This window comes from Zalophus californianus, chromosome 4, assembly GCF_009762305.2.
Source record: "Zalophus californianus isolate mZalCal1 chromosome 4, mZalCal1.pri.v2, whole genome shotgun sequence".
NCBI lineage: Eukaryota > Metazoa > Chordata > Mammalia > Carnivora > Otariidae > Zalophus > Zalophus californianus.
Genome location: NC_045598.1, coordinates 97,921,800 through 97,992,890, shown reverse-complemented (window position 1 = coordinate 97,992,890; position 71,091 = coordinate 97,921,800). Strand labels below are relative to the sequence as shown.

At 48.2% G+C, this 71,091-nt stretch overlaps 1 protein-coding gene across 6 annotated transcripts; it reads right to left on the bottom strand.

Moving 5' to 3' along the window:
• Nucleotides 1-27,072: 27,072 nt before the first annotated feature.
• Nucleotides 27,073-70,038, bottom strand: MAB21L3 (mab-21 like 3). 6 transcript variants are annotated; one of them, XR_003517948.2, is made up of 9 exons: nucleotides 69,518-70,038; nucleotides 68,241-68,495; nucleotides 59,131-59,271; nucleotides 56,034-56,325; nucleotides 52,839-53,017; nucleotides 52,171-52,365; nucleotides 46,344-47,740; nucleotides 44,067-44,190; nucleotides 27,073-27,174 (listed from the first exon to the last, which is right to left on the bottom strand). XR_003517948.2 is itself a non-coding variant. In XM_027582815.2 (7 exons), exons 2-7 carry the CDS (start codon nucleotides 68,286-68,288, stop codon nucleotides 47,507-47,509), a joined length of 1,089 nt encoding a protein of 362 aa, XP_027438616.1. In that variant the 5' UTR covers nucleotides 68,289-68,495; nucleotides 69,518-70,038; the 3' UTR covers nucleotides 45,405-47,506. The 6 variants fall into 6 exon arrangements, 4 of the variants coding, with proteins under 4 accessions (XP_027438616.1, XP_027438635.1, XP_027438642.1 ...); XR_003517947.2 differs by lacking the exon at nucleotides 27,073-27,174 and having other exon boundaries at nucleotides 43,584-44,190; XM_027582815.2 differs by lacking the exons at nucleotides 27,073-27,174; nucleotides 44,067-44,190 and having other exon boundaries at nucleotides 45,405-47,740.
• Nucleotides 70,039-71,091: the final 1,053 nt, after the last annotated feature.

Sequence of the window (71,091 nt, the reverse complement as noted above, 5' to 3'; positions counted from 1 at the left end):
GGACTGTGTTTCACTACATTAGATTTCCCCTCGAGCAATGAGGATTTCCTTGGTTGAAGAAACTGTTCACCGACTCCCTCCCTCCACACTGGACATTCTCCACTTGAGGAAGGGGAGCAGGTCTCACATGCTGGTATTGGCTCCATCTTGAAGGGAAATTGTCCTCACGCTCCTCTTTCAAACCTTCTGACCTGAAATTACAGGGTGAACGCACTTGCACATTTGCAACTACTCATGTGTGTGAATTAGGATTCTCTAAATGCTATGCAGCTAAAACAAAACCATGTGGATCAATGAGGCCGAGATAAGACAGCAACTGCTTTTGGTTTCCCTTGTTTTCAAATTTTATGTATTCATTGAAACAACCTTTTTTTAAATGTGGTTAAAGTAAATGTTACAAAACTGAACTTACGAAGTACATTAAGGGTAATGTCTACATCTGTCAGACCAGTCCCTCCTATTTCGCCAGGCTCTGCAGCTGGTTTCGAGTATGTATCAGAAAAGCACTTAGAAGCAAGGAATAGAAACTCAGTGGCTTAAACAAAGGAGGGTTTGTGGCTCTCACAGAACAAGAAGCCAGGAGGTAGATGGTGCTGGTGATGGTCTGGCATCTCCATAATACCAGCCAACGTCTCTGATAGTCTCTTGACACTTCCCTACGGACATAAGCAGGCTGATATAGGTGCAGCCAGCATGGTCACCCTCCAGACAGAAAAGGGAGCAAGGAAAGTATGCACCTCCTTTGTCCCTTCCATCAGGAAAGCAAAATGTTCACAAAAAACTCCTGCAGGTGTCTGCTTATGTCTCACTTACTTCAAAACTGTTACCTGGTCACGTCTAAGGCAGGGAGGCTGAGAAAGTACTTAGCTTCACTGGGCTTTAGAAGCAAAGTGGATGAAAGAAATGAGGTTAGAAATGGATGCTGAGTCAACCAGTAAACTGTGTCTGCTACAAAGGAAAACAAAGACTTTCCAGGTTACCTTGTTTCTACCATCTGTGTCCTTTAAAGAACCAAACAATATCGGCTTTGAGGGATTTGAAAAATAGGACAACCATGCACCCATTTAAGAACCTTTGGTTAATTGCTTATTTTGCATGTAACACCGTACTGGGTCCTGGGAAGTCTCAGAGGTCTGACAACAGAGGAAGAAGGAAGGGATGAAGAAGGAAGAGATGAGCTCGCTAACCAATTTTTCAAAGTGCTAAGGAATCATGGGAAATTCTCAGTCTCCATTTCTGCGTTACAAAAGGATTGGCTCTCTAAGGACACATCAAACTCTAGAGCTCTCTGATTTTGTATAAATAATCATTTATTAAGATGTTCTCTGTCTCTGCTGCAATGTCATGTGAGGGTTGCTGTCAGCAACATGTAATGACCCACATTTCCCCAGCAGCTTAAGCCATCATTGCATTAATCTGATGTGATGGGGGCAACCAGAATGTGGCAAGGGAATTGTATTTTAATGGGAAACAGCGCTACAACCTTCAGAAGCAAGGACAGATGGTAAAAGCTTGGAAAAGACTGGAAAAAGTCAACATAAATAGGAAATAAGAATTTAGAACTAGGGGCGCCTGGGTGGCTCAGTAGGTTAAGCGTCTGCCTTCTGCTCAGATCATGATCCCAGGGTCCTGGGATCAAGCCCCACTTCGGGCTCCCTGCTCTGGAGGGAGTCTGCTTCTTCCTCTCCCTCTGCACCCCCACCCCCTGCTCTTGCTCTCTCTCTCAAATAAATAAATAAAATAAAATAAGAATTTAGAACTTGGAGCTAGCACTAATAAACAATTTATAAACGATTTTCATCCTTCCAAGATTCTAACACTGTCTAGACCCCCTTTCAGGAGTAAGTGGCATGCCTGTGTCTGAAAGTGGCTGCTCTTCATTCAGCCTCGGGTGCTTACCCTGAGCGACCTTGTAGACACAGTCCTTCACACATTTAATAAATCTTTAATGAACACCATTTATGTTCCAAGGACTGTAGTAGGTCCTTGGCCTCTTACCTTGGGACGCTTATGTCTACTGGAAGAGATGGCTACCTTGACTAAACACTGAAATTCACTGGGACAAGTTGCCATAATAGAACGGTGAATCAGGTGCAGAGAAAGTACTGAGAGATCCAGGTCAATGCTGCCTGATGCAGGTATGGGACACGGAGGGTGTAAGTGGCGGAGGAATGGGAAGAGTCCTCACAAGGGGAGAACAAGGGCAAAGGCATGGAAATATGTTTGGAAAACTGCATGTCATTTTGTGCATCTTCTAGAATGCAGGGTACATGGGGAGAATGGCGGGTGAAGGACTCAGAGAGTCCAGCTCGTTTTGAAAGTGTTTTCGGTTGCCTTACATACAGAAGGATAGGCTAGCAAATTAAGGCAAAACTGTGCTGGCTATTGGTTTTTCTTGGTTTTTCTTTGCAACCAGCTTTTGTTTCTACCATCTGTGTCCTTTATTACAGGGTCTGGAAGCCTGAGAACTACTCATCCCATGGCTCCTTTATGTCCAGGGCGCTGAACACCATTAACAGTCAGCCAATGAGACACACTTGCTTAAGATTTGGAGATGGAAGGGCCTAGGAAGCACGCTGCGTTGTTCTGTCTCTGGCAGTGGCTTGTGGGTGCTTGGGCTTTGGCCAAAACAAGGATTTACAAAGTCCTCAGGGCACCCTGTCAGCCGTAGGACAGCCATGATCACCAGCGGAGGTTTTCTGCAGTTTCCTGACCCAGCTGGCAACAACTTTTTAACTGCAGGACCACGGCTGCAGTGCTGAACATAAAAGCTAGCAGCTTCCCCTGACTTCCACTAATCCCATTTTCCCAAGTCTTGTAGGCATCCAATCCCCTCTATTAAATCTCTCTGCCTGCAATACCAAGAGGCCTTTCTCTTTTCCTGACTGAACTCTCCCTGCTTCAATATCAATATACAGGAAGGTTAGGGACAAAACCACCCGGAACTGCAGTCAGTGTAACTGTCTACATAGAAAATCTACAGTTACATTTTAGAACTAAAAAGAAAGTTCATCAAGGTTGCTAGATGGGAAGACTGAGATATTAAAAAAAAAAAAAAATCAATTGCACAAGTCACAAACCTGAATGTTATCCTTGATTCCCCATCACCTTTCACAGCCAATCAATCACCAAGTCCTGTTGATTAGACCTACTCAGCGTTGCGTAAACGTCAACACCCCTGCCCCCACCCTAATCAGACCACCAACACTTCTCCCCTAGATTACTAACTTAGCCCATGTGGGCTGCTATTGAAAAAATACCACGGACTGGGTGGCTGATAAATGACCCAAATGTTTTCTCACAGTTCTGGAGGCCGGGAAGTCGTGGATCAAGGGCTGACAGTGAGTGTCTGGTGAAAGCCTGCTTCCTGGTTCAGAGGTGGACACCTTTTCATGGCGTCCTGACATGGTAGAAGGGACCAGGGAGCTCTCTGGCCTATTTTATAAGGGCACTAATCTTATTCATGAGGCTTCTACCCTCATGATGTAATCACCTGCCAAAGGTCCCACCTCCAAACACCATCACGCTGGGGGTTGGGTTTCAAAATATGAATGTGGGGGGGGGGCGGGGGGGGGGAGACCATAGCAACTAGCCTAACATCCTCCTACCTGGTCTTCTGGGTATAGTTTTACCTTCTTGCATTCTTCACAGTATGGCTGGAATGGACTTTCTGAAACACAAACTCAATCCAAGCATTCTCCTGCTTCAAAGGCTCCTCGTCCTTCTGGGGATAATTCCAAACTCTTCCCTGTGGTTTACAAAGTCCTTCACAACCTGCCCTCTGTCTCCCTCCCTAATTTTACTCTCTCTACACCACACTCCTCTCTCGGGAGCTCTAGCCTTACTGTAATTCTGTCGCGTTCTCAAATAAGCCTTTTCATAAACCGTTATCTCTCAGAGCCTCATCTTTCTCCTCAGCCCCTCCCGCTCCTCAGCTCCTAATCGAGCTTCAGGTTGGGGACTGGACCTCATGTCCTCTGACTTGGCAAACTGGGCTCTCCTAACCCCAGCACCCCTGCCGCACCATGGCCCCTACTGAACTTTACTGTTACTGCTTGTTGAATTATTGTTCTTCATCAGCCAGCTGTAAGCTCCACAAGGCTGGGAATGTATAGATCATTGGACTTCTAGTGCTGACACATGGAAGGTGCCCATTAAATATTTGTTGAAAATACACCTGTGCTCTAGGCCCTCTTCAGATGCTAGATTGAGGGCTGAGAGGTGGGCAGGAGAAGGGAGGCTAGGAGAGAGACAACCAAGCTCTACTTGGGGGTTACTGTCCTATACAAACCACCACAGGGGACCACAGAGACGTTCATTTCCATCTCAGTAAGCCCCAGGATGAGGTGAGGCACTTGTCTTGGGCATAAAATTTGGGGAGGTACCCGGAAGTTCAGTAATCAAGGTAAAGAACATTTTAATGAACATTAAAGAGCCATATTAGAGATGGAGGCAAAAAGAAAAAAAAAATCAGGAAAAATACTGATCCTGTCTATATTTAAAATTTATACATTTTAGATATTTTATTTTTCAAGGAGTTTTTACATTAATTTTAATTTTTTATCATGTTGCATTAAGATATTATTTAGTGTACTTGATTACTGGGTGTTTTGGCATGCTCTGAATGTTTGCACCTCAGTCAAGTTCATCACTCACCTAACTACAGTCCCAGCTCTGATGTGTCTGTAGAGTGTTTTACCAAACTCTGATGGGAGGGCTTGCTCTGTTTCCTTGTTCAGTATAATGTGTGTTATGGGTTTTTTTTTTTTTAATATACCCTTTCTAAATTAAGGGCCTTCCTTTTATTCCTGGCTTACTAAAAATATTTATTAGGAATGGTCACTGAATTTGAAAGCAAGTGCTTTTTTAGCATCTCTTGAGATGATCATGTAGTGTTTCTCCTCTAGTGTAAGAATGTAGTGAATACATGGATAACAGTAAGAAAAGTTGTTCCCATTTTTTTGTTATCGTAAACAAACAATAGGCGTATCTATGAGTCAATTATTTTCAGTCATTTGAATTATAGCATTAGGCCAAGTCCCCTAACATTCTCATAAGTGGCATTAATGGGTTGCCATTTTATTTGAAGCTTTATCATTTTGAACCTTTCCCAAATAAAGTACACTTTGAAAAAATGCCATTATCAATAGTAGCAGTCTTCCTTCACGAGTGGTTTGGGGGGAATTTGACACGTTTTCACTTCCTACTTCCTCTCTCACTGTTTTCTGGCCCAGTTTGTGCATGAGTGAGGGTCAGGCAGGAGTAACAGTGCAGTAACCGTTAAACCTGATGGGAACTTTCAATACCTTTTCTAGGAAATAAAGGAAAATCCCCCACTCAACCGTACTTCAATTAAAATTTAAAAAGAGAAAAAGAAATTTAAAAAAAGAAGAAAAGAGAGAATCCCCACATATGGCAGGATTCTGTCAGGGGAATTTGCTACTTTAGAACCTCCTAACATGTGTGAGTGTTGCAGAAAAATAAAGTTGGAGCTTAGGTAGGAGAAAAGGTAGCCAACCCTTTTGTGTCTTCTCTTCATATCTTGGCCGGGAGTATGGAGTAGAGATAATTTCATGACTGACTCACCAAGGGGCAGTTCAGCCTCTTCTCTCTTTTCTAGGAGCATCTGTGGACTGTTACTTAATTAGATAAGTCAATGTGAAGTCCCGCATGGGGATGAGACAGCAGCACGTGGGAACACTGAGGAAGTGAGTGAGGTTGCCCAGAAGACGTGTGGACGGTGGCTGGGGCAGTGCCCAGGACCACAGTGTGAGGTGCTCGACAGCAGGGGCCTCATCATCTATCTGCAGGGCTGCACCTGCCAAGCTTCATATAAAGCCCGACACACAGCAGTGCCAAGGAAATACCTCACAATGAATAAAAGAACGAACCACCAAGTCCTGCCAGACCCCACCATCAAGGACTGAGCTAAGAGAGGGACATGAGAAGTGATCAGAAAATCCAGGGACATGGTGCCATGACTGCCAAGGGAAGAATGTGTTAAGTGGAGGGAATAGACAACATTGTGTTGAATTATGCTGAGCAGAAGTCATAGCAGTTACGAAACAATTTGAAGTAAAAAAGAAAAACGTCACAGCAATGACTTAGAAGATAAGGGTTTTGATGCTATTGTTTCTGTCTGTTTGGTGCATGGTAGGAAGTTCAGAGGGGCAGTGCCTCAACAACGGCCCAGTGCTTTTCTTTCTCTCTGCCACTGGCAGCATGTTGGATTTCCTTCTCCTGTCACAAGACGGCTGCTGCACCGCCAGCAATTGTGTCCACATCCACACCAGAAGGAGGGAGGACGGGCAAAAGAGTAAAGCGAGCCAGCTGAGTCTGTCCATTTTTCTCAGGAATACTAAAGCTTTCCCAGAACAAGCTTTTACTTTCCTCCCTTTCCTCTCTAGGTCACGTGGTTACCTTTGGATCAATTCTGGACCCAGAGTCTTAAGATTCCATCACTTTCTTAGTCAATCACATTCATTCTCTGTAGCCGAGGAATGGCCTCTCCCTGAAATCAAGGGGTCTCCAATGGTGGCTGAAAAGAATGGGAATCTTTTGGAGGAACAGAGGGAGAATGCACATTGGGTAGACCGCGGATGATGTCTGATACAGAAGTTACATTTCTAAAAGACCCAGCGGGATCAGCTGTATAATTTGTGGGGCCCAGGGCAAAATGGGAATCCAGAATCCCCCGTTCAAAAAATATATGAAGAATTTCAAGACAGCAACAGTGGAGCACTAAACCAAGTGTGGGGCCCTTCTGAGTGTAAGTCCCTGTGCCACTGTCTTCCTCCCGTGCCCGTGAAGTCAGCCCTGGGCCCAAAGCCGTCCACTGAGCTGGGAGCTCACTGGTCAATTCAGGTGAAGCAGGGAGGGGGAGGAGAGACGGGTGCAGTAGGTTGACGAGTGAATGGGGGTGAGCAAGTGGCAAAGGCACCAGCACTCACTGGAGAAAATAGACACAGTGTGGTCGAAGAAGGCTGGCTAACTAGGGAAAGAGAGAAGAGAGGGGGCGGAGGCTACATGCACCCAGCGAACTGCCGCTCAGGCATTTTTCTGTCTCTCTTCCGGGCCAGCTTGCTTTGGAGCCTGGGGTGGGGGGTGCTTTCATGTAGTGCAGGTGGGAGAGGAGCTGGGGCTGAGAGCCGCACTCATCCCTCACCAAGCACATGCCACCAAGGGGGGGGGGGGGATGGTGAAACGGAGCCCCGGGTCAGAAAAGCTAGGTTGGAATCCCAGTTTGGACTAGCAAGACTCTGAGTCTCCGTCCCTTAGTTAGCTCACCTGTCAACAGAGGACAGAAAAGCACGTGTCACGTGGTTTACGTAGGGGCGACTTGCTACAAAGGGAAGGCACGGTTATTGCCCTTTGAACAGACACCCTCCACACAAAAGCTGGGCATCGCTCTCCTGCCCACCCCTCCATCACTGTTGACCTTAGCCCCTCAATACTAATTTTAAGAGGAGGTGTCAATTTTAATAGATTCCATAACTATGCAATGATACAGTCAATAGAGGTGGTGGGCCGGAGAGTGCAGGGAAGGAAGGGAAAGAAGTAGGCATGTTTGTTTATGTAAACCCACTCTGTTCCTCCCCACTCCCCACCTTTGCCATCCATTAGAGACCAGCTCAGGGCTTATGCTACCCGGTGATGTAAACAGTGTCTCAATGATGTCACCCCCATCAGTGCCAGGAGACATAAATTTCATTTCCCAGAAGATGCAGCAGACAGTAGCTTCTGGGCAAACAGTGACTCTAGCAATAAATATTGGCAAAGGAGAGAGACCTTTAATGGAAAAGCTTTGTGAACCTAGAGCAGCCAGGCTGTAAATCCCAAAACAGGGAGGGATTTAATATCTTAGATCATAAGACAGATTCCTGATCAGAGCAAATAAATAATTCTATAGCCCATTTGAAGCAATCAACTATTAAAATTTAAGTATTGAAATAAAAACCACATCTGAGGTAAGAAACCATGGAAATGAGACAGAAGCCCCCCTTAACTCAAAAGAAAACCGGCCTAGCTGGGGCTCGCTGTCGAGTGGCCAGGTAGAGGGGCGTGTCCTCCCCCAGGATGAGCAAGGGGAGCGGACCAGGAGGTGGTGGGCGGAGCCTCCGCTGGGTCCGCGGTAGGAAGAGGGGTGGACCCAACAGAGCCCCAAAGGTAGATCCCACCGGATGCAAATTACCTGATGGCGCAAACAAATTGTGCAGGGAAGACGGCAAGAATTCACCTGGAAAACAAAAAAGGACACGTTGCAAGCTAACCTAAAGGTCAAAAAGTGTCCCCCAAATATCACTTGTCAACAGAATACGTTGGGAACCTGAGGGCTATGACATTTTAAGTAATGTAACGTGAATTTCCTTTCATTTGTATTCCTCTGTAGGGAGTTGACTTCAAACACTGCCTGGCTGCAGGAGGAAAACCGAGGCTTGTCTCCATCTTGCCCGATGTCTGGGCATCCAGTGCTTTGGAACACATTGGTTCTTCTCAAAAGGTGATGCTGACATCCAGGGACAAAATCTTGACCACGCTTGACCTAGGACATCGCACACCACGCCATGACTGGTCAAGGCCAGAGGCAGACCTAGAGTGGGGAGGATGCATGAAAGCCATGGCGCTTCCACACCTCCCTCATTCTTTGGAATGTTTGCACCCAGTGGGGTAAACAGGTCATGACTCTTCTTGTCCCCTCAGATATAGAAATGGAAATTCGGAGAGGTTAGGTGACTTGCTCAGGGTCACATCCTCTGGGGCTTCTTGCTAAAAATCAGAAGCTTTTCTCACTGTACTACAGAGTGGTGCCAAATTCCAACTGAGCATGAGAAATCTTCCCCAGCAATTCTGCCTCTGGAATGAGAAATTCAAATGTGCACAGGCAGGTCTGGCGATTCCCTGGGGCTCCCCAAACAGGCCCTGCCAATAAATCCTATTCTAGAATTGACCCCCATGAGGGAGCTTCCTCTGGACATAAGGAGCGTCCTCTGAGGCCCAGAGTCCATCTTTTCTAGACCTGGCGTTGGTGTGAGCAGACGGAGGTGAGGGAAGGTGGCCAGCCAGTGGCATTTGTCCCATAGGGTGTTTGCCCTGACGGCAGATCTGGATATAGTCCACGAAAGCTAGCTCTGAATATTGTCCTTATGGAGAGTGCCAGGGCAGTCGGTGATCAGGCAGGCTTGAGAACCTGGATGGACATACCGTCTTATTCATCTTTATATTCCTCCTGCCCAGCACGTTGTGTGACATTTACTACCCTCAAAACTGGTTTATGGAATAAATGGACAAATAAACTGAGTCTTGGCTCTGCTGCACAGGCGGCATGTGATAGTGAGCAAATCCCCAAAGCCCTCTGGACTCTAGCTTCCTCAGGGAGGTGAATTACACTTTATGAGTTCATAAGGAGTAAATGAACAAAAGCATGTGCAATTAAAATGCACCCCAAAACGTAAAGCTTCGAGAGGAAGCATTGCTAACATTAGAAATTGCTTTCTTTTTTTAATTTTTAATTTTATTTTTTAAAAGATTTTATTTATTCATTTGAGAGAGAGAGACAGAGAGAGGACAAGCAGGGGGAAGAGGCAGAGGGAAAGGGAGAAGCAGACTCCCCGCTGAGCAGGAAGCCCGACGCAGGGCTCGATCCCAGGACCCTGGGCTCACGACCTGAGCCAAAGCAGACGCTTAACCGACTGAGCCACCCAGATGTCCCAGAAATTGCTTTCTTGACCACTGTTATCTCTCCTTGCTACCCAGTCTCTCTCTCAGCGTCCCCCTAATTATGGTCCCCCACCCCAACCTCTATGCTCTGGGAGGTGGTGGTAGGGCAGAAAGATAAATCAGGCTCAAGTCGCAGAGAGGCTACCATCTTACTCTCACTGAGAAGCAGCAGTCCTGAGAGTGTATCTGCAATTAACATGGCAGCCTGGAGACCGCCCACCTCTCACACTCGTATCCAGAACAGTGACCAAGTTAGACAGATCCAGGGGCCGGCGGCGGGGGAGGTGTGGGTGGAGTGTGTGGGCAAATGGAGTGGGTGATCCAGCTGTTGAGCCAAGCGCATCCCAACAGCTAGTAAGAGACTCCCATTGGAAACAGGAAGTGGGCCCTTTTTGCTATGTTAGACCAGGGGTCTCTAAAGGACAACCCGTGGGCCACATCTAGCCCGCTACCCCTTTTTGTGCAGCTGTCAAGCTAAGAATGGCTTTTACATTTTTAAATGGTGGGGGAAAAAAATCAAAAGATTCATATGAGATAATTACGTGAAACTCAAGTGTCAACATCCATACAATAAAGTTTTATCAGAACATCACTTCACTCCTTTGTGTACATAATTATCTGTGGCTGCTCTCACGGTTGAAATAGATCTTCGATGGAGACCATTTGCCCATCCCTGGTCTAGGCCTTTAGTTCAACAAACTTTCCAGGTAAACGGACTCTTGCCAAGCTCAGGGCTCATCTCTGAGGGTACACTGATGAATCAAGTACAGCTCTGTTCTCGTTAAAGTCTAGGGTCTAGTAGAAGGGCACACAGGTTAAGCAGCTAGTCCTCTGTGTTCCTAGAGATGCCAGATCCATTCTGGGACCTCGGGTTTGCAAAGAGATTCCAGTATGAAGTCATGTAGCCCCAATAATGGGTCCTAGCCATTCAGGATTTCAGTGAGGGCACATTTTTGCAGGAGAGGGAGCTGGTCCCTTGAGGCATATCCAGTGGTCCCTGTGAGTGCTCTGGGGTATGCGCTGGCTCTCACACCCAGGTGCTGCCCTGCCTCAGCCTATTCTGACTGGCTCTCTGCAAACAGGTGTGGGGAGATCTAGTCATGATAGTCTGAAGTCCCTTGTGCCAGCTCTCCAACAGTCCATGGGTCACCCACCCTCTGTGTATGGCTGTGTCCCCTGTTCCTTTAGTGGACTGTTTTATTGTTTCACTATTACGATTTTATTGTGGGTCCTGCATGCAATCTGGTCTCTCCCTCTTAGTGCTCTCCCTGCCTCACACAGATGTAAAATGGCTCTTTCCCCAGGTAAACTCGCCAAGTCTCTCCTGATGCCACCTTTGGTCAGAGGCTCCTCACAGCGGGCAGAGCCGGAGCCAGCAACAGTCAGCACCAAGCATGGAGCAGTAACAAAGTAGTGAAAAATAAAGTAGTGTTCAAGACGCCAGCAGTCTCGGTGTCGACCGGTTCGCTGCAGAACTAGTGGCGCCCTCAGCCAAGTGTGAGAAAGTCTACCCTTAAAAGTTATACAGGCCAAGGGGTTCTGCTCCTTTCAGTGCTCAGCGCACACATGGCGCTTATCCAGTAGGATCTATGAGCTGCGCCCAAAGGTAACGCGTAGGGCTAACTTGAGCTTTGAAAGTGAGCCTTAAGGGTAACTAAGAAAGTAAAAGAGACTCCTCTTCCTGTGGACCCGCAGGGACATGTGATGGTCAAGGGAAAGTGCCCACAGGCACAGACTGGCAAGGAGAAGGAAGAAGAAGGGTAGGTCACGTGAAGGGACCCCACTGGGGAAATGAGCTCCGAATCGGGAGCAATATGGAGGGTGAAGAGGGTGTGCAGGCTTCATCCAGGAAGGAAGATTTGCTATGGCAAAGGGGTGCTTTTGCTTGTTTAGGAGGGGGGCACTCGGAATGAAATTTGTAATCTTAGCGCGAGGCTTGAAATGGGCTATAGGATTTCAAAACAGGTGAGGTGAGGGATGGCCAGGGGGTGCAGAGCTGCAGTGCTCTGGGCTGTGGAATTCGCTCTTCTGCACCTGCTTTCCGGGCCTGTTCTGTCCGGCTAAGCTGCAGAGGACCCTGGTGCGTGGCGGCACAGTGAAGGAACCTCCGTCTGTGAGGTCCGAGACTGGCTGGTATCCTGAGACAAAACATCCCCACTAGGACAGACTGCTTGAGGTGGGAGTGCTCTGACAAAGCCCCAAAAGCTTCACGGTCACTGTCGCTCACTTTGTAGAAAAGTGTATACGATCCAAATGCGTCTAATTCCAACCAAAATACAAGTGCACTAATGGAAATTGCATTTGTACTTGACATTTGTGTAGTGTCTTATAACGGTAGAAGCTACTTTCAAAAGCGTGATCTTCCCTTACTCTCTAGAACCGTCACAGGAGGTGGCTATTATGACCAGTTTTCTTATTCTTACAGATAAGGATGGGGAGATGGAACATGAGGCTGGTACCCTCCATATCAGTAAGTCAGTCCAGAGGAGGGGGAGCTCTGGGTTCATCCTGCAGCTGAACAGCATCCTCAGCAATCTGGTTCCTTTCCTTCCACTCTGCCCTCCTCACCTCTTGGCCTTGTCCTCGGGCTGTTTTCCTGGGTCAGAAGACAGCGGCCACATCCTCGCACCACGAAACCCTGAAGCAAAAAGAGATTGTGTCTTCCTTGAGTTCATTTTTAAGACTGAGGGAGTCTTTGCTAGAAGCCTTTCCCCACAGACTTTTCCGCCTGCTGCATTAGCAAGAACCGGCGCTATGTCCATTCCTAGTGGAGTCGCTGGGAGGGGGGATGCATTATCGGCCTGGGCTCCGATGAGTCTCACTGACTGGGCTTCACTCTAACCTCAAGAAGGCTTTCACCGCTGCCTGGCAATACGCGATATTATTTATTTCTACACCAGTGCTTCTCGGACGCAAGTGTGCATCAGAGTCCCCCGGAGGCTTGTCAGAGCACAGCCTGCCTGATGTGGCGCCAGAGTTCCTGACCCAGGAGGGCCTGAGAATGTGCATCTCTGGCGAGTTCTAGGATGACCCTAATGCTGTGCGTCCTGCCGGGGATCACACTCTGGGCCCCCCTGCTCCAGATCATGGACTATCTTATTGTTCTAGACAGCACCCTCGGCCTCTTCTTTCTTCTCAGACATGGCACACCTTGCCCCACTTGCTCCTCGATCTCAACTGACACCCTGTCACCTACTTCAGTGAGAACAGAAGACAATCCGCTCCCACCATCACAGCTCACATCATACCCTTTGGTTTCCCTTCTGCTGCTACGGATGAACTGCCCTACTCCAATTTAAGGCCGATCCTCTATCTGTGCATTGGGGCTTATCTTCTCTCACCCACCCAGGGACATTCCAAAACACGTGCCCCTCATCAGCTAACTTCCTCTGATATTTTCTTTCTTTTTTTCAAGATTTTATTTATTTATTTGTCAGATGGAGAGAGAGAGCACAAGCAGGGGGAGCGGCAGGCAGAGGGAGAGGGAGAAGCAGGCTCCCCCCTGAGCAGGGAGCCCAATGCAAGACTCAATCCCAGGATCCTGGGATCGTGACCTGAGCTGAAGGCAGACGCTTAACCAACTGAGCCGCCCAGGCGCCCCTGATATTTTCCATCCTAAAGCAAAACAAAACAAAACAAAAAACCATAAAATCTCCCTTGACCCCAATCCCTCCTCAGCCATCAACTCTGTTCTATTTCCCTTTACAGCAGAACTCGACATATCTCTCTATCTCCCCCCCCCCTTACTTCCTGTCTTTCCTTCTCTCTCGAACCCCATCCAACCCAATGTTGGTTGCCACCTCTCCACTGAAACTGCTCCTGTCAAAGGTAGCCATGACTTCCTGGTTCCTGATTCCGGGAGTGATGTCTGTTTCCATGTTACTCAGCTCGTTAGCAGCATCTGACACAGCTTGTCACTCCACCCTCGGAACACCCTCCCTTGGCTTCTGGCCACCGATCTCTCTTGGATCCCCTCCCTCCTCTCTGGCTGTCCCTTATCAGTCTCTTTGGCAGAGTGCTCTTCATTCCGCTGACCTCTATCGGTTGGGGAGTCCTAGAGCTCAGGCCTCCATGCACACTCTCACTTGCGGAGTTTCAGCTAGTGTCAGGATTTGAAATGCCACCTACATGCTGTGACTCCCAGATTTCTATCTCCAGCCTGGATCTCTCCACTGAATTCCAGACACATGCATCCCATGGCATGCAGCTCCAGATATATAACGGGTACGTCAAAATTAACATCTCCCAAACTGGGCTGCTGCTTCTTCCCCAGCAACACAGCACGCACATGCACTAGGCTTTTCTTCCTGCGCACAGCAAATGGAGATTTTGCTCCCCAGTTCCTCACGCCAAAAGCTTGGAGTCATCCTTGCTTCTGCTCTTTGCGCTCACATACTGCAAGCAAACCATCAGCAAATACCAGCAGGTTTACTTCAAGATGTATCCAGGATCTGAGCCCTGAGCACAGCCTCTACTGCCATGGACTCTGGTCCAAGCCATTCTCATTTCCTGCCTCCACTGTTACAAAAGCATCTTAACTAGTCTCCTCACTTCCTCCCTTGCCTCCTCCCCACCCCGCCCCCCATCTATTTTCAACATAGCCAGCCAGAGTGATGCCATTAAAATGTAAATCAGATTATGTCACCCTTCAGCTCAAAATCTCACTTAGAGCAAAGCAAAATCCTACAAAGGCCTGCAAGGGATCTGGGCCTGGATACTTCTCTGATGTCACCATCGCCCCCCCGCCATGCCCCCCACTTCTCAGCAGGTCCTCCGGCCTCCTGGCAGTTCCCTGAACACATCAAGTACATGCTCACCTTTACACTTGCTGTGACTCTGCCAGGGGTACCCCTCCTGCAGAAATCTCCGGGTCTAGTTGCTTCAGCTTTCTGCTCAAATGTCTCCTGCTCAGAAAAGGCTTTCCCTGACATCCCTAAATGAAATAGAAACAAACCCCTACATTCACTTCTACCCCAACACTTTCTCTTCCACTTAAACTACTTTAATGTTCTTGTAGCACATATTACCACCTGACATACTATATATGTGTTTATCATATACCTCTAGCCCTAGAATGTATGCAGCATGAGGACAGGGAATTTGAACCTATAACAAGCACTCAATAAAATTTGATGAATTAATTAATGGAAAGGGGAGATCCCACAGTAAGCCGACAAATTGGCAACTAAGTTATACTTTGGGCTCTTATGAGTTAGTTTAGCGGTAGTCAGTCCCACAAAGTCCTGTCAACTCTATTTCCAGACTGACATTCTGGATCTGCAAGGCGAAGAAACAGACTCTGTACAGTATACCCTGTGGGCGCTGTCATCCTGAGAGAGCCAGCCAGCCAGCTTCCTTCAAAGGAGCTCCATCTCTCAGATCCCCCAAGTCCTGAGCCCTTCATATTCCTTGTGGCAAATTCTTTTTGCAGTGCAGATAATTCTTCCCTGATGGATCAAATTCACAACCACTCATTTTATACATTGTTCTTTTCCAAGCTGGTCACACCTGTAGGCACCACAAAGAAACCTACCCAGCATAGCTCACCCTCTCCTTTCCTGCCGCAAGATAATATACTCAGTTAAAAGAACTTGATCAGCCAGACTAGAATCATCTTGGTAACTGTGTCTAGTCGTAGTATAACCTCCTATACCTTGACAAGAAAATTGATTATTCTATCAGGAGACCTCATTCTTTTATTGGCATTAATGTAACTTTTTTCTTTCATATGAATGACCCCAAACTTTACTCTCATCCCCAGACAATGGTGGGGTTTTTTGTTAAAAATAGACAAATACAAAAAAATAAATACATTTAAAAATGAATAAATAGGGCCGCCTGGGTGGCTCAGTCGTTAGGTGTCTGCCTTCAGCTCGGGTCATGATCCCAGGGTCCTGGGATCGAGCCCCGCATCGGGCTCCCTACTCCGCGGGAAGCCTGCTTCTCCCTCTCCCACTCCCCCTGCTTCTGTTCCCTCTTTTGCTGTGTCGCTCTCTGTCAAATAAATAAATTTAAATAAATAAAAAATAAATAAAAATGAAAAAATAAAAAATAAAATAGAAAAATACAGCATCCTGTGCAAACAGCAAGCATTTCCACGAGGAGCTGTCTTGCTTGGAGCCTTGCCAGTGTGGCATTTAATACATGCCTACCCTACTAAGTAGACCTGAAGTGACCTTCCCAGGTGATTTTCTCTTCTATGAAAGACCACATTTCAGGTTTTGGAACAATCCAACAGATCATGAGATTGGCAAAAGGAGACGGAGAGACCCACCTGGAAATGAGGCAGGGGGGCAGCCTGAACCCCGCTTCACCCCTCCATTGAGTAGGATTAAATTGAACTAATCGAATAAAAAGAAAAGGCAAGAGGTCTGGAACACTAGAATTGGTTAAGAAGACTTTCATTATCTCGCCAATGGCAATGCATAGGTGTAGTGGGTGTAGAGCAAGTCACCTGATAATAAGGTGAATTCCAAACCCACTGGGAGAAATGGATTTTACTGAATGGATCCTTACTCTCTACGTGGTGAAGAGGAAGAAAAAACCCCGAAGCAAGAAACTGAGAGGCAGTTGGGTATCAGAGCAGTGTGGAAGAGGTAAGCAATACCTGAATTCAAAGCAGCAGCTTCATCCTGTCTGGAACAGGCGAATGCCGTGCAAATGGCCTGGGGCCACCCACTGGTAGGCGTGAAGGAACGAAATTTTAAGTAATCAGCACTCGTGATAGTTAAGTGATTAGAGTTACCCTTGTGCTTGAGTTGGCTATTTCAACATTGTTTTAATAGATGTAGAACCACCCAATGGTAAAAATGCTTAGTAATCTGCAAAAGTCTACAGAACAAAGCAAAACATCTACCCAAGACCTGTTGAATTTTGTTATCTGGCTGCTATTTTCTAATTCATCATTTCTGTGTTAAAAAGCTCGGTGATTCCTGTGCTACCCACGTGCCCCTGCCCCACCTCAGGTAAGTCATTATGGCAGCTGTGCCTGAAGATCTCTGCTCATCTCACAAGATGAGATGAGGCTCAAGATTCAGGTGTCCATGAGGAATTATGCTCGGAACTTAGCTCAAGAGCAGAGCTTGTCAAACTACAGTGCCTTCAAATCAGCTGGGCAATCTTGTTAAAAGATTCTGATTGCCAGAGTCTGGGCTGTGGCTTGAGAGTCTCCGTTTCTAACAAGCTCCCAGGTGCTGCCAGTGCTGGCCCAGGGACCGACCAAACTTGGCACCGCAGGGCTTTAGGCTACACAGTCTGCAACCTGAGTTCTCTTTTCTTTTCTTTTCAAGATTTATTTATTTATTTATTTGAGAGAGAGAGGGAAGGAGAGAGAGACAGAAAGAGAGCACACGAGCATTGGGGAGGAGCAGAGGGAGAGGGAGAAGCAGACTCCCTGCTGAGCAGGGAGCCTGATGCAGGGCTCGATCCCAGGACTCTGGGATCATGACCTGAGCTGAAGGCAGACTCTCAACCGATTGAGCCACCCAGGTGCCCCCTGAGTTCTCTCTTCAGTGATAGCATTTCTGAAGGGGTGGATTCGATGTGTAACTGGGTAGATCAGTTGTCTGGAGCAGTGGTTCTCAGAGTGTGATCCAGGGACTAGCGACATGAGCATCACATGGGAACATGTTAGAGATGCTAATTCTTGGGCCCCCTTCCCAGAGTTTCTGGTTTTCAGGTTTCTAAACCAGAAACTCTGGGGGCAGAACCCAGTAGTCTGTGTTTTGATAAGCCCTCCTTGTGATTCTGATGCTCACTAGCATTTGGGGAACACGGCTCCAGCCCATTAAAATCACCTGGGGTGGGACACCTGGGTGATTCAGTCAGTTAAGCATCTGCCTTTGGCTCAGGTCATGATCCCAGGGTCCTGGGATCAAGTCCCACATCAGGCTCCTTGCTCAGTGAGGAGTCTGCTTCTCCCTCTGCCTGCCACTCCCCCTGCTTGTGCTCTTTCTCTCTCTGACAAACAAATAAAATCTTTCTTTTTAAAGATTTTATTTATTTTTCAAAAGAGAGAGAGAGACAGCGAGAGAGGGAACACAAGCAGGAGGAGAGGGAGAAGCAGGCTTCCCGTGGAGTAGGGAGCCCAATGCGGGGCTCGATCCCAGGACCCTGAGATCATGACCTGAGCCAAAGGCAGAGGCTTAACGACTGAGCCACCCAGGCGCCCCGACAAATAAATAAAATCTTAAAAATAAAATAAAATCACCTGGGGAGATAAAAAAAATCATCAAGACCTGAGTCCCCTCTCAGAGAATCTGACTTTTTCATTCTGGGGTAGGACCCAGGCATCGGGATAGTCTAAAGGCATCTGCAGGGATGCTTGTGTGCAGTCAGCGTTGAGAACAGCTGGCCTAGAGCAGAAAGCGAATCCTGCTTAAGTAGGAGAGTTAGCTGTCAAGCATCTGAGCAAACCACCACAGGCTGGTTGCAGGGCTGGATGTCTCTGTGAACAGTGTGCATCCGGTTCTCCAGGGTGACTGAGTCAGAGTGGGGGATGATGCAACACTCACCCTCATCCCTGGCTATTCTGGCTCCTTTTGCTCATGATGTGCTCTGGCTGGAACACCCCGGGGCTATCCTATCATCAGTCAAAAGTTTCACCCATCCTTAAAGGCGCATATCGATCCAGGGCTTCAGAAATCCCTTCCTAAACCCCCTTGCCAGATGAGATTTATCCTTCTGTAGATGTTCATGGCACATTATTTGCAAATCTTATTTTCTTGTGCTACCTACCTTTCTTGACTCCTCCCCTCTGCTGAGTTATGAACTCTCGGACACCCAGAACTGCATAACCCTGAACTTTGCCCCTCTTCTGCCAGTAGAAGTGCTGCACTTGAACCTAGTAGGCACGCAGCAAATCTCTTCTTGAATCTGGGATCAGAACATCTGCAGTTGAGGCTTGCCTTTGCAATCAGGGCTTGTGACCCAGGTTGTTAAATATCTCCTAGCCTCGCTTATCTGTAAAATTAGGAGGCTGAACTAGATGATCTTTAAGGTACCTTCCAAATCTCGGATTTGATGGTTCCATGTAGTCTACTCTTATTCCTAGAAAACTAAGTCTGGTGGTACTAGCTGTCATTGGCCATTGGACCAGAGATGGACACAAGTTCTTTGAGCCTCTTCCCATGGACAGGTGGGGTCTATTTCCTCTCCCTGTGTTTCTGGGCCACACTGTGACTTCACTGCAGCGGCAATGACACTGTGGCAGTTCTGGGCACAGTAAATGGGTATCTGAGGCAGGGTGGGGGTGAAGTAAGGGGAAAGAGGGTGAGGAAGAAATTTAGAACATCGGGGCTCCAAAGGAAGGCCTTCACTAGGTCCTGTCCATCTTGGCTTTATGCACACTTGGGGTCGGACACCTGAACCGTTATGTAGGAAGTCCGGCCATCCTGCTGGAGAGACTATGTGGAGGGGCCATCTGTCTACGTGCCCCTCAAGTCCAGCCCTACAGCTATCCCTGCCAAGGTGCCAGGTATGTGAGTGAAATTGTTCTGGACCCTCTAGATCAGCCTCACCACTAGCTGATTGCCACCAAGTGATCCCAGTTGATGCCACGTGGAGCAGGAGAATCACCCAGCTGAGCCCCGCCTCCTTCCTGATCTACAAAATCACAATACATAATAAAATGGTTGCTGTTTAGGTCACCAAGTTTAGGGGAGTTTGTTATTCAGCAATGGGTAACCAGAACATTGAGTACATAGCATTACTCTTGTATGTGAAATTCTATGCAGTTTAGCAAGCAAATATTTGATAGATGTTGGAGAAAATACATACACATACATACATACGTACATAAGGTGGGCTTGTAAAAGTGCATGACATTTTGTGCTATTCCCACTGACTTTGATTTCCCGAGTCAACTAAATGGCCTGTGGATGCATTTCTAGAGCAAAATGCACAACTGCTAACAAGGGCCTCCTTGAGAGCTGTGCTCGAGGCCCATGATGTAGCACCAAGTGCAATGTCGGGACTTGTTAAACAGACCTAGGAGGAGCCAGGGAATTGCACTGAGGGCTCGAGAAGGTGGAGCCCTTACACAAAGAGGGCTTTGTCTGCTCCTGAACACAGTATGGCCATTTCCTCCGGGAAAATTTTCAGTTTGAGGAGAGATCTGCCATTTGAAAAGGGGGATATGATTTTCTCCTCTCCCGGACTAATTTAAACCTCCTCCGATCCCAAGGGAGATTTTTAGTGCAGTATAATAAGGACACCTTCAGAATCACAGCCTCTTTTTCTGAACGTGTTTCTTATGTAAATGCTGCATCAGAGAAATTTCCCTCTGCTTGACACTTTAATTCTGCTTTTAAAAACCTGCAAAACAGAAACACAGAGCAAGACACCTTGGAAATACTTTGGGTTTCATCTATTTTCCATTTTTACCTCCAGCTCCCACATTTTTTTTTCAAAATCCTTGTTCTTCAAGTCAAGCATATTTTAAAATCATCCTCTGATGAACTGGGAAAGCAAAAAAAAAAAAAAAAAGATGATTCCTGTACCTTTAGGCTGCCCAAATCCACCAGAAATACAAGGCACTTCATAGTGATCTGATAATCCTCAGATTGCCGCGGTGAAGTCAGGTGGCCCAGAGCAGGGGAGTCAAGAGACATTTAAAGAGGAGCCCTTTGAGGCCTCAGTGCGCCCCTCCCCCATGCCACAGAGCTTCTGGAGGCAGCACCACGGAGAGGGAAGAAAAAAGCCTGGCTCTGTAGGTCTCTTTCAAGATTTTTTTTTCCCTGACTCCCTTCCACTTCCCTACCACGTGCCCCTAGGTAGGACTGACCTCCTATTTAGTGTTTATGACCCACCCACAGCGCCCCATAGGGTGACTATCAGACTATCATACACCACCTTATTGTACTGATTCCTTCATATCTATTCGTCTGCTTCGGAACAGGAGCAGTGAGAGAAGAAGGATTATATCTCTTCTCCATATCCCTGCACACAGCAAAATAACAGAAATACACTTAATGAATGAATGGGTTTGAAATCCAACTAAGTTTACTTGCCGCTTACTTTCTTGGGCAAGTTATTTCCTCTTGGAGACCCGGGTTCCCTTGTTTATGAGATGGGGAGAGTAGCAACCACCTTTTGGGTAGCTGTGAGGAATCACGGGGTAACATTTTGAAGTGCGTGGCAGAACATGCTAGGCAGGCACTAGGTTCTCAACTAAGGTTCGGTCACTCATCTTTCCCAGACCCACCTCCTAAAGCCATGCCCGCAGATGGAATGAGGCTTGCCTACGTTCTGCACGGGAACCTGCAGAGCTAGCTGCCCCCACAGTACTGCCCCACATTTCTGGCTGTCACTTAGATCAGTTCCCTTAAGAACCTGTCCTCGAACTTGAGGCTTGGATTCTACTTAAAAGGCAAATCTTGGGGAGGGAAAAGGAAAACACTTCAGGCTATTATCAGGCACTGAAACCTCTGCATGAAGGAGTCTCAGATCCTTCTCATAGAACACATTATAATGGAGAAGTGAGGTAGGGAAGGCATGAGGCAGGGTTGGAGATGGGATAGAGCGAGAGAGAGAGAGAGAGAGAGAGAGGGAGGAGGAGGAAACTGGGAATGTTGGGACGCAAAAGAATCAGGAGGGGGCTGCCTGGTGCACAGGAAAACATTGCAAAGTCAGAGAGAGATCAGGGTTCCTATGTGAGCTTTTCCTGCTGGGGGCTGTGACAGGAGGCAAGTTACTTAACCTCTTTGAATTGTAAAATGGGGCTAATACCAGCTAATTTGGGGGTGCCTCTGGGGGTGAAGCAGGGCGACGTCACAAGTGCTTAGTAGGTGGCTGGTGGCTCGCTGGGGGCCTAAGAGAGGACTGGCCAGTGAGGGCTGCATCCACCACTTAGCCGTGGGCCAAGGACGCGGCCCATCTAGGTTGTGGTTATTATTTCCCTTCCCTCGGGCCAGATTTCCTGGGCTCTGTTCTGCCTGGGGCCAGCTGGGACCACACAGTGACAGCCACCTACATTAATTAATTATGAGAGAATGCATCTTCTCCACCCTCAAATCCCAAACCTAAGGCAGAAGCGAGAGAACAACAGTATTTCATTCTAGCGGAGACAGTCGGCCGCAAGCCCATCTCCAGGAAGGAAAGGGTGAAAACATTCCACCATCCCACTGCACGCAGGGAGAAAATACCAGTAGTGCTGGGAGGCAACTCCGCGGCGTTGTGGGTGGGGGCCGCCGGCGGCTGGAGGCTGCGGACCAGCGGGGAGCGGTGCGCGTCCTCCGCCCCGCCCCCTCCGCCCCCAGGGCGTCGCTCAAACCAAGCCCCGCCCCCTCTCCCTCTCGCTGGGTCCCCCGGGCGCTGTGCTCCGGTCACACCTGCTTTCTTCTGCCCCAGCCCCTCCCGCCGCCCTTGTACTTCTTCTCCGGGTGCCCGAGCCGGGGACAGCGTGTCCCACCGGCCACCGCGTGCTAGAGGATAGGGAGCGCGGGGGGCGCCAGTGCGGGAGCGGCCTTTGTAGTCCGTCTCCTCGCTCCACCCCTGGCTCCTCCTCCTCTTTATTTCTCTACTCCCTCTACCCGCCCGCTATCTTCTCCTTTCCCCACCTCCTATAGCCACCCGGTCTGGGCCACCCCAGGGGAAGGCCGGTGCCACTGACAGCGATCCCAGCACCCCGCTGACCTATTCTCGCCTTGCAGTGAGAAGGAGCTCGAAAGACAACTCAGCAGCATGCCCGGGCTGGCAGGTCCCTGTCAGCCTGCTATGCTGCTGAGACCCGCAGCCTGAGCCTGGCTCCTGGGCATTCCACGCCTCCAGCACTGCCCTGTGGGCCCAGTCTGGGCTGGCCCCCAGTCCCGGTAAACTGGACAGACTCGCAGTCCCCAGACACCACCTCTGAGAGCCACATGTTGGGGGGAAAAGAGAACTGTAACAAAGCAAACACACCGTCCCCACCTGCCTCTGGGTATAGAAACACCCCAAAGAGCTCAGGTTGTACACTGGGCCCAGTAGGGGCGGCGGGGAAGGGGGCGGGGATGTGGGATACTGTGATGGATGGGACTGGAGCGGGGGCCCCTCACACTAAGACTGCAGGTTCTACGGGCAAGGCTGGGCCCCAGAGCAGAGTGGAGCCTTATCCAAATTCAACCTGGCACTCTGGAAGCCTTTGACATTTCCTCTGCGGGAATAGGCTCCACTATAGGTCACACTGCTCTAGGAATGAAAAAAGAATCGTGATCTGAATTATTGTGGAAAGTGTTTACCTAAAATCTTATTAAGGTTTATTTTTAGAGCCTATGTCGGCTGGCCTTATCACCAGAGATAAATTCTAGAGGGGTCTCTCTGTTCTATTGACCTTTAAGAAAAGACTTCAAAGATGAAAGGCAAGCAGGGAGAGGCAGGTTCTGTCCTTGGAGAGCAGGTTCTTGCTATGCTGACAGCCCTCACCCGCCTTGACAGGGAGGCAGGCGGCCCTGGGCTGGGTCCCCCAGGCGTCCTCGTTGCATTTAATAATGCCAGGACCCTGTGAATCCTTTCCAGGTGTGAAAGGCATGGCCCCTCCCTTCTTCCAAGCCTAGACACCACAAAAGACAACTTCCATCCCACCCCAGCACCACCCCACCCCCGGCAGACCTTGGGAGAAGGCCAGATTGACCTTTGGGATAGTCTCATAATAACAATTACTAAGTGCTTCCGACTTGCCCATACTCTTCCATATGCTTCACATACAGTAACTTATTTCATTCTTACCATAAGCCTATCATTATCCCCATTTTACAGATTAAAAAACAAAGTCACACCCTTGGAGCCGAGCCAAGAGGTGCTTTCCCTGCCAGGCTGCAGAGCCCATCTCCCAAGTCTGCCTCCTGAACAGCTACCTCTCTCCCAGGGGCCCACCAGCGTCCGAGTAGTCATCAGACTCCGAAGTAGTCCCAGGTTTTAGTGGGCCCTCGTCCCCAGTTCCCCCAGCTTTGCAGGGTGATGTGGAGGCTCTGAGTGAAATCTCCAGAGACCCAGACCGGGGGGGCGGGGTTGGAGGCGGCTCAGAGAGTGATGCCAGTCCCCACTGTTAACCAATCACAGTGACTGGGGAGCGGAGGGCTCTCACCCAGGAGTTGTGCCCACCCGCAGTGGGAGAAGAGGCTTGGGTCCACAGGAGATAGGGGGATGAGATGCCGAAATTCGTGCTCGGAGGACCCTTTGGGCACCCTCAAAAACTGCCCCGAAACTACATGTCTGCCAGCTCCCTCCGATGTGTGTGAGGGCGGGAGGTAGGGGGACAGTCCCCATGGCTGGAGCAGAGCCAGAGAGAGGAGCAGAGATCAATGGGAGTACCAGGAAAGCGGGAGGGGCTGTTTCCTGCAGGAACCAAATCGAGCCCACAAAGAACTCAGCTGCCTCCCCATGCAAGGGGAGGGCCTAGATCACCTTGGAACATTGCCTTAGAGCAGCAAAGGAGGAGTGCCAAGGTGGCCAGGAGTCACAGCTGTGCTGAGAGCCACCAGAAGAGTGTGCCCGCACACACATACACACACACGCACACGTGGATACACAGCTATACACCTCCAGCCTCTCTTTCACACATACATGCTTTAACACACTTTATGCTCATATTGGTACCTACCCATTTTTGGGCATCAGCCCTAACCCACACACATACTACCCGGCAAAATAAAGACACAAACGTAGCAACCGGTAAGACACCCCCCTGTGAGATGAGACATACATTTGTCCGCTGACCCCGAGACCAGCCCAGACCCAGAGATACAACCTGACAGACTCCAAGACCTGTCAATGGGGCCTTCCTGGGGAGGGTCGCCGTGGCCACACTGCTCGGGGCCAGGCACCTGGATGCCCACAGCTCAGCTGCTCGACCCAAGGCGGCTCTGGGAAGCTCTGAGAATCCCAGGAATTGCTCCGGAGGCGCTGGGCTTCCTGGAGGGATTTCAGACGCTCAGACTGCAGGGTTACCTGAGAAGCTCTGGGAACATCCTAGAGAGAAAGGAGAGTTTTGTCTCCTTTGGCCTAAAGCTTCCACAAAGTCAGTGCTGATCGACACTGCTCCTGGGCTCCACGGTCTCCATTGGCTCAGATGCCAAGTATGATGGTGCCCCCAGTTTGTTCTGTACGGAGACTCACACACAAATAGCACCAGAGCTGGAGGCTGAGGAGTGCAGGTTAATAGCCGAAATTATGGCACCAGATGGCTGGGTTTGAATCTGTGTTCTACCACTTACTGTGTGACCCTGGGCAAGTTACTGAACCTCTCTAGGCTGTTTCCTCAATTGAGAAATGACGACAATGGTAATCCCTACCTTCTAGGGCTATTGTAAGAATTACATGGACACTACGGAGCAAAGTGCTTAGACAGTACATGGCCAGCTAAGAACCTGGGTAGTCAGGTGCGGGGGCCTGAGGCCCGGGGCAGGTAACAGGGTGGCTGAGGAGCAGAGGGTGGGGCGGGGAGAGGCGAATGGTCTGGAAATGACCAGAGGTCTGAGTCTCTGTGCCATCAACTTTAATATTCTGGAGGGAAAATAAATAAGAGCATATTTCCTCACGGAGCACAGAGTTCTCAGCCAGAAAGCCGCAGAACACAGGAACATTTTCTCATTACTATATAACAATATCGAAGATAATGTTCTCCTTTTCAAAGGAGCCCAGAGCACTTAGAGATTGCATAGTCAGCGTCCAACTTGCATGGGCCCTGGGCGGGGTTGCTGAGGCGGCCAGCTGCTGGCGCCGGCCTGCACCTGCAGTGGGGATATGACAGAACCTGGGCCACAGGTATCCCAGGCAGCCCCCGCCACACTCAGCAGGAGGACTGTATCCTCAGTGCTCCTGCAGCAGGCCCAATGCCACGTGGCCAACCTGTACAGAGAGGTGCTGACCTTGGAGGTCACCACCAGCTTAGAAGCACAGAAGCCTCGGAGGGGCTTTCCAGAAGCAAGGGATCTCTCTCTGCTCACTGCACTGCCAATAGGGGAAATGGGGGGGGGGGGGCTGCCTGCTCCAAATTGGCACTTACTCCCCGGCGTCCTTCGCAGGCTATGTCTGTGTCTAAGAACGGTATGGATGAGCTGGGGCACAGCAGCCAGAAGGAGACCATCTCTCACAGGGAAGGGCAGGAAAGGACTGCTCTTCTGTCCAGGGCAAGCCCTCCCCATGGTGTGGACTCTCTTCGGAGCAAAGCAACCCAGGTGGGCACAGCTCATGGGAGATGGCCTTCCCACCTCTAGGGGTTCTGCTCCAGATTGGACCACACCTGCAGGGAGAGGAGACGGACACCCCCTGAAGGATTGCAATGAGTCGAAAGACATTTCGGAGACCAGGTGATTTGAGAGGGTCACTGAAGCAAAGAGAAGTTGTCCAGGGTCAAGTGCGAGTTGGGTCCGGTGAAGGCTCACTACTTTCCTCTGCTCTTAAGCCAGATTTGATATTTTCCTTTGAGGAGAAAGAGGGAAGCATGCGGCTCCTTGAACTGAGGAGTTCTTCATGCCCCTGTTCCAGACCTCCTGCCTTCCTGCGCTCTCAGATGCAAACACTTGTGCTCAGAGCAGACCCCTAGGTGCCTTCAGTGCAGAGAGGATGGACCATGACCACTTCCTGAGCACCAGCAAATGGCACCAGGGAACCCCAGCGGCCCAGCACTTTTTGCCTGGATTTCTGCAAGGTCCAGGTCTCAGATGGATGTCACGAGACAAGTAAGACCACTTGTACTCCTAGAGCTTAAGGTAGCGATGGGCACACAGCAGATGCTCATAGCTTCTCACTGCCTTCCTATGGCTGATAGCAAACAAGCGATGGCCCCCACAGCTCCAGTTACCCACGTCTGCTGAGTGTGAATCCTGAGCCGGCATGGTTCTGCATGCTTTGTATGGACTGTGTCATTCAGTGTTCCTGGCCACCTTCTGAGACAGGTCCTCCTCTTAAGCACGTGTTATAGGTGAGGAAACTGAGGCACAGAAAGGTTTGCTTCCAGGCCACATAGCGACTAAGTGATGGGGCCATCATTTGAACGTCCAAGCATCTAGCTGGGAGGCACAAAGTCCTTGGGCGCGGCCCTCAGCCCCTCTCCAGCTTCAGCTCCTGACACTCTCTACCTTGTGTCCCACTAACAGGCTCTGTGTCTTCTTCCTCTCTCTGTCTCTGTCTCCCTGTCTGGGCTGTTTTCTACCCCTCCCCCATTTCAGCACACCCTTCTCCTGCTCATACTTACTTCTCTTTTCAGGTCAATTTCACCTGCCACCTCTTCTTGGAAGGCTCCCCTTATCTGCACTCCCAAAGTCCCCAAGGCTGAGCCAGGTGCCCCTCTTTTGTGCTTCCATATGTGGAGGGCCCTCCCCCTCCCCCAATCACCATACACACTGCACTTGCCGTGGGGTGCATTCGTTTTCTCCCACATGTGACTTTTGTCCCCTCGAGGCAACAGTGAGCTCTTCTCCAGCATGGTGTCACCAGCACCCGGTAGTACTTGATCGTTGCTTGATGAATTGTAACCTTCACCTGTACAGGGCCAGAGAAGAAATGCGGACTCTTTCACTTCCTCGCCTCCTCTTCCTCCCAACCCTTTAAAAATACGAAAACCATCCTTAGCCCGAGGATCACACGAAAAAAGGTCGTGTGCTAAATTGTACCTGCCGTTCACAGTTTGCTGGCTCCACGGTCATTGGGTAAGAGATTTCAAAACAAAAATATCATTAGTCAAAGGAATTCGGTGATTTTCATGTGAGAGCCGTACTGTCATTTCAAAATGGGGGGGGGGAGGGCGGTGGATGTTTTAATGGTTGTCACAGTGACTGGGGGAGCGGGGGAGCAACACTCGGTGCCCAGAAGCTGGGGATGCTAAGCATCTGGCAATGCTCAAGGCAGGCCCCCAGAGCGACTCCCTGAGGAGCACAGCCTGACCATTTGATGCTTCTCTCTCACTGCTTTCTGGTAGCAATGAGATTGCCTTGGCAATTCACTGAAAGAAAAGACAGTAGAGAACCAAATCCTTCTCAGAGCCAATTATTTAGGTAGTAAAGACAGGAGAAATGAGAATATAAGCCTTGAGGCAAGGACCCTCTTCAGTTCTTCATGGGATTCCTGGCACAGTGCGCAACACACACAGGCCTCCGTGTCTGTTCATCTTGCCCATCAGTGCTGCTGAGGCTTGGCAGAGGGCTGCAGCACCTCAAGACCTGCTGTGGCTGACTGGGTCTTCCGCAGTCTGTCCCAGAGTAGGGTGGGCCCTGAAGAGCTGGAAGCTCACCTGAGGAGCCTGAATGGAAGCAGGGATCCCTTAAAATGGATCATAATCTGTCCTGAGTGGGCCAGATCCATCTGTAAGCCTGTCCCCGGCTGAGTTTGCAGGGGCACGAAGCTGTGTCCTGGCAGCCTTCATCGAAAAGGCATCACCAAGCCATAGGCAACATGCAGTGGGGAGGTTTAGTTAGCAGTCAAGCCAGTAAGCTGAGAGCAGCCTACAGAACTGCCTGCTGGACTCCCCCTTTCTCCCTCACTTCATCCCCATTATACATCTGGAGTTTATGCATACACTGCTATTTAAATAACTTAGGTAAAACCTCACATTCTCTCCTCATGAAAATGAATCCAATATCAGTCTGAAACCATTACTCAAATGCTTGTAGGCACTTTAGAAAAATGTACCAGTTAGTACGAAAAGGTTCATTCTTCCTTTCGAATAGCTTTGACCATAGTCTCCTAGGCCATACAGACCTTAGTTAGAACTGGACACAAAAGGTTGAAACTGCTTCTAGTCCCTATAAGCCATGGATTTCTTCACTCTCTTGGAGTCGTCATTTCCCCATTTGTAAGGCCAGAGTGACTGATCACTGCCCAGCCTTTTTTCAGGGGGTGATTCTGGTAATCTGAAAGAGATGTGGCCCGTTAAAGCCTTTTATGAACTATAAAGCACCATGAAAAACATAAAATCCCTTAGGATGTCTTGTTTTTGCATAAATCAGAATCTGGTTCTTCCTAAAAATTTCTTGTGCCTTAAAATTATTCCTCTTTAAAACAAACTAGTTATTTGCATGAGAAAACAGGTCATATAGACCTTTCATTTTGGGGCCAGATGGTAGGTACCAAGATTAGCTCCATTTTCATAGCATCATTTGGAAATTCCATGGTGGGATTTCGCAGTGTCTTTTATTTCTTCATGCAGTACATCTCCATATCGAGGGTTCTACAACTGCCCAGCTGTACTAGGTGCTAAGATTGCTGCCTTATCTTCCCCATGTTGTGGCCACCCCTAGAGAGTTTATGTAACTTGCCCCCCAAAATTCAATAAGAAGTCAACCATTTTCTTAAAATTTTTTTCTATAAAATTAAATCTAGTTATTTTAATCTTTGCTAGGAGACTTAAAACATATTTCCTTCTTGTTAAATCACCAACATATGCACAATCAGTCTTCAGTAAAAAACAAAATATGCAAGTGCAAAGTAAATTGATGGGAGAAATGCAAATTCAAAAATCTCAGAAGCATTGCTTTTAGTCTGTTTTCTTATGTGCTGAAAGCAGACCCTGCAAATCAGGTTGTGCAGAAAAATAGGAAAGAAGGTGAAATATGACTGACAACCCCAGAAAGAATGAAGAAGACGTGGTTATGGATCCCCTGGAATTCGTTCTCTGTGGTTGAGCAGTCCTGTGTCTCAAGAGGATGGGAGCTATTTTTATCTTAGATGAACCCCTCTGTTCCTTGATGTAGTGAGCCCAAGCCCTCCGGACAGGAGCAAATATTTCTCTCCTACCACTTTCCATTCCATCTTTGGCTTCAGTGACTCTAACATTCCCCTGACTTCTATAGGCCTGAGAGGCCCAAATCTCAGAGCTGATTCAGCTCATGTCCACAACCTGGCTGCGTGCTCCAGGGTTGGCCAATGAGTTGCTCTAGGGTTTTGAGTCCTTAACTTCCAAGTTCAGCTCAATTTCTGACGAGGCAGAAGCACAGACCATATCTGTGAGGTGGCAGGATACGAGGGAAGTAGAATACTCTTTCACTGTTAGCTTTATTTTTGTCACCCACCTTCCCTTCTGCTGGCCCAGAAAACACTACTTGTTTCTCTACAGGCTTTGGGAGCTGCCTTCAATTTCTGGAACAGTTCAGTCCTGTCCATCTGATTAGTTCACTCCCCAGACACCTGTGAATTAAGCAGGCCAAGTGCACCAAGTGGTAGCAGGCTCAGTGGGGCATCATGGAAGAGTGCCCAAGGGCAGGGTGTACTGCCCCTGCCAGGCAAAGTTCCCTCTAACCAACATGGTGCTACCCTAAGATCTTCACTATGGAAATCCTACCTATTCTCAAAGCCCAGTTCACACCTTTGACCTTGATCACCTGGGCTGGAAGAGACTGACCCCCCGTGGCAGCCCTTCTCTGCACCACGTAGAAGCTTCTTATCACTGACCACCATGCATCCCATTTGTTTGCATGAGGGTCTTAGTTTTCCTTCTGAACAATCAGCTCCTTGAAGGAGGCTGGATCTATGTCTCATGCAGCCTTACACTCCAAACAACACCTAGCCTGGTACTTTGCACACACGAGGTGCTCAATAAATTATTTCATTTCTAAAATAATGGCTTCTTTAGATTTTTACAACTTTCCTAAGTTTAATGGTTATAAAAACATATGTGGGGAAATCTCTAAACACTTGAAAATTAAACAAAACATTTACAAACAATCCATTAGTTAGAAATCCTCGAGGAAAATTAGAAAATATTTTCAATGCAATGAAAATAAAAACATAAAATATCAAAATTTATGGGATGTACCTAAAGCAGTTAGAAGAAAACATCAATGCTTATATTAGAAAAGAAAGGTATCAGATTGATCATCTAAGTTTATACCTTAAGAAATTAGAATAGGAAGAGCAAAATCAGGACAAAACAAGAAAAAAAAAGGGGGGGAGTACAAAAGAAGGGCAGATATCAATGAAATGATAAACAGAACAATAGAGAAAATCAATGAATCCAAAAGGTGGTTCTTTGAAAAGATCAACAAAATCGATAAGCATCTAATAAAAAGAGAAAAAACACAAATCACTGACATTAGGAATGAGAGCCTACAGGTGCTGTAGACATTAATGAGGTAATAAGAGAATTATTGCAAACAACTCTACACACGAATCTGACAATTTAGATGAAATGGACTAATGGACTAATTTCTCGAAAACTACAAATTACCAATTCAGTCATGATGACAAGGGTTATCTGAATAGTCTTATCATGATTAAAGACATTGAATTCATAGTCAAAAAACCTTTTAAAAGAGAAATCTCCAGGCCTGCGTGGTCTCACTAGTGAATGCTCACAAACATTTCAAGAAGTAAGAGCAAGGGGCGCCTGGGTGGCTCAGTCAGTTAAGCATTTGCCTTTGGCTCAGGTCATGATCCCAGGGTCCTGGCATCGAGTCCTAGGATCAAGCCCTGCGTTGGGCTCTCTGCTCGGTGGGGAGTCTGCTTCTCCCTCTCCCTCTGCCTGCTGCTCCCCCTGCTTGTGATCTCTCTCTCTCTGTCAAATAAATAAATAAAATTAAAAAAAAAAAGAAGTAAGGGCAAATAAGGAGGAGCACTCCCCAGCTTGTTTTAGCAGCCAGCATTATCCTAAGATCAAAGCCACAGAGCGACAACAGAAAACTTTAGATCCATATCCCTCATGAACATAGATGCAAAAATCCTCAACAAAATATTAGCAAATTGAATCCAGCAATATATGAAAATAGTAATGCATCGTGACTAAATGTCCTTCAATGAGTGAATGGGGCAATGATATTCCTCCATATTCTCACTGTGCTGATGGTTACACAAATCTATACATGTGTTACAATGCACAGAACTGTACACACACACACCAGGCAATTTTACTGTATGTCAATTTCTAAAATAAAGTTTAAAAATGGGTGTGTTTTGTGTGTGTGTTAGCTCTCTGGTGATAGTCACTAGCTTTTGTACAATACCTTCGCCAAAGTGCTTTCAGATACGTTTCACATAATTTTCTCACCAACAATCACATGAGATGTATGTTATTGGTCTCATTTTACAGATGGGGAAACTGAGTCTTAGAGGGGGGAACGTCTTCACATGTACTAAGGAGCAAGCTATGCCACAGGTCGAGGTCCTCAGTGCAAAGTCCCTCTCAGCAGAGTTCCTGTGAGCTCTCCTCTGGCTCTCTGCTTGGACTCCAGACGGTGGTGGCAGTGAAATTCTGTGTGCCCCCTACCCCCACGCCACCCCCCTCAATGGAAAGTGACTACAGAAGCAATTGTGCCCAAGGCCAGTGGCTGCCAAGACCTCACTGCAGAAGGTTTTCATGAGTGAGAACTTGCAGCACATGGAAGCTAAGGCAAGCTCCTGTCTACAGCAGCTAATCTCCGGAAAGCACGGTGTTCGGTCCACCACAGCAGAGACTTCCCCCACTCTCTAGGTGCCTGCTTTCCAGAGCGTTTCTTTTCCTTCTGTGATGATCTTTCTTCTGTAATCCCCTAAGGGTAAGGTATTCTACCAGGCTCCACGTAAATGCAGAAGTGGAATGGAAGAGCAAGAATGAAGACTGCTAGAAGATTCCATTCAATTTTCTTTAGTTCCCAGCAACTTTAAGACAGTTATCTGCAATACCCTCTACTCCCCATCCCTGCTCTACCCCAAAAAGCACATGTGTGTTAAGAGAGGAGGAGAGAGCAGAAACTGGGGGAGATGCCCTCTCGGGCCCTAATTCATTGAGGTGGTCAGGGAAGAGTGAGTGAGGTGCCAAGAATACACTAATGAAAAATGCACTAACGACAGATTGTTATACACTTGTATATCTCTCCCCTTCTTTCAATTCAGTTAATATTTATCAAATATCTGAAGGGGTGTATGTGTCCACGTAATGGCTTATATCCCCTCTCCATCAGAGTAGATCTTGATGGTCAAGAGCCATTTTGAGGGGACTTACTTTTTAAATGGGATAACAGTTCAAGATGCCTCAGGAACTTTTGCCAAAAGTCTGGAACCCATCAGGAAAGTTTGGACAAGCAAGGGGCAAGTGTATCTCCCAGTGGCCACCGGTGCAGACCTTACCCTACTGCGATTACATCTTTTTGGAGTGATATCCTTCTTCAAAAGCTTGATTCTGGCTGCAGCATCCTGAGACTGAGTCATTCCCTCCCATTCCAACCCTACTGGAGTCAGTCTGGCATGGGGGCTGCAGGGATAAATGAATTTCGGGAGGCACTGAAGATGTAGAACGGAGTCTGAGACGCTGTGCAAGGGAGCAGTGGGCTAAGGGGGAAGTTTGCAGCGCCTTTGCAATCTATGTTTGGTGAGTAGAGACTGTAGGCAAGGCACATTTCATGTGCTGGCATGAGCAAATCATGGCAAGGGGCACGGAATGACTTTCATTTTATTTTGTCTGGGAGCATGAGGCACCAGGGCATGCTTTTTAGGGAAGGCAACTGTGTGTCTCTGGTGCTTGCATCGACAAACCCTAATGGTTGGAAGAGGGGCAATCCTAGGAGGACATATTTTAGGGAAGAGTAAGAAAGACCCAGTTGCTTTTCAGGCAGCCTAAGGTTACCCTGGGAGCCTAGGATTCTTCCTTCCTTAAGGACCCAGAATGGTAGATTTTGAAATAGTATTAAAATATTCCTATCTCCAGCAGCTTTCCTCTTTAGGGAGCAGATAGCCTGTCTTAGTGTTCCCCAAACAAAGTCAGGCAAAGGACCTGGGGTAATCCGGAATCCATTTTATGGTTACGGGCTGTTTTATTTCAGTCTGAGAAGCAATTTCTCACACGCTGTCTCATTTGGTTTTCCAATTCCATGAGGCAGGTTTTATGAGCCCCATTCTACCGATGAGGAAATCAAGGCTCCGAGAGATTAGGAACATGCTCAACTTCTCTCAATAATTATACGGTAGAGCAGGGACTAACTCCCAGGTCTGTCTGCGCAGCGCCCTCCCATGTCCTCTGTCGCCTCTCCTATATGGAGCAAGGTTCTCAAACTGAACGCCATCTCTAGGGATTGCGAAAATGACACCCGCAAGATGAGAATTTCCTTGTACTTCAATTCTGAATTTAACAAGTGAAGACCTTAGTTGGTGCTCCACTGCTGGCCAGGAGTATTTGTTGAATGTTTCCCAAATCCAGCCCTGCCTCCCTCCCTCCCTTCCTTCCCCCCTTCTCACAAACGCATACTGAGGCACTGCCACCCACAAGTCATGGTGTTAGGCATCATGGAAGTTACAAAGATAAATGAGAGTCAGATTCTTCCTCCAGGCGCCTTACAAGGTTGTATTTAATCACAAATAGGCATGTTACAGTAGAGCGTATCGAAGTCAATAGATCCAAGGGCTCCTCTGTTGTACTTATGGGAATCTAGAATATCCTTGTTTGTTTGCATATATTCTGCGGCCATCAACGGCAAGCTCCCTGTGAGTAGGAACACATCTCTACTCACCACTGAATTCTCAGTACCTGGAGCAGCACCTAGGACACAGTTGGTGCTCAGTATCTGTTAAATGAATGAATCAGTGAGAAATTGATCCTTAATGGGGATCTCCTAGAAAGTTGCAAAGAGAAACGAGCATTTGTACCAGGCCTTGATGAAGAGGGAGGCGTTTTAGCCAGTAAAGTAGCTACTTGTATTCCAGACAGAACGTGAAGAGCGTGGCACTGAGCTGGGCCGAAACGTACGGTACATGTGGGAGGGAAGTGAGGTTGGGCCTGTATCATCAGGACCCGGATGGCAGCTGTTTGTTGGGTTGGCCGCGGGAGACCATCCAAGTGTCCGTAGCGGGGAGAGGCTGGCCAGACCCATGGGTTAGTGTGACAGACCTGGCATGGATCAGAGCGGGAGTGACAGGAGGGAGGCTGTTGGGGGTATTTGAGGTGGCAGCAAGAGTCCAGGTGAGAGGTGACTGAACTCAGCAGAAGTTGGGGGGACTAGGGACAGAGGGCACTTCACAACCAGAATGTTCCAATCTCAGGGAGCAGATGAATGTGGAGGTTGAAGCACAGAGGGAATCGAAGAGGATACTGAGGGGGGCACCTGGGTACTAGGAAGAGGAGCCAGATGAGCGGAGGGGACAACCGTTTGTTTGGGGCATCTCATGCTTGAGTGCCCATGGGATGTCTGGTAAGAATGTCCAGCCACCTATCAGAACGTCGGAGAGATGAGTGTGGCCCGACAATGTCAGCCCTTCTCATCTGCGGGTCAAAAACAGCCAGTGGAGCTGGGTTGCAGGATTACAGGCTGTAGAGCATCGGCCTTGGAAGGGGCCTTGGAACTCACTCCTCTTCGGAGGCCCAGAGAGGTTGGGTGACTTGCCCAAGGTCACACAGCGAATTGGCCCTCCCTAATTCTTACAGGAAGTCAATTATCTTGTAGGTGATTCGAATATTAAAATTGAAAAGTTGCTAACTTGCGTCTCTCTCTGTGCAAAGCTGATTAGGGAACTACAGTAATGAAATAAAGCAATTGATCTCTGTTGGTGAACTTAGCTGCCACCCACGTGAGAGCAAGGTCCTAAAGGAATCAGGTGCAGGATGGGCGGTGGCTTGGATTTTGTTTTGTTTTGTTTTTTTAGTATGCTTTTGTCCCCTTGGGTCTCCTGCATTCAGCACCCCATGAGGGCCACAGCCACAGATGATCAACTTGCTTGAGCTCTGAATCCATACCCTCTCAAACTTCCAAACTCCCAGGAGGTGGAGGAAAGAAAACCAAGACCTGTACTGTATGCCAAATTCCTTTCTTCCTCACCTAAATGACATTGGTCCCGCTACAAACTCTAGGACTTTTAAGAAAAGCAAACAAAACCCCAGCCACATGCCAAAGGTCATCTGGCCTGGGGTGAGAATGAATGATTAACTCCTATGAAAGAGTGAGTTTTGAGGATTTTTTTTTTTTTTTTTTTTTTTACAGCGTTCAAAGGTACAACTTGAAAATGTTAGCCCAGGGCAAATTCTAAGACAGCTCCCTCCCCCATCCCATGTGCTCCACCCAATCCCTTTCCCTCAAGGACCATGATCCGTGTCCATGTGAGGAGTGAACCCTGCCAAGGGCAGAAGGTGTGGGTCAGTCCCTCTCCCTTGGTCCCTGAGGGCTCATCTGACTGCAGAGGGGGCAGGGAGGCTGAAGCTTCTACCTGGAAGGCCTGGTCTGCTTTGTCGCCATGCATCTCTCCGGGCCCCTGTACTGTGAGAGATCCATGGAGACAAAGGCACAAAACATGGCTTCCCCTGCATCCAGCAGGGTGAACTTGAGGGAACTCCTTTTTCTCTCTGAGGCTCCAAATGCTCGTCAACAAAATGGGTTTACGATGCTTACCTACCAACGACATAAGATAGAGCAGAAAGCACACAAAAATGTGCTTGGTGCATAGGAAGTATCAGCACACCTTCGAGTCCCTTCCTTTCCCGGAGCGTCCCCTTCCCTCCTAACCCTCCTTCCCAGACGCCTCGGGGCTTCTCCTTAGGGGTCTGTGAGGACAAGGGATTATAGGAGCACGGTCTGCCCTTTCTCTTCCTCAGCCGGTCCACTCTTGCCGGGTAGGCGCTGGGCGCCCAGCAACGCACGGATGTGCCACGGTCGGCTGGGGGGCCTGGACTCCCACGGTGCAGTCAGAAAAGAGGGGGGCCCCGGGAGCACGCGGTCAGCCCGGTGGGTCAGAAGGGCCTTTCCAGGCGCCAGGTGAAGCGACGGAGGACCCCAAGGGCGCAGGGCTCTGCGGGGGGTGGGGGTTGCTGGCTGGACCGCTCAGGGCAGGTGGCATTGCCTGTGCGCAGGGTCCGCAGGAGAGGAGCCGCGGGCGCCCCCTGCCGCTCCGCAGTCATACAGCGCTGAGCGCGGCGGCGGACCTCTCTCCCCAACGCAGCCCCAGGACTCTCCGCACCCCCAAGGCAGGGTGAGGGGTGCACCCGTGCCCCGCCCCCATTGCTCCTCCTCACTCCGTCAAGAAACCATGTCCTGGTCACCAAGGCCACAAGTCACTAATGGTAGCCCCTGGACAGAGAGAGTCAAGGGCAGAGAGCTTTCCTGATGTCTCTTGATCCACCGTGTGGGCAAGGAAGAACCTCTGGGAGAGAGGCAGGAGAGGGGAGGGAAAGGCAAGCTGAGAAGGTGTCATGATCCCAGCGGCGCAGGAGCCCAGAACCCAGCTCTCTTTGACCCCTGGCCACCAAATGACCCAAACTGTGGATTTCCTTAGAGAAGAGCAGGTGGCTTGCTCACCTGATCTCTCAGGTGTGAAACTACACTGCCGTTTGGGTCGGGTGCTCCGCCTAATACCCTAATATCCCTCGATGCCCCCAAGAGGGAGGTGACATTTTGCATGATATTCGAGAGTTCTGCATTATGCCGTGAAAGTGTTTTGTTCCTTTACAACACCATTCACACAGGAGCACCGCTCTTTTGTATTTGGCCTTCAAAGGTTAGGTCCTGATAGAAGATTCACAGGTTACAAAGCCTGAGAACAGAAGATATAAGCTCACAAAAGAAAGTCATGCAGCCAAAAAATGATGCTGGTTGAATGAGAGGAAATGAATGGTCTAGACCCAGAGACAAAGAGAATGGGACAGAGACCTTCTGCCAAGAGCCCTTCTGTTTGTCCCTATGCTTGGCAGGAAGGGAGGGTGAAGGCTTGAACCCCTTTCTGATGTGTTTGGTTTAAATGCAAAGTGTGAGGGGCGGAAAGGGAGATGAACCATGAGAGACTATGGACTCTGAGAAACAAACTGAGGGTTCTAGAGGGGAGGGGGGTGGGGGGATGGGTTAGCCTGGTGATGGGTATTAAAGAGGGCACGCTCTGCATGGAGCACTGGGCGTTATACGCAAACAATGAATCATGGAACACTATATCAAAAACTAATGATGTAATGTATGGTGATTAACATAACATAATAATAAAAAATAAATAAATAAATAAAAGCAAAGTGTGTGTGTATGCATGTGGGGGGGGGGGGTTGTTGCTCACACAGTCCACAAAACGCCGGTGTTGGATCCTGGCTGAGCTGACTACAACAAGGATGCCTCAGTGTTCCCCTAGGTAGCGCCAGGGAGGCTGAAAGAAAGGCATCCAGAGCCCGGAAGCAGCTTTTCTTCCTCTAAAGCCAAGGATGTGATTCCTCAACCCTTTGGAATATTACTTCATGGGGGAGAAGAGCCTGGCCTGAGCATCTGAAGACCTGGGTTTGAGTCCAGACCCAGCCAGGAAGTGAAGCCTATTGTGGGGCAAAATCATTCATTCATCCCTTCATCTAACTATCCATTTAACAAATATTCACTGAGCACATGCTAGGCACCAGGCACTGTTCTCGGTGCAAGAGATGCAGCAGTGATCAAGATGACTCTGCCCACGAGAAGCTTACATTCTGGTAAGGAACAGGCAACCCTCTATGGGGAGAGTAAAGCAGGGTGAGGGCGCAGAGACGGTTGCTGCTCAGGGAGGAGGGGGCTATGTTGGCTTGCGAGTCAAGGGATTTCTGAACACGGGCAAACAGGTATGAAGGCCTGGAAGGGAAATCAAGAGTTCAGTTGCGGACATCGCAAATTTGAGCAAATCATTTTCTCGCCTCTCTTCTGGCCTCTCCCTTCTCACCTCAATACAGCAACGGATTGTATAGGTCGCCAGTGGGTCACCAGGGTCTCCTCCATTGTGATTAGGGCTAATCCTCACACATCCCCATGCCTTTTAAACCCACTAATAGATTCTGAATTCAGAGAAAAGAAGCAACAGTACCCTTTTAATTCTCTTTGGGAGAGAGGGAGAGAGAAAGACCCCACAAAAGCAGGTCCCTGTGTCCTACAAGAGTTCTTCCCATGCTGATGTCCTGATAACCATGGCAGTAGAATCAGGGTGGAGGGCGAGGGGAGCGAGTCAGCACACAGGCCCCAGATGAGGAAGAACCACCAAAAATGTCTGACCAGCCAGAGTCTGATTTGGATTTCAATTCCTACATTGCTTAGGTTTGCACTTCAGAAGTTTCAGGGGCTTCTGAGCGAAAAAAAGCATTTTAGGGGCACCTGGGTGGCTCAGTCGTTAAGCGTCTGCCTTCGGCTCAGGTCATGATCCCAGGGTCCTGGGATCGAGCCCCGCATCGGGCTCCCTGCTCGGCAGGAAGCCTGCTTCTCCCTCTCCCACTCCCCCTGCTTGTGTTCCCTCTCTCGCTGTGTCTCTCTGTCAAATAAATAAAATCTTAAAAAAAAAAAGCATTTTAGACTTCTAATTACAAACCAGCTCAAAGTTTATGATCTGAGCCCCACAGTTCAACCTGTCTGAACCCCCAGGTACCTGCACTCTAAATGTAAAGACCTCTACCATCTCAAGTGAGAAAATTCTATGATTCCACCATTTTGAAGGAGAGAAAAAAACCAAATGCATGTAAAAGTCCAAGAAGCTTGAGACCTGAATGGATAGTTTCTGAAGGAGTTCTGCAAACATTTTCATTCAACATATTATTTATTGGGCATTTAGTATGTGCCCAGGCTTGTAAAGACATAACCCTGAAAATACAGATGAAGTCTCTTTCTCACAGAGATTTTGCTCTAGTGGGAGATGATAGATAGACAGACAGATAGATAGACAGACGTAGACAGAAAAAAGAAAGGAAGAAGGGAAAGAATGTCCAGGTGGTGCTGGATGCAATGGAGAGAAATAAAGCCAAGCAGGAGGCTGAACATATCAAGACTGGGGTAAGAAGGGAGTAGGGACCAGTGATACTAGTTTGTATAAGCAGGTTAGGGAAGGTCTTCAGAGGAAACAAGTAAAGAGCCCTGCAGTGGAGTCATGCTTGGAGTGTTCTATTAAGAGCAAGGTGTGACTGGAGGTGGGTGTGAGAAAGGAAAAGAGGAGATAGGTTCAGGAAGCTCAGGGGTTGCAGATCATCTGGGCCTTTGGATTTTAGGATGAGTGAGTTGGGAAGTGATTGGAGGATTGGGAGCAGAGGAGTAACGTGATCTGAAAACTGAAGAGGACCCAGATTGTGAGCAGTGGGCAGAGACCAGGGAATCCCTGGGGCATCAGACTCCACATCAGGATACTTGAAGCTCTAAAGCAATCAGGCATATTTGTTCCACCAAATGTTCAAACCAAAATCATCATGAGAAGCCTGCACCATTGTTGCTGGAAGCTCCATTCACTTGTGCCCTGCAGGGTTATTGGTTGTCTGCTGTGTGCTACACACTGGGGATTGCATGGGATGTAAGACATTCTGTGTGTGTGTGTGTGTGTGTGTGTGTGTGTGTGTGTGTGTGTGTGACAGGTAGTGGCAAGCAAGCTGGACTCCAAATCCAGGGTCATAAGAGCAGATAACATGGGAAGGGGAGTGATAAGAGCCAAAGCCCTGCAGTCCTTGTTGGGAGAAAAAAAGATATTGGTTAACTTTTGACTTCAGCCTATAGAATTAATCTATATGTACAAATAGCCTTGGTAACCATTAAAAGGACAGAGAGATAGCATGTGGACCTTAGAAACTAGTAAGAGGGAAAAAGAAGTAGAAAAGGGGGGAAAAAGCCCTTAATTTTGTATTTAAAACAGCAAGACAGGGGTGCCTGGGTGGCTCAGTCGTTAAGCGTCTGCCTTTGGCTCAGGTCATGATCCCAGGGTCCTGGAATCGAGCCCCACATCGGGCTCCCTGCTCCGAGGGAAGCCTGCTTCTCCCTCTCCCACTCCCCCTGCTTGTGTTCCTGCTCTCGCCGTCTCTCTCTCTCTGTCAAATAAATAAATAAAATCTTTAAAATAAATAAACAAATAAAAAGGCAAGACAGTGGGGCAAAAGACAGAAGAAGGTTTAGAAAATGGGTCACATAGAAAGTACAAGAGTAGCAATAAATCCAAATGTGTTAGTCATCAGAATAGATGTAAATGGATTAAACATTAGAGTCAAAAGACCTCAATTGTCAGATGGTTTTTGTTGTTGTTATTGTTTTTAGAAAATCAGCCATTTATAAGAGACAGAATTATCAACAATGTAAAGATACAAAGAGGTTGAAAGCTAACTGATGGAAAATGATACACTAGGGCAAATAAAGTGGTGGTGTCCTGATAATTAGTATCAGACAAAATCAATGTTTACGCAAAATATTTACAATAGTTAAGAAAAAGGCAGTTTACTGGGAAGATACATAACCCTGTGTGTCCCTAATAATATAGCCTGAAAGTATATTAAGCACAAGTTGTCAGCACTGTAAGGAGAAATTAAAAAATCCACACTCCTAATGGGAAATTTCAAAACTCTCTCAGTAAATGTTGGAAAACGCAGCCAAAAAGAAATCTGAAATATACACAAACTTTGAGCAATGCATGATCTAACTGACATTCCTTGCACCTTGCATCTAAACTTGCGTATGTACCCCCTTGTATGCACGGACCAATGCAGAAGCACAGGGTTAAAAAGCCGGCCTCCACAGACATCCAAGGATCGGAGCCTTCAGACCACTGTCTTTTTTTTAAAGACTTTTTTTATGATTTTATTTATTTATTTGTTTATTTATTTATTTGAGAGACAGAGAGCAAGCAAGCAAGCTCGAGCACATATGAGAGTTGTGGGGGGCAGAGGGAGAGGGAAAAGCAGACTCCCCACTGAGCACATAGCCTGACTCCCCTGGTCTCTTTCTCACAACCCTAAGATCATGGCCAAAATCAAGAGTCCTAATTGAATGAGCCGCCCAGGAGCCCCAAGACCACTCTCTTTGACCATAATGCAATCTATTTAGACAGCAGTAACAAAAACAAGGAAACCCAATATGTTTGAAAATAATACTTTTTAAAAACTTCTAAGTACCCCATGGGTCAACAAGGAAATCATGGTAGAAATCAGAAAATAAATAGAACTAAATGAGATGAAAATGCAATTTACCAAAACCTGTGGAATGCCAGTAAAATGGTATTAAAAGGGAAGTCCTATACTTAGAAAAGAAGAAATGCTGAGGAGTTCTGAGCTAAGTATTTAAGAAGTTATAAAAAAAAGAACATTAGAATAAACCTGAAATAGACGGAAAGATATAAGCAGAAATTAATGAAAAACATATGAAGATGAACAAAGCAAACAACGATTACTTGATAAGTCTCATCAAGAAAGAGGAGTACAAACACATCAGAATTTAAATAAAGTGTTATGAGCAACTTTTTTGCCAGTAAATTTGAACACTTTAATGAAACAGATGAATTCTTGGTAAAATACAAATTAACAGGAAGCTCAAGAAGAAGTAGAAAATCTGAATATTGTTTATCTCTAAGAGGAAATAAATAGCTTAAAATCTTCCAACAAAGAAAACACAAGGTTCCCAGTCAGCTTTTTAGGTGAGTCTTACCAAACTTCCAAGCAAAGAGATTATTCTAATTTTATCAGAATTTAATAGAAAAAAAGAGAGAGAATATTTCCTAACTCTGGTGAAAGGCAGAGCAGTAAAAAAAAATTTTTTTTTTTTTTCCACAACAATATATGTTCTCCAACTTACTTCAGGACAGCTTTTTTCTTATAATTTTCTTTTTTTTTTTTTCATTTGATGTATAATGTATTATTTGTTTCAGGGGTACAGGTCTGTGATTGATCAGTCTTATATAATACACAGCGCTCACCATAGCACATATGCTCCCCAATGTCTATCACCCAGCCACCCCCCCACCCCCCTCCACTCCAGCAACCCTCAGTTTGTTTCCTGAGATTAAGAGTCTCTTATGGTTTGTCTCCCTCTCTGGTTTCGTCTTGTTTTATTTTTCCCTCCCTTTCCCTATGATCCTCTGTCTTGTTTCTCAAATTCCACATATAAGTGAAATCATATGGTATTTGTCTTTCTCTGACTTATTTCACTTAGCATTATACCTTCTAAATCCATCCATGTTGTTGCAAATGGCAAGATCTCATTCCTTTTGATGGCTGCATAATATTCCATTGTGTATATATATATATATATATATATATATATATATATATATATATATTGCATCTTCTTTATCCATTCATCTGTTGATGGACATCTAGGCTCTTCCCATAGTTTGGCTATTGTAGACATTGCAGAGCAGTAAAATTTTAGAGAACAACACAGGAGCAAGCACACCTCCATGACCTTAAAAAATGGGATTTCTTACACAAAATACAAAATGCGCTCCACTCCACAGAGAAAGTCACTGAAAATTCACCTTCATTAAAAGGGAGCTACCCTTTTAATTGGTGTTACCACTTCAGAAAATATGTTGACATTACCTCACTAATTTAAACATATATATATATATACACATATAAATATATACACTTTGAACTTGAGATTTCACTCTTACATATCTACCCTTAAAAGACCTGAGTGCATCAGAAGATACATATAAGAATGTGCGTAAAAACGGTTCAAATCACTAAAACTAGAAACAACCCAGATGCCCAGTTACAGTAATGTAAATATGTACAGTGGCATAAGCTCGCTATTCCACAGCGGTGAAAAGGAACACACCACTGCCGCCTCCGTGCACACGGGAGACTCTCAGAAGCACGCCGTGGACGAAAGCCAGTCACAAAGACTGTGTATAGTAGGATTCCATTTATATGAAGCTCAAAAAAATGGGCACAACTAAAAAGACATCCAGATCCATGCAGGTCATATTTTGTTGATTCTAAAATACACTTTTCACATTCTAATCTCCCTAAACGGGGGGGCGGGGGGGGGATGCATCTTATAAGCAGCTGCGTCTTGCAATGACATTTAGCAGCACTTTTTCTTTCTTAGACATGAAATAAAGACTTGCCTCACAATTGTGGGGGGCTTAGGTTCAATGAAATATGATAGGTAGTCGAACTATAAAGAAAAGCAGCAGAATGACTAACATAAAATTGGGGAGGGAGGGGGCTAGGGGGCGGACCGGCACCTAGAATTCTATAGTACTGGCCAAATGCTATTTTTCACCTAGATGGTGACTATATTGGTGTCTGTTTTATTGTTCTTGAAACACTCTCAACTCCAACATGTATGACAGCTTTCATGCAGAAGCGGTATGTGGAGGCAAGGAAGCAGGGCCACGTGTGCAATAGCTCAGGAAGCTGGATGGTGAAAGGGGGGAAAAGGGGGCGACACTTGCAAGAGGAAATGGAGGGTAGGATGGGCGCTAAATGGAAAGCCGTCCCTGAGATGTTGGGCGGCACAGTTCCAACGAACGAGGAGAAGTCCGGAGCTACTTCCTCTGGTGAGCAAGAGGGACAAAGGGACAAGATGGGTTTGTGGATTTCGGGGTGGAATCCTGCGCATCTTTTCTTTTGATGGCTTCTAGACTATTCGTGAAGGATTTATACATGGGGTGGGGGTCCTTACCAGGCCTGGCAGGGATGGGGCAATGGCCATGGCGAGTTGGTGTCTAAAATGCTAAGCACGTATTCCATGGTTACTACGTGCCAGATTCCGAAATGAGGAGCTTCTGACATCCATTATTCTGCTTACCCCCCTCCTCAGAGCGGCGAGGTAGCTCCTCTCTCCTCAGGCCTGGATTTGTTGCCCAGCGTTGCCATCACAAAATACCACAGACCACATGGCTTACACGACAGAACGTTATTTCCTCACGGTTCTGGAGAATGGAAACTCGAGATCAAGATGCTGGCAGTCCTGGCTTCTCCTGAGGCCTCACTCCTTGGCCTGCGGAGGGCCTTCCCTCCCTGCCGCAAGCGCGCCCACCCCTTCTCCACAGGAACGTCAGCCCTGGTGGATCGGGGCCCACCCTAACGGCCTCATTTTAACCTGGTGTTAAAACCTAAAGAGATGTCTTTAAAGGCCCCATCTCCAAACACAGTCAGATTCGGAGGTGCTGGCAGTAAGGGCTTCCACCTACGAATTTTGGCCGGGGCACGGGGAACACAGTCCAGCCCCTAACCATACCCATGAAGAAATGGAGACGTCGTAGAGAGGGGTGAACAACTTGCCAAGGGCATACAGTTGTGTCAGAGCTGAGATGCAAAGGCAAGCAGGTCAACAACAGGGGCTGACTACCAACCATTCCACTCTAAAACAAAAGGTCTTTTGGAGAATTAAAAAAAAAAAAAAAAAATACTGACCAGAATAAAGGAATAATATCAGACTTTTCAGAGCCAGGCACTCTGTTCCTGTAAACAGAGTGGATGGACTCCTCTCTCATGGGCTCCCTTTGAAAGTCTGAGCTTTAAGCACGGACACTGTAATTGCTGGCTAACCTGGCAGGAAAGGTCAGTCATTGAGCATCAGCTGAAACCCTTCGGCCAGAAGCCAGGTTTAAGTTATGGGCTGAGGAGGTTGCCACCTACTGGGCTCTGAGGGGTATGGGTGGGAAAGAGGCTCTTTCCATAGGCAGTCCTCTACTGCCCTCTGCTGCCCAGCAGAGGAACACCCAGGAATCGACAGACAACCCTGCTTCCTTCAGAGACCCCAGGCGGATAGGGAAAGGTGGGGAAAGGTGGGGAAAGGTGGGGAAAGGTGGATAGGGAAAGGCTGGAATCTGGTCTGTGGAGGATGTCAGTTCCACTCCTCCCCACACACATACACACATTTCCAATCAATGGTCCAGCCAACTTTCACTTCTTGGCATTTGTGACCGTATTGATAAACTTGCATCAGGGCGCCTGGGGGGGCTCAGTCCATTAAGAATCCTACCCTTCATTTCCGTTCAGGTCATGATCTCAGGATGATGAGATCAAGCCCCATGTTGGGCTCTGGGCTGGGCATGGAGCCTGCTTAAGTCTCTCTTCCTCTCCCTCTGCCCCTCCTCTCCCAACAACCACAAAAAAAATAAATAAATAAATAACCTTGCTTCAGTTGTAATCATCATTTAAAAAAATTATCCGCTACCTTCTCAAAAATGATGTTTCCCAAGGCCCTAGAATGTGAGAATTTGAATGCATGTCTTGATGACTTAAGAAAACATGGGTTTGCTCATTGTTTCATGTTTTCAAAAATTATAAACTTATTGTATGTTTGAAAGGATTTTTTTTCAACATTTTCAAACCATGATTTCCTTTGTGATAGCCCAGAGCCCCCAACATATGGTTACAGTATTTTTGTAAAAATATTTCAATTTCAAATGTGCCTTTTCTTTTAAAAAAGTCAGTAAGTAGTTCATGCTTTTAGAAATTTCAGTGTTACAATTAACATAACAATAAAATAAAATTTTTAAAAAAAGAAATTTCAGTGTTACACACTTGGGGAAAATGTTCTAAGGAATAAAGGGTTCCCTTGAATTGAGAAGCATATATAAGTGCCAGGAGAAACCGCTGACCTGCCCAAACTCTCAGCGATCCCGGTCCGTATGCTGCACGGGATGTGTGGCCCTGTGGACGTCAGTGAAATTCAAAATGGGGGGCTTACTGTCCTTCGGTGCCTCGACTCTTGTGTGGGTCCCTAGGCCTCCTTTATGCAGCCCCTGAAATGGGCATTTCAAACGCAAGTCATGAACAAAGAAACAAAATGCAAATCAGATTAGGATCCCCTACTGCTCTGGGAGAGGCCAAATGTCACGCGGCTTTGACTTTAGAATAAAATAACAGGGGCGCCTGGGTGGCTCAGTCGTTGGGCGTCTGCCTTCGGCTCAGGTCATGATCCCAGGATCCTGGGATCGAGCCCCACATCGGGCTCCCTGCTCGGCGGGAGTCTGCTTCTCCCTCTCCCTCTGCCTGCTGCTCTGCCTACTTGTGCTATCTCTCTGTCAAATAAATAAAAAATCTAAAAAAATAAAATAAATAACAAACTCCTTACCAGCTTTACCAGGCCACGTGATCGGACTTTTTCCAGCCCCTCCCAGCCTGCCCTCGCTCCGCCTCCCTGCTTCCCTTCCCATTCGGCTGTTTGCATTTTCATCCTTCCAGGAGCTCTCTGTGGCTCTGTTTTCAATAGTCTGTTTATTTCCTTCAGGGCAACTTGCTACAATTTGTAATAACCGTGTCTGTGTATCTGTCATTCACCTCCTGTCTCCATTAAGGCGCCGCCCCCCGACCAGGCACGTCCTTTGTCAGTTTCGCTCTTGGCGGTATTCCCGGTGCCTCGTGAGCATATAGTTATCACAGAGTGAAGTGAGCAAAGGCAGGTAGTGAGAGGTGAGTGACACCAAGTCGTTCCAAGAATACCCTGCCCCGGGGCTCAAGGCAAGGGGAGTCCCTGGCAAACAGAACTGCACTTTCATCTTTGACCCAGACTAGTCAGCAAAACCACCTTCTCCCTACTTGGAGGACAGCGAGGAAGCAGACGCAACCACAAGCCCGGAACCACAGTTCGGGAGAACTGGAGGGCAGCAGGGTCCACACAGGCGTGCCAAGCCATCAGACGCAATCATTTAATTAGCAGTGTTGGGGCCCATCCGGGAGGCAAATGCCAGCTACCAACCAATGAGTAACACTTGGTGTTGATCCAGTGCTTTTCCCTGATGAGGGCCCCAGCGCAGTCCCCCCCCCCCCCGCCCCCCGCTGACAGCCCGGCTCTGAGAAAGGTATATTCACAGCTGCATTTGACAAATGGAACAAGAAGAAGAAGAACCGAGGCCAGTGGGCTGGAGACCCACTCCTGGGCCGCAGGCTGGTGCCTGGCCTTCCAGTGGCTCTCGTCTCTGTCCTCTCGGGCAGACAGTCGGAGCCCGAGCAAGGCAGAATACATTCAGTGCTGCCTGTCATCAGCTCAGAATCAGTGGCTTGGGGAAGCCTGAGGACAGCTGTCCCCAAGGGAGGTAGCTAGTGAGGGCTGGAACACTTGCTTGGCTCCAGGGAGGCCTGGGTCACACATCTTGGGGTACAGCTTTCCCCTCTTAAGCGCTCCTGGGTCCATGTAATTTCCTGTGCCCTAGGTTGCTTCTCTCCTGGGCAGGATCCTACAAAGAACGAGGTCAAGCCAGGATAAAACGTCTGAGAGCCTCCCAGGCAGGGGCAGCTTCAGGGCAGGCTGATCTGGGGGTTCTTCAGGAAGAGGGCCAGTCTCTGGGCCACGGCGTCCAGGTCGCCCGAGTTGGCAGACCGGAGGAGGTTGCTCTTTCGCACGAAATAGTGCTTCAGAAAGTGCTGGCTCACGCACTTGTGCAGTTTCCTCACCAGGCGCAGGAAGGCTTTGCTGAAGACCTGCCAGTCCTTCAAGTGTGGGTATTTCTCACAAGTCCAAAAAAGCACGGTCTGTGGAAGGAAGAGGTAGTGTCAGACATCGTTCCGGGCCACGGGGGAGAGTATCTTCGGAAATGTTACTGAGCTCACGTGGCCTTGGAAGGAGGGAGAAGGGAGTCACCCAGGGCTAGGAGGCTCCGCCATGATTTCATGATCCCCACCCTCAGGTGGGCTCTCGGCCTCAGCCTGCTGGTCTCCTGAGCCTTTGTCATTGTTTCTCTCGCCACTGGCATTTCCAGTGACCGGCACTCTCCTGAAACCTGTGATCCCCCACCCTGGGCAGATGCCTTTGCCTCCTACTTTACAGAGAAAATGGAAACCCTCATGGCAGCAAACAGGACAGTTCTAGAGAGTTCTGCCTACACAGGCTTCTTCCTCTCTTCTCTGCTTGACCACCCCACCTAGCCGGGTGAACCCCATGCAGGGTTTGGGATCCCTCCTTGCAGGAGCTGTGTGGGACTGACTTCCCTCCTGAAACTGTTCTAAGCTCTCCTGCCCCACCCCCTCCTGACCTCACACCTCTCTGCAAGCGCAATCAGCTCCACCATCTGTCGTCATTTCCTCTCCTCTGGTTCCCATCCTAACCCACTGCAATATGGATTCTTCTGCCCTCAGGCCTCAGAAGCTGCTGTCTGTAAGGTCCAGTGAGCTCCATGTTGCTAAGTCCAACAGGACTTGCCCAGCCCTGGCCTTACCTGGCCCTCCAGCAGAATCGAACTCTCCCACTCACAGCCTCTCTTGAGTCATTCATTCTTCGCCGGCTTCCAAGCCACTGTGCTCCCTGCATTTCTCCAGGCGCTACAGCTACTCCTTGGCATATTATCCCCTTTGACCTGCCTCGGTGCTGGAGTTTTGGAGGCTCGGTTCCACACCCTCTTTTTCTCCTTCTCTCTTGCTTCCTTCCTTGGCGGTTTGAATCCCCACCAAACACAGAGAAGTCACTCACAATTTCCTTTCTCCGAGCCAGACTTCGCCTCTGACCTGCTCCTCACCTGCTCTCTCTTGGGAATCTGAACGTTATCGCCATCAACATGTCCCAGCCGTACTCATGGCCTCCCCCCGCCAAGACCGGGCGCGGCTCCAGAGCTGCTTGTCCAACCAGTCACGCAACACACGAGCCAGGAGTCACCCGTCCCTCACCAGCTGCATCAACCCCGCCAGTCCTCGGAAGTGGTTCTCCAATCTACCCATGTACGTTCATCTCCACCATCGCCTCCTCTTCCACCTCACCCGGACCTCTGTTCCATTGTTGTCCCCATCCTGTCACCACCCACGCTGCAGCCAACGTGATCTTTTTGAAACATAAACCCATGGTTCTTCTCGCCTGAGAGACTTTCAAGCCTTCTCCTGGTTGGTTAATGAAAGATCACAGTCCTCCACAGGGTTTGGTGTTACGGGTTTGGTCCCTACCGTCCTTTCCAGACTGGGCTTGCCCTCACCCTCCCTTGCTTTCTCCTTCCAGCCCCACCGGCCTCGAATCATGCTCTCTGCTACCACAGGGACTTCTCTCACATCCGACCTCTGCTGTATGGAACATGCTTCCTTCCCCCAGTTTGTCCAGGACACTCGTCCATCAGATCAAATTCTCCTGTGAGACCATCAGACACTCTCTTCACCACATACTCCTCTGAATGCCCATGATCACAGGAGTTGTCATCTCTGTATTTATGTATGCGATCCCCTACGAGGTTGTAAACTCTATGAAAGAGGCCGATACCTATTTTAATGGCTATTATGCCACTAGCACCCAGCAGAGGAGCTGGCCCATGGGAGACAGTCAAAAATGTTTATTGACTAAGGGAAATAATTCACTAATGTTATGATTTGGATGTTGAGCATTTTTAAAATACAGTCTTTACTAAAAACGAAAAGAGCAGTTTTAGCTTCATGGCAAGATAGTGTGTATGTTTTGATTTAGATCACATTGTGTGAAGTAAATGAGTTGGAAGTAATGTCATACTATCAAGATAGCCTAGACACAAAAAAGTGTTTTAATTCCTCTTGTAGTTAAGCTTTTATCTCCCTAAGCAAACCCGAAGCGGTTAAGCCTCTTATGATCAAGCCCCTGTGCCTTTGAGTGGGTTTTAGGAATAAATAAGACAATGAAGGATGAGCTCTTGTTCACAGGGAGTTGCTTTGGCGGGGGCAAGCCAAGTCTGGAAAGGACGGGGCGCTGCTTTGGGGACAAGGTGAGAACCTCCTTAGACCGTGTCAGACTGAAGGTGGGGTGATGATGACTGGCACATCCTTCCTGAGGCTGTTTTGCAACCCAGCCCTTCTACTTTCCCCAGACTGAAGGCTTGGCAAGGACCCCGCCCACTCAAGCCGACGTCCGGGCTGGTGTTACATTGTTACCAGCCACGTCCATCACTGTGTCTAAATGTGAGAGCATCTTGGACCAAGGATGGAACCCTAGAACAGGCAGCTGGTAGTGCTTCTGTCGGTCCTGTCCTCAACAAATAACCCCTTTTCAAATGCCCATTCTTGAGAATGCATAATTCTGTGCCCTGTTGGGGAGTTAGGGAGAACCAAAACAAAGCACATTTAAGGAGTTGCCCTAAAATCCTCTAGTGATTGAGAAGCCACTGGAATAAAAGTAAATCCTTGGGTGTAACGCAGTTTTGACAGCAGTCAAGGGTTGGGAGGCCCAAGGTGGCCCTATTCAATCTTGTGTAAAATATTCGTGTCACTTAATATGTTTCCATCTGTCTTAATTGTGAAGCAGTGAAGTCAATGGTTAAGATCATGAGGTCCAATATGAGAGAGAATGGAGCTTGCTTCTCAGCTCTGACTCTTCCTAGTGTGGCTTATAGAAAGGCAAGCAAGAAAGAAGCCAAACCCGCAGAATGAACTAGCCTGTCCTCAGGAAGCACATGCCCTCAAGAACAGGTGGGTGTCTTTAGGGGAATGTGCGTGGGCACATGTTGAGAATGTTGAAACTCCAGAGAAAGGCCCCAGTGTGTGCAAATGAGATAGTAACAGGTTCTCGGGCAGGCCAAGGAGGACAGGTTATTAGGAAAGAGAAGAAAGCCAAGCAAAGACTACTGCCTTCAGGGGGAAAAAAGTGGAATATGATGTGAAGGCATTCATTCATTTGCTCAATAATTATATATCGAGCAACTACTATGTACGCAGCACTGGGAGAGATACTAAGGGTTCAGTAGTAGGTGCCCTTAAATAGCTTACATTGGAGCTGGAAGAGTTATCCAGGGCCAGAAGATGGCGGGTCCCCTGAATGAGAGGGGGCACAAGCGGGAAGTCACCTCACAGACAGGCGGCCTGTGCTCACCTGTGCAAGAAGGTCAGGGAGAAGGGACGAAGCTCCTGGATAGACCCCAGCTAGGCTTGGGCTGTGCTGTCTCTAAGTCGGCCACCTCTTGACCTCAGAGCACCACACAGCTGTGTTCCGTGAACGTCCCATTCACCATGTGCAGTTGGGAATTTGCAAAAGAGGAGTTGAGGATGTGATGGAAGGCCCTCTCCCCAGGGAGACCCCCTGATGTCCCAGGCCAGGGTCTGCTGCTCTGGGCCCGTCCTCCCTGGTGCTCCCCATGCTGTGTGACTCCACGTGCACCTGGGGGACCACCTGACTGCCCATCTCCCCCGCTGAACCATCAGCTCCAGGGGAGCAGGAACCACTTCTGTGTTTGCTCACCTTGGACCTCCAGGGGTAGTGCACACAGCAGGTGCTGGGGCAGGTGTCTGGCCCATGGTAACCTCAATAAACATTTGCTGAGCAAGTGAGTAAAGGCAGTCATGAATGTGTGTTGTTGGGTTTGGGACAAGGGGAGGCAGGTGCTGCAGAGGGAGGGGAAATCCCTGCCTGACGATTTGGAACCCAGGAGTTCAGGTCTGCAGCCATGCTCACGTGGCAAGCCCCTTTTCCTGGTGGCCCCACCCCCCGGCCCCGGCCCCCACCCCCGTGTGGCAGTGGCCGCACCTGGCTAGAGTGGGGACCCAGGGAGTCCTAACACCAGGGGAAACATGAATTCCCCTGAGGTTCGAGCCATCCACAAGCTTTCCCCAGACTGTAGGTTTCTCAGGGGCGCAGGCCACACGGTGTAATCAGTGCTGAACCTCAGCGCAGTTTCCGGCACATAGTGGACACTCGTGTCGGTTTGGTGAGTGAAATAAGTGGAGGGGAGAGACGGAGAGAGAAGAGGAGGAAACAACCAAAAGAAAGGAGCGGCAAGAGGGCAAGCGGGGCCGGGGTGGGAGGAGGCAGAGGCCGTTCAGCCTGGGCAGGGCTGTCCTGGGCACACATACAGCCCGGCTGTCGGGACCTCACTGGTGAGCAAGCATAACACATGGGATGGCCCATAGGGGCACGAGGGCCCCCTCTCGAATCAGTCGCATACACACACACCCGGTGTGAGGGGCTCTGGCCGGGCCCCGGGGGCACGCAGAGAGGACCCACGCCAAGGCGGGGCGCGTCCGCTCACCTGCAGATGGTGGGACGTGATGACCGGCCTCTTTCCCGGACACCAGACGTCCTCCTTCATCTGCCTCAGGGCCTGGAGACACCTGCTGCGGCAGCCCCCGTCCTCATCCAGCTGCGCCAACAGCACCTGCTCGGCCTGCAGGAAGCTCAGCTGCCAGTGATACTGCGAACGGGCCAGCAAGGCAAACCCGAATGACTGGGAAAAGAGAAAGACACCAGGAAAATGAGGAGGATGCTGGCCAGAGTAGAAAGCCATCACTGAAGCCATCCGCTACGCTACGGGGGGTGGGGGAACCTGCCACCAGGCAGGCAGAACCTCCCACGTGGGGACACGGAGGAGGGCTCAGGGCAAACCCCCTTCCTTGTGCACAGGGAACGGGAGAGACGGTGTCCACTTTCTCGCAGGCACTGGTTCTCCAAGCCGAGCCTGCACCTGGAGAGCTTCACACACAGACTGTTGCGCCCGGCCCATCGGCTCTCATGGTCCCGAGCAGGGCCTGGGAATCCGCATTGCTAACAGGCTCTCAGGGGCCGTGGCAGACTGTGGGGCCCCCGCCTGGAGCACCGCTGATCGAGTGAAACCTCATTTTTCCCTTCCAAAGCTGGCTGACAGTGGGTAAGCTGTGAGCGCCTCTGCTCTGGCGAGCTGGGCCCCTGGCTCCCCGATACCTTGATGCACTCCACTCTCTGTCGGGAAGGCCAGCGCCTCAGACAGGGAGGCCACCGAGCTTTCTCAGACCAGGCAGTAGGGATCTCCACTGTGGGGACCAGCTCTAGCTCCACCTGCCATGTGGCTGTTTCCACGGCAACCCAAACTGCAGAGTGGTGTGTTAGCATGCTGACCTTACCTGGTGGGAAATGACAAAGAGGCAATGAGAAGAGAAAGCCTGGCTCAGGCAAAAACATTCAAAGGAGGAATTGGGGAACAGTGGCGGTGAGCAGCTCCTTGCGCCTGGTAGGGCAACTGCCACAGGTCGGTAGCACCCCAGGGGTGGGGTGTTCATGGCAAAACTAGACAATTAGCTGAGTAACTATTGATAGAAACATTGCTAGAAAATCTCACGGTGGGTGAGTGTTGCTTTTTCCTTTCTCCGCCCCCCGCCCCTAGGCTTTTATGGCACCTTTTCTTTGAAAGTAATAAATTCTTTTCAGAAGGCTCAACTGAAGAAAAGAGACACAGAAGACAAAGAAAAGATGGAGTATTTGCTAATAAAAATGAAATCCAACCATTCTTCTACGCCCCCTCCATTCTGCCCAGATGTCCTGACCTTGTTGAGAATGGCGTTCTCCCCTGACTCATTCACCTGCCTCTGGTGGAGTTCAGCTTAACCCGTCCCTTACCTGACTCCCAGTCTCTCGGATGGCATTGTTCCCACCAGCCATTAAGCTAGTCTAGCCTCAGATGTATTTGTCACCCCAAGCCCTTGTAATTATAAAATACTTCAAAGTGTGTCATAACCATTGGCTGAAAGGGTCGAATGAGTGGGAAAAAAGCCCCCACTGCCTCTTCCAACCAGGCCATGAGAGAGAGAGAGAAAATAAATGCATCTGGGAGCATCTTTCAGCTCCTGTACTAGAATTCCTTGCTAATCTGTTCCCCCTTCTTTCAAAAGATACACAGTCATTTTTTGTTTGTTTGCCTTCATTACGGATAAGGATGAGCTGTCTTGAATCGGGATCGATTATTTTTCTCTTGTTTGTTCAGAAAAGAAAATGGAAACTCACTCATTAATCGTGTTAAGCTGTTCAAAAGGAAAACATTCCTCTCCTTGGCTGGGGTGTGATAAAGAGCTTATAGTCTGCACCTCATCAGAGCTGCCCAGACAGGAACATGACGACGTCTGGCACCCTGGCATTATTTACTGAAAGCATCTCACCAACGTGGCCCGTTTGCAAGCTCTCATTTGCACTTTCACTATTACCAGCGTTTCAAAGTGAAGGAGTCAGCACATGCTGGAACCAGCCTGCCCCGTCCACACCCTGCTTCTGCTCTGGCTCTGCTCACTTGGTGTGTGACCTCCCGCATGTTAGCTCATCCCTCTCTAAACCTCAGTGTTCTCATCCATAAAACAGGCAGAAAAATAACTCCGACTCTCCAGGGTTGCTATGCGCAGGACATTTTCCACAAAAGCATCCTATACGTGGTAAGAATCCATTAAACGTGGGCTAATTCCATTACGGAAACTTTCAGAACAGTTCCGTCCAGACAGGTAAAAGATCATTCAAATCCTTTTCCCTTTCTACACATGTGTGCGATTGAGTCCTGTCCAGCACTTTGGTTTTTCCCTTCATTTTCCAGCACAAGGATTTTTCACAACTCCGTGTGTGCACACATGTACCCCATTCTTAAAGGCAAAGGTAGTACAATTTATTTCACAATTTCCCTTTGTTACTGACATTATTTCTAGTTACTTACTATTAGAGCCTAAGGCCATGGACGCCCTTGTGCATATTTTTTTTTTATCTGTAGGAATATAGTTCTAGAACTGGAATTGTTGAATTGTCAAGTTAAGCACATTATAAAAATAAAAACAGACTAATCCCCCTTTAAGAAGTAGGCACCAATTTACATTTCCAAGAACAATGTATGAAAAGGCCTTTTGTACCACACTCACCCTTACCCTGAGCATGATCATACTTTTTCATCTCCGTCAATCTATTAGGTATTTTAATGCACACTGCTTGAAATATATGTTAGATGGAACATTTTTTCTGACTTTTTTTTTAAGATTTTATTTATTTATTTGAGAGAGAGAGAGAGCGCATGAGTCAGGGATAGAGGCAGAGGGAGAGGGAGCAGCAGACTCCCCGCTGAGCAGGGAGCCCGATGCGGGGCTTGATCCCAGGACCCTGAGATCATGACCTGAGCCAAAGGCAGATGCTTAACCGAGTCACCCAGGCGTCCCTCTTTCCCTACTTTTTTACTATTACTTGTTTATTTTCTTTTTCTGTGAGTCGTTTTTTTTTTTTTTTTTTTGGTCATTATTTCTATTGGTCTACTTGTATGTTTTCTTACTGGTTTACAAATACTCTTTCATAATTAAGGAAATCCGCCACTTTTTCCCAGCGTGAAATACACTTTTTTATTCTGTGGGAACAAAATGAATGTGTGAGCGAATGTACATACATGCCACATGGTAGCATACAATTTAAGATTTGGGGATTGTCAAACCTAATCAGTTCTTTATGGCTCCTCATTTTTGTGTTTTGGCACAAGTCAGTGGTTTCCAAATGCGGCATCTCAATACACTGGGGGACGGCAGTCAGTTGGAGGGTGTTACAGAAATGTGCTAGTAACAAAGATCTGTGGTTTGCAAGTATTTTGCTTTTTAAAAAGTGTACCTAAGTTTTTAAATTAACGTCCAGGAAAGGGCACACAACCCAAAGCCCATGATGTCTCTGCCGGGGCAGGAACCCACGGAAATCCAAGCGGGTGCTGTGTGGATTCCACTCTTCAGTGTCAAAGCAGAAAAAAGAGCTAATTCATACTGTGAGGAGTGAACAGATGTAAGGAGCACATGGTTAATGTCTCAATTTAGGGGCACGAGCTTCAGGTAACACCTACGTAGAGGTTTTTTGTTTGTTTGTTCACGATTTTATTTATTTATTTGAGAGAGAGAGAAAGACAGTATGAGTGTGCGGGGCAGAGGAAGATGGAGAGAGACAGAACCCCAAGCAGACTCCATGCTGAGCAGGGAGCCCGATGCGGGGCTCGATCCCAGGACCCCAGGACCACGACCCGAGCTGAAACCAAGAGTCAGACGCTCAACGGGCTGCGCCACCCAGGCGCCCCTGAGCAGAGGTTTTATAAAGCAAAAGGGAAATGCCAGAAATTGCCCTTTGTCCTTTTCTTGATCAGCTCACCTGAGAGATGACAGGTTCCAATTGCATTTTCTACCAGCTTCCGGAACACCTGGAGGACCTTGGCGGGTACAATATCTCCCTCAATGTTCACGTCTGCCTCATGCCACTGCCACAGGCTCTTCATAAACTGCTCCACCTCCAGCCACTGCTGCAGGCCCTCCGGGTCCTGCAAGGGGCAGGACAGCCTGGTACCCTGTAGGGTGTAGTAGCGCCAACGTTGCTCCCTCGCCTCCCTGTACCCGGCCAGGCCCTTCACCGGGACGGTGACCAGGAACCGGCTGGGGGACAAAACCTGCGGTCAAGAAAGGAGACGGGAGTGTGAGTTCACGGACTTGAGAGGTAACCGCAATCCCCGGGGCGCCAACCTGTCGAACCGGGTTGCTCAGTGAACTACTGAACCCTTAGCAATGCGCCGAGATGGACAGAGGGCTGCACCTGCCCGCTGCAGGAGGGTTCCATCTTTGTTCTGCCACACTAACCACTGTAGTGGTCGGGCAGATGAGTTCATTCACTGAGCCCTGGGTGTAAGGAACCTGCAAGGAAAAGACTGAACCTGACCTGGAACTCAAGGGGGCACCGAAGCGGGGAGAAGAGAAGGCAGGGGAAGGAAATAGTATACAGTGAGTTCTGCACATACTAAGCACTGCAAGTCTCAGGCATTAGACTAGGTGATGTTCCCAGTTACACGAAGAGGTGGGCTTCATTAACATTTCCCAGATGAGGAACCTAAAGCTCAGAGGGGCTCTGAGATCTCCCGGGGGACACACAGCCAGGAAGTGGGAGAGCCAGAATGTGAGCTTAAGCCATCTGATGGCTTGTTCAGGGGTTGCTTTCTATGCTGGGCTGGCTCTCAGTCGGGGAGGAATGACCTGGATCAGGTGAAAGTTCTGGTATGGGAAGAGACAGGAGGGGGAGAAAGGATTCTGCAAAATGTCTCCCTTTCTTTTTGCCAGTACCGATGGCCCACGGCCAGTATTATTGATTGGTCCTTACAAAATCACAGGTCAAATGAAAGGCAGTTGCTGAGACCACATGAGCTGTTGAGATGATTCTATGTTTAATAAAACTTAGAATAAAGCAAATGATCAGAATCTACCTACTCTGTTTCTACAAGTACCAGTTAGGCAGAGGTCAGGATGAAAGTGGTCAGGTCAATGGTCCAAAGGATAGAACAGATTGGCCAGCACTACAGTATCCCCAGAAGGAGCTTGACCTCTGGCCACATCGCGTGGCAGCCGACTCCACACCACACCTTTTCCCATCAGTCATCAGTTGTGCACTGGAAGATCCACCCCCTTTTCATAGAAAGTTCTGACCATGGCATCTGGTTAACCTTTGCTCAGGGCTCTGTCACTGGCCAGTTCAGGGGTGAACACCAAACTCTGCCTCATTCTCAGAGAACAACGGTGTGATGCTTTAGAAAATGGATCCACATGACTTCGGTGCCCACAGAAAGGTGGTGGGATTAAAAAAGGGAACAAATTTAAACTCTGGCACTCAAAATCAATACCTTCTTTGAACCCACTTGCATGTGAATTCGAGAGCACAACTATTATGTTAATAGTCACATAAATGGTGCTTAGTTAATACTTGCTGGATTTGGTCCAAGATAAAATAAAAGCAATTTTTATACACCCCACTTCAACTATTTTCAAAACTTAATATGCAGGACAGGATGTGTATAAATGCAAGATATATTTTAACCTATGAATTCTAAGTGAGACCACAGAAGGAAATTTCTTCGGATGTAATTCTAGGAAAAGAGTGTTATGGGTGGCTCAGTCGGTTAAGCGTCTGTCTTCAGCTCAGGTCATGATCCCAGGGTCCTGGGATCAGTTTCCCTGCTTAGTGGGGAGTTTGCTTCTCCCTCTGTCTCTGCAAATCCCCCTGTTCATGCGCTCTCTCTCTCTCTCTCTCTCTCAAATAAATAAATAAATAAAATCTTTTTTTAAAAAAGTGGTATTGTGTTTCTACTCCTAGTCACTGGTCTCTATTGGTCTAATGCAGGTTAGAAGGGCGATAGAAGTGGGCAAACGATGTTGTGATATGTGGGGATCAAATCTACTTTTAGAGTTTTCATCCTGGGGCGAATTTCTCAAAATCTGTACTCTGTCGCCAGATGTACATGTCCCAGATTCTTGTGGGTGGTCCTTGTGCCCAAGAACCTTGGAATGTTCTGGACCAGCAAGGGTCTTCAGTCCAGGCACTTATTTCTTTTACTTATTCATTCATTCACTGAAGCTGAGTGTCTGCATGGGCCCCACACCATGCTGGGTGCTAGCAATGAAGCGATCAATAAACATGATCTTTACAATCCAGGAGCTTGTAATCTTGTGTGAGAGATACGGCACGAATACATATTATCTAATACAAGTGAAAGGGGTTCTTAGGTGCCATAAGAAAAATCAAGATAAAGGAGCATGGGGTCTCAGAAGGGCTCAGAGCCCCACTTCCCTCATCTCTGAAAGGCAATGAGCCACGTCTGTTCTTCAAGGTTGTTTGCAGGTGTGAGGGAGGCCATTTCTGTGAGAATGGCTCGGCTCACACAGCACTGTTGCAGGAAGGCTGGCTGTCATGCATGGGCCCTGGTGGCTCAGAGTCCTGTCTGCAGTGGGGACAGGGGTGGCCAGGCTGCCTCTACACTTTCTAAGGACCACCTCTTCCACATCTTCCTTCCCCCACCTGCAACCCATGGACTCTCGCTTTCACCCCATTTCTCACCAATGCCCTCCCTGGGTTCCTGTCCCCAGTCCCCAGGCTATTCAGCAGGTGCTGCATACATGAATGTGTGCTTAACTAAACTTCAGTTGTTACAGCACAGCGTGCTTGGAGTCCGAAGCCCTGGGCTGAGTTCTGGCTGTTGTGCCTAACAAGACGTGATCAGGACATTTGACTTCTCGAAGCCATTCTATCATCCGTAAAGTAGGACCGTGGGGGCTCACGTGACACAGCACCTCTGGAGCGAGTGTGTAAGTGGTAAATACTAAGAGGACCTGTGGAACATGAGGGATTATTGGTACCCTCAGTCAGGTGATGCCTGGGGCACACTGAGACCCACCCACCCACACAACTTACAGAACAGGTGAGACCTACTTACCTTAATGTTCCCATTGTACGTGTCAGAGTAGGGGACGGCCTGGAATCGAATGTCTTGGTGGCTGATTTCTGTGGTCAGCTGGTGGACAACCCTCTGCACTTCCTCCACAATCTGGGAGAGCTGCTGGCGCCTCACGCCCACCTGGGTGGGAAGGGATCAGCAAGGGCAGTCATTCCCAGGGCGGGGCCCAGGCATCGGCACAGGGACGTGATGAGACAGGCCCGGTGGTAGGCGACCACAGGAGCACCGTCAGACAAGCTGGCCCTCCCAAGAACCCCAGGGGACATGCACCTAGGTGTGATGGCACTCGCTGGTGGTTCAGCGTTCTTTGAAATACAAGCATTCACTCAGCATTAATCCAGTACCTGTGTGCAGCGGGCGCTGGGCACAACAGTGAACTAGAGAAGAGCAAACAAGATAGACATGTCCTCATATATACAGGATATGCGTACATACGTGTATACACACACACGTATGTGTGTGTATAATCTAACATCAGGTATGATAAATCCCGTGAGGACAAATAAAATAGGATAAGGGACTAGAGAGTAAAGGCGCTGCTATTTTAGATCGGGTGACCAGGGAAGGCTTCTCTAAGGAGGCAACATCTGAGTGAGCCCTGACAACAGCAGGGGAGAGCAAATTCTGAGGCCCCCTAAAGCAGGAGCACGCCTGGCAAGGCAAGGGGGCCCCTGTGGTTGGACCCTGGAAAAGGGAAAGGAGGGGGACGGGAGATGAATTTGGAAAGGCTGGTCTGGCCGGCCCATCCCACAGGGCTTTGCGTGCTGTGGTGAGACTCTAAAATGGGGTAAGAATGGTTGCCGTCCAGGTTGGCGAAGACGAAGCAGTTCAACGCATGTAATCATGTCGCAGTTTCCTGTCTTCTGTCGTCCATAATGATGGCTCTCTGGGCCCCGGTACTCATCCTCCTTTTGCTACTAGACCCATAAGAAAAGGCACGTGTTTTATGTTCCCTCAGAATCCGCACTGCAAGTTCCCAAGAACCGGAATTACTGTGAGAAAGTTGAACGCCAACGTTATATACTTTCACAGATACTCAAGGTTTAGGGAAATAGGTGTTTGTGGGGAACCCACAGGAACTTTTAGTAAACTCCGGGAGAGTTCGGAAGATCCAAATGAAGAAGAAATGGGAAGAGTCTGTGTTTTCTGAAATGGAGGGGCCCTGTTCTGTTGCTCAGGCTGGTGCCACGACAAGGGTCCCCCTTGGGGAGGCTGCTGAACCTGGCAGGGAACTGACTGGAAGCAAAAATCTGATATATCTAGATGCAGTGTCCACCGTGAATCTTTATAGTCTGTCTGAGTTCTGTATAATGGCTGTTTCTATGTATTCTCCAGTCATTTAAGACACCCATAAGTTAATCAAGAAAAATGTCCAAGTCAAAGAGATTTCTAGCTGTTTTCCTAACTAACTCATCAGGTAGTCCAGTCACCTGGGACTTCACACCTCCCACCAACAAACCCGACAACCATATATGGACAGAGGACACAAATGTGCATAGGCACACATGCTGTATATCACATGTATAAAATGTGTCATACATAAAGTTAGCTCATTAATAAACACCTCTGTGTGCCAGGCCCTCTGTGACATGCTGGGACCCAGCAGTGAGTAACACAGACATCACCATGGTTTACAGTAGGTGGGAAGACAGGCGTGAGTACTGAACATAAGCATGGGGGCCATGACGGGAAGTGGAGGGTGCCCCTGGGTTCAGCAGAGCAGGTGACCTAGTCTGAAGCCTGAGACCTGTTTTAATCGTCCCGATCCCCACACAGGGAAATGTCTTTGAAAAACTAATACCCTCCAGATGCCTACGAGTAACAAGAAACATAAGACGAGGCTCCTGATCTTAAGGAAGGAAATACATGATACACACGAAACAGTCTTTTCAAAACCCATGTGTCTTGTCTGACCTCAGATATGATGATCATGTCTACATAGGCTTTTAATGCCATCTTCTTGCCACCAGCACTCACCTACTGCTTTCATACGTCCACCCTCTACATTCATCACGGGAGGGCACCTTTCTTGAGCATTTGTAAGCTATTGAGATTCTGCATCTTCCAGAGTGTCCGAGTGGAAGAGAAAAGGTGGTCACGGAGGGGGCAGATAATTTGCCATGCCAAAAATAAAGGAGAATGCATTTAGTCGCCCATGATGAAGGGTCCCCTGCAGGGTAAGACCTCTATGTGTTGTGATTCAACTCCATTAGATCAATTTTGTTGAACATTTTATGCCAGGTGCTATGTGTACATGTTTGTTGTCAAGAGGTTTACAGATGACACAACAGAGCAAGACAAATAAACCGGAAATTAAAGTCACAGCAATCTAGTGCTGCGTAGAGGTCTGTACATAGATGCTATGGGTACATAGATGCTATGGGTACATAGAAAAGGGGAATATCATCTAGTCTGGAGGCTGGGGTCTCTTCCTGGAGGCAGAGTGTAGGGGAGTTGTATCTTGAAAGATTAGTAGGAGTTAGCTAGAAAGAGAAGGGTGTGAGGGTTGTTCAAGACAGAGCAAATAGCAGATATCTAGTATGAGGAGCACAGGGGGTTGCAATGGCTCCCCTATATTGCTGGAGAAGAGACTGCCTTGGAGAAGGATGGTGAAATGGGAGAATAAGCAGCAAGAGGTCTTGAAAATCAAGGAAGAAGAATTTCAAGAACAAAGTCAACATTAAGTGGCTGAAATGAGATAGGGCCCCAAAAATGTCCACAAGCGTTTGGCAACTAGAACAGGATCGATGTGTTCAGGGAAGGGGCGGGCATTTAAGCCCGACTGCGGTGGGTAAAGAGTAAGTGAGTGGGAGGCGAGCAAGCGAACACGGAGGTAAGCAACTCCTCCAGAACTCTGGCCAGGGAAGGGATAAAAACAAAACAGGGACACCAACGGGGTTTTTTCAGAATGACACACAGGTTTGAACACATTTAAGTGCTGAGAGAAAGGAGCCAGTGGGGAAGGAAGAGGCAGCGGGGAGCTAAACCACTGAGTCAGGGTTTCCCAGCCAGAGCGTCGTGCAAATCCAGAAACCTGGTGAGCAATTCACGTTGGCGCATCAGAAGGAAAAGAAAGACAGGTGCAAGCAGATAAAAGGGTAGGAGTGCAGGAATCGGAGAGATTTCCCGTCTGAGGGCTGTTTTCTTTACAGAACGGGAGACAAGGCAATGTGCTTTGGGTGAGGTGGGGAGGAGGCCGTAGGGGACTTCGGGGTGACAGACTTTGGAAATCACACCTCTGAGGGATGGGGGCTGTTCAGGCACCACGCGCGGACTGCCAGGCAGTCCCAAGACTCAGTTGTGGGGGGTCCACGGAGCTGCGGCCTATCGGCGGGCTCAGTTGTAAGATGGTCTCCACACCTCATCCCTCCAAAGGTAACAATGGAGATGCTAAGGCAACAAGGAAAGGTTTCTGTGGTGGGCCATGTTTTCCAGCTGGGGGAAGAAAATGGACAAAGCCATTTAGTAGATTAGGGAACACTGGACAAGGTCAGGGACCAGAAGTCTAATCAGGAAGAGCAGCAGAGGGGCACCTGGGTGGCTCGGTCGGTTAGGCGTCTGCCTTCGGCTCAGCTCGTGATCCCGGGGTCCTGGGATCAAGCCCCACATCGGGCTCCCTGCTCAGTGGGGAGTCTGCTTCTCCCTCTCCCACTGCCTGCCGCTCCCCCTTCTTGTGTTCTCTCTCTCTCTGTCAAATAAATAAATAAATAAAATCATAAAAAAAATAAAAAAAGGAAGAGCGGGAGAAAGTCATACAAGGCTAACTAGACAGAACACCGCGGTCAGAGTGGTTGGGAAATAGTCTTCTCAAATCGCTAATTTCTTAGACTGTGTTGAGAACTAAGGCTCAGCCACAAGTCCTCCAAGTCCACTGATGTGAGTTCATAGAACTCAGATGTCAGTAACATAGTGGTAATTTACATGCATGTACATTTTGTTTCCTGAGTTGGTAAACTAAGGAAAGATTCATCACCATATTGACACTGTCAATTTTTTTTTTTTTTTGAGAGAGAGAGAGCAAGCAGGAAGGGCAGAGGGAGAGAGAGAGAATCTGAAGCAGGCTTCACACTCAGAGCAGAGCTGGACAGGGGGCTCAATCTCAGGACCCTGAGATCATGACCTGAGCCAAAATCAAGAGTTGGATGCTTACCCATCTGAGCCACCCAGGTGCCCCGACACTGTCAAATAAATTTTAACTGATAAAAGCTTGAGAGAAAAAGTATGTGTGTGTGTACAATGAGTAGTCTATTGGATAAAAGTTCTCCACTGTGAATCTCTTCTACAAATTCTGCCCTCACTGGATGGTGGCATTTCCTTCCTGGGCAGAGCTCCCAGGTCATACACTCCCTGGAAGACACCTGTAATCTCTCACTCATTATACATCTTTATGACTTGTTTTGATTTCTGGAAGTAGAAATCAGAATAAGGGAACACTTTTCTGGGCCTAGAGCCATAAATTCTGGTTTTGATTTCCTTCATCCATTACTGCCGTTGCTATTTTGACTTGGGATCTTAGAATTGGAAGAGACCTCAGAAATCATCTTGTCTGGTGTCACCCTACAGGAGGCCAGAGCGGTGGGTAGTTCTCCTAATGTCACACTGGCAGCTGGCAGTAGGGCTGGCCCTATGTCCGGGGTCCCTCACTGCTTTCTGTCCCTCTGTGCCATACGCTCGAGTAGACGCTCCAGAAGTAATACCTACCTTGATCCTCTTCCTGAACCTAACCATGCCCTCCACTTGAACTGAAGTCAAGGTGCATGAAATAACAGATCCAAAGTCAGATCCAAAGTCTCCATTAATCTGGGCAGCACTGACTGTTCTGGCACCCACAGGCACCCCAGGGCAACACAACAGTGAGAGTTAGGTGGGAGCCTCTTCCCCGCAGGTGATGCTGGGCCGCGTCGCTGGCCACACTTCCTGTGGTCAGTTCTTCCCTCTACATCGCTATGGACCACGTGCTCTTCAGCAGCCCCAGAAGGGACTTATGGGGAAGGTTTCCCAGGCTCCGTCCCACAGACCACTCGTCACTCCCTTGGTGTCCATCAGCACCCAGAAACCCCAGGTGGAGACTACAGCCTAGTGAGGTGGTGCAGGAAGATTCCATTTCAGGGTGTGGGAAAGCAGGGAATGGGGCCCGAGGCAGCTCTGTAGGGAGTGATCTTGTGGGAAGGAGGTGCCACCACAAGCAGAGACCTGTCACCGGCCCGAGCCCAGAAGCCCTTTCATGTGGGTCCAACTTCAGGAAGATACCAGGTGCAGCCTTGAGGCGGCCCTGTCACCAGACCCATTCCACGGCGCAGCTTGGGAACACACGTAAGGGGGAAAGAGGGTCACTTCCGAAGAAGGAATCAAGGCACATTCAGTCCAAATGTGACCTCAGTGCGCGTGTGAGTTTCACTCACCTCCTCTGAGGATTAGGTCGTGAACACAGGTGTGCTTTTCTTTTTAAAAGGCTACCTTTGTGGATGGGACAAAGCACGAGCAGAAAGGAACTGGGTGAAATTAGCCAGACCCACAACGCTAGACCAGGGTTACACCTTCTCATCCTCCCCTCCGTCCCACTGACCCCGGAAAGTTACACCCCGCTTGTCAGCGAGCAAATTCAGGAACTCTAATGAAGCAGAGTTTTTGCAAAAACAGTCATCAGAGGCCCCCTTGAAGGGTGCCGTGCAGTTTCTGTGGGCCTCCCTCTCTCCAGGGCACGTGTACCTGTCCCCACACACGTACATTTCCCCATCCCAGGCCACCTTCCTCCTCCCCGGCCACAGCATCTGGCCCACTGTTGCCCCACACATCATCTGCTACTATTAATAGCTCGAGTTCGGAACAATTTACTGTTTCAAATATAAATCAGTGAGAATTCAAGGTTATTGCCTATCATAACACCGTTCTGACTCACTTGCATTCCGACATGCTTTCTTGAGACAGGTAGAGGGGCGGCGCTAAGTAGCATGCCAGGAATGTCACACAGGCCTGGCCCCCAAGAGCATGTGGCCCGTGTGGCTGTCACCCATGGTGAGGGCCCCTGGGGATAAAAGGCTGAGAACTTCCTGCCAGACATTTTAATTCTGGTATTTCATTAAATCCAATAATCGGATCTTTAAAAAAAAAAAAAAAAAAGGACGAGCACCATCTCTGTCTTCCAGGATTAATGATCAAAAAGGATGGAGACGTAAGGTGCTACCTACAGATGAGAGAGGAGGCCTTCCGCCATCATATCCCCATCTTCTCAGACCCATTCTTCCCTGAGCCAGATGCTGGGGCCCCACAGATTCTGTACAGCTGTGCAGAAACCACAGCAACAGTGGCACCACGGAGCTGGGACGGGAGGCCCTCCTGTGTGCAGGACCCTCTCTGAGAGCTGGCCCCCTTGAGCTGCCCAACAATCCTGGAAGGTGGATGCTATGATTACCACCATTTTACAGAGGAGGAAACGCAAGTTCAGAGTGTGTAGAAATTTGCCCTGGGTCCGCCTGAGTCAGTGAGTCCCAGAACGGGGATCCATGCTGGGCACTGTCACACCTGGCAGCCCACGTTCGTAACCATTGTACTGCTCGGCCTCCCCAGGGACAAGGCTGCCAGGCACGAAACCCGCACTGACGGCTTGAATGGGGTTCCCTCAGCCGGGAAGGCCTCTCCAGGACTCCTCCACTTGTTAAAACCCCATGCGTGCTCTCAGGCTGAGTCTCCACTCCTCTTGCTGCACCACACCTCCCCCATGAGAGCCAACGCTCCTCAGTTCTCCTCCAGCACCCTGTGGAAATCTCCGGTGTAGCCCTGTGGTCTGCCATGTGTTCTATTAAGCATTTCCCTGTCTGCACAAGGAACATTCTCCTTTCACCCTTGGAGTTATGTGCAAAATCCGCAGGAGGGAGGGGGCCGTCCTTAAAGATACCCCAAACACATTTTCCCTCTCAGTTCACAGGCCACACCCTGGACCTGGGTTTTGGGCACAGTGTTTTGCACATAACAGGTGCTCAGTGTGTGTTTGTGGAGATACAGAGGGGTTTAGCAGAGCAAATACGGCTTTGGAGTAAAACAGAATTTTCTTACCGACGCCTCGCACTTTCACTATCTAGCTGTGTGACTTTGGTCAAGTTACTGGAGGTACTGTGCATGTGCCACATGGTCGCTGATAGATTCCATGAGATCCTGCCTGGGCCTCAACCTGCCAGCACCTTTTACACTATTCTTGCATTATCTTCAATAACTCCTAAAGATATTCTGACCACATCTGTGAACGTCAAGGGGAATGAAGATATCCGAGACACGATCATCCCCTACAGAAACTTGTAAAGAATAAAACGAGATAATATTTAAGTTGCCACCCAAGATAATAATAGGAAAGGTGCCAAGAGTCAATATACAATTGATTGTCAAGCAAATATTGTCAGTAGTAATTATGACAGGAGTTCAAAGGGAAGCCAAAACATTCTGGGCTAGGGTGTCAAGGAAATCTTTCGTGATAAGGTAGGCTCTGAGCTGAATTTGAAGGATGAGTATGAGCCAGAGAAATGGAAACGGAGAGGAGAGAGGATGTGTCCCCTGGCAGAGGAGAGAAGATCAGCTCAGGCCTTAGACTTTCTCAGGACATCGTACTTGCGGGGCAGGCCTGGCCGACTCACCACCTACAGGGACAGAGGGCGGACGCACACAAGAGGGAGGGCTGAGGGGGGCGCAGGAGCGCCACAGCCCCCAGAGAACCCGTCCGTGAGCACATGCGCTGTTGAACAGACACTCAGCCCCGGCCCACGGTTGCCAGGCAAGACACTGGGACCTGTGGTTGCCAGATATCCTGATGTTGTCCTTTTTCCAGAGAGGAGGGAAATCTGGATTTCTATGCAAAATCCCACCATTATGAAATGTTTGTAACAAATTTGAAAAAAATTTAAAAATACTCTGCAGGCCAAAGAAAACCTGTGCACAGGCTGGATTCAATGTAGAGAGCATGGTTTAGAGTTTCTGCTATTGGGGACGCAGGGAAACAGAATGGAAAGACAAAGTCTTACTTGCCAGGCTAAAAAAAATTTGGACTTTTTTTTCTTTCAGAAAACACAGGACCATGGGGAAAATGCCAGGAGCACCCCTTCCATTTATAATAGTCCCCAAAAGGGGAAATAATGGGAAATCACTTTGTTGGCTGTAATTTTTTTTTAAGATTTTATTTATTTATTTGACAGAGAGAGACACAGAGAGAAAGGGAACACAAGCAGGGGGAGTGGGAGAGGGAGAAGCAGGCTCCCGGCAGAGCAGGGAGCCCCATGTGGGGCTCGATCCCCAGACCCCGGGATCATGACCTGAGCCGAAGGCAGATGCTTAATGACTGAGCCACCCGGGCGCCCCGGTTGGCTGTAATTTTTATCATCGTTAAGTTTCCCCTATTTATCTAAGTGGTTTGCCTAAAAACATCAACGTTCCCTATCACTGTGATAATGAACTCTGCTTTGTTTACTTGTGAAGGCATGTCCCTAATCTTAGACAAGTCCCTAATCTTCCTTTAAATGTTTTAGTTTTACGGGTGCCTCTCTGCCTTAATAGCTTCATCGGTAAATGGAAAGGCTGAATTAAGCTAGATAATATTTAAGGTCCCCTCCAGTTCTAACGCTCTTAAGAGTCTATGACTCTCTACAGAAGAAATTCAATTAACTCTTAATGGATGTGTACTAAATATGTGATATATATTTTTAAGTCTAGCAGTTTTATAGTTTCTAAAGGGCATTCTTAACTTCATTTACTCTTTTTCAATGACCCTATTATCACCCCCATTTGACAGAGAAGAAACCTGAGGCTCAGGCAGGTTCGGTGCCTCACTCATAACTATACCCAGGATCAGTGGCAGAGATGGAGCTCCAACCCACGTTCTAACTTTCTGTTCCACAGTCTGTACCCAACGGGCCTCTGGCACTAGAACCTCAGAGAGAGGACGGAAATAAGGTTAAGTCCCTAAACACTCTTATGGGTGACGGTCTTGGGTTCCCGAGGAGCATTTCATGTATCTTTGGAAGCAGCCTGACATCCCTTCTGAATCCAGGTTGGTGGGGCAGGGGGGATGGGGTGGGAGCATGGGAGAGACCCGTACCTGTCCTTACCTTAGTCATAAGGCAGTCTTCCAAGTCTCCTGCAGTCAAGGATTTCATGGCTTCTTGGCCAGTCCTCAATGGAGCAGCAATGTCTTGGTTTGTCCGTCAGTGGAGGACACTTGCAGGTTGGTTTCCCAAGAATGTTAGTCTCGGTGCTAAATTTCTTTGAGAATGTGTACATGGACCAGAGACAGGCCTTCCCAGTTCTTCCCTCCAGCTCTCATTTCCAAATTGGGAGCATCTGTCTGTCATCTTTAGGGAATTCTTTTTTTTAAAAAAAAAGGAATTTCAAAAGGAGAGTTGATGAAATTGAAAACTGAATTTGAGTCCAACTTAATTTGACTCGATTTAGCTCTATTGACGGGTGCTTTGACCGAAGGCAATTTTCCCAAGTTGTATTTCCCACTCAGATACTTAAATCTCAAGATAGAAATGCTCTGTAGTTGGCTTCTTCCCCACCTTTTTATGCTCTTGGCCCAACACTAGATGCACCCTGCAGCCTAGTATCTTATATCTCCTTGTTCTTATCCTGTTGACAGTAAATATTCCTTGCCCTCCAATCCAGAAAATCCCACAGATTGATTTACCTTCTTTACAATAAACAAATAGGGAACTGCCAAACAACCAGCCAGGCACCCGCCATTATGCCTACAAACAAGTGACCTGGGCTCATCAATTAGATCAGGGCACGATAATCTGCATGTGGAAAAGCACACACACACACACATACACACAAAGGTGCAAGCAGAGAGAGGCATGCACACATGGACAGGCACACCCAGCAAGAGCAGGAGAGGGACCCTTCTGCTCACCTGCTGACCTTTAAATATAATCTTCCTCTTCCCACTTGAAAGCGGGCAGTAAAAATAAAGTCAGTGTAAACAGGCCCCTTGAGAGTCAAGGAAACACTCTTGTCTGGTTTTGCCAGCAAAACCATGTTGGAAAACAGCTCAGGCAGTAAGTTCCCAGTCTGGCTGGCTGGGGCTAGTTTTATTACAGGAAAAAAAAAAAAAAAAATTCACAATGGCCTGATCTCCCCGAAGCTGGTAAACATCGGAGACTGCTATCAGATGATCTAAAGAAATTACAGCGCTTCTGGGAGCCCAGCTCACTTCTGAGCAATGCTCTGAACAAATGTCTTTCCAAACCCACCTCTGAGAGCTCAGCAGCCATGCTGGGTGCGGTGGCTACTCCGCTTTGGGTAGCCACTGTATTTGCATATCTCCACCCTCTGCCCTATCTGAAAGCCACAGCTGAGCCACACCAGAGCAACCTGCTCCACCCACCTCATTAATCCAGCCTTCACGCCAGCTTCTTATAGATCTCTTCTGTGAAATATTGTAGTCAATTGAAATATTCTATGTAAATATTGCAAAGCTACCCTTCCTCAAAACTGCCTCGATTTTCCATTTTCTTCTATTTGTAATTCAAAGTCTCCTTCGTTTGATATCAGATGCTCCCGAATATTTCAGAATCTTCTCTTGGCTTACCACTGGTCAGTCATTCCAAACTTGGTTTTTCACAAACAGAACATGAGCCTGCCTCTTGGAATTTCCTACAATTCAGAATCCCCTCTCTGCCTCATTTTCAACTTCACCAAAGTCCTCCTGGTTTCTCACATGAGCTCTCGTTTTTTTGTCCTTACTTCTACTGCACTGTAATCATTAACTTGGGATTCCCGGTCTTCTGGTGGGGCCTTTCCTACAGTTCTCAGCTTCCCCCAGAAGCCGTCATCAGATGCCCAAACTTGCATCATTCTGTGCCTGGGGCTGCCCTTCCTCCATTGCCCCAGCACAGCTGCTGATCAGGATGTTGAAACTGCAGTTCTTCTCTCACTAGGGCTCAGTGATGCTTCCCAGATGTGAACAGGGAGAACGACCAGCAGGCCAGTTGTAGAGCCCGGGAGAAGGAAGAAATCTATGCTCAGGGTGGCTTACTACATTGTAATTTTACCTGGATGCCATACCTGGCAAACAGAAGGTTATATAAACCCAACCAGTTCCTGACTCCCTGATAGAGTTCTTCATGGGCAAAGGTTCCAATATATAGGGTGGTTCCACAGTGCAGGCCCTCTGACAGATTGGCAAAGAAGACCTTTCTTTGTAGATACAGATCTCTGGCTAAGTGGCTTTTGGATTAGCAAATATTTATTGAGCAACAGTCTGCCTAAGGCACTATGTTGGGCCACAGAGAGGGATTCAAAGTTAACTCAGATTCTCCTCCTTTCTCCTCCTTTCTGGGGAAATAAATATCCTCCTTTCTCATGACTCATACCAAACGCCCGTATGAACGTGGAAACCAGCTTTGGCTCAATTTCTATTGTGAGGACCAAGAAGTTATTTTTTTAAAGTTAGTCTAGCAAGGTATTCGAAACCCTAAACCAACAATATGAAAGTCCTAGGAAGATAATGTCACCCCTGACTCACCAACAGAGGTGTTTGCTATTGACTTACCTAACGGCTGCAATTTTCATTCCCAGGAGAAGGGTTGGCTTGATACAAATCAACCTTAAATACACAAATATGTTAAAGTTCACCAAGGTCACAAACTCTGACATATTTTTCAAAAATTTCCTTTAGTTCTAGGGTGACTCAAAGCTGACAGCTCCAAGGACCAGAGACAATTGTCCATGCTGTGAGGAAGTCCCCAGCAGTGAAGGCAGTGACCCTGTCTGTTCAGTATCCCCACTGTAGTCCAGTACCTAACACATAATTGACCCTCAGTAGTGACGAATTTGACGGCATTATACATGAAAGTGACATTCTCATATATAGGATATTTGGAGATGCATCAGATCACTTTATAAATTATAAGTTTAATTTCATACATGCACCTGTGACCTTTTAAATGACTATCATCT

Excerpts from the sequence above, each read along its gene's own strand:
- MAB21L3 (XM_027582815.2), bottom strand. The coding sequence starts at position 68,288 with ATGAAATCCTTGACTGCAGGAGACTTGGAAGACTGCCTTATGACTAAG. Across the intron at positions 59,272-68,240 it reads AAGACTGCCTTATGACTAAG|GTGGGCGTGAGGCGCCAGCA; the intron begins GTAAGGACAGGT and ends CTTCCCACCCAG. Across the intron at positions 52,366-52,838 it reads AGAGAGTGGAGTGCATCAAG|TCATTCGGGTTTGCCTTGCT; the intron begins GTATCGGGGAGC and ends CTCTTTTCCCAG.